Consider the following 72,089-nt stretch of genomic DNA (forward strand, 5'->3'; position numbering starts at 1 on the left):
CTGCTTTATAATATCTTGGTTTCTCATAAAGTCACTAGCTTCCACTTGCTCCAGTCTAATTTTTAAGGTAGTATTTTCTTCAATGGTCTTTTGGACCTCCTTTTCCATTTGGCTAATTCTGCCTTTCAAGGCATTCTTCTCCTCATTGGCTTTTTGGAGCTCTTTTGCCATTTAAGTTAGTCTATTTTTTAAGGTGTTATTATCTTCAGTATTTTTGGGTCTCCTTTAGTAAGTGATTGACTTGTTTTTCATGGTTTTCTAATATCACTCTCATTTCTCTTCCCAAATTTTCCTTTACTTCTCTTCCTTGCTTTTCCAAATCCTTTTTGATCTCTTCTGTGGCCTGAGACCAATTGATATTTTTCTTGAAAGCTTTTGATGTAGGCTCTTTGACTTTGTTGACTTCTTCTGTCTGTATATTTTGGTCTTCTTTGTCACCAAAGAAAGATCCCAAAGTCTGAGTCTGAATATAAGTCCATTTTCACTGCCTGGCCGTGTTCCCAGGCAACTACTTGACACTTGAGTTTTTTGTCAGGGTATGACTGCTTTTAGAGTAGAGAGTACTTTGTCCCAAGCTTGAGGGGCTATGCTGTTATTTTTAGAGCTATTTCTACACAGCAAGGTCTGCCACACCAGCGCTCCTCCTCCCCCAAGAACCACCAACCCAGACCAGACTTAGACCTTAGCAGGCTCTGCACTCCTACTTTGATCTGCTACTTAATTCCTCCCACCAGGTGGGCCTGAGGCCTGAAGCAACTGCAGCTGTAGTTCTGTAGCTGCACCTTCTCCACTGCCTCTGGGGTGGTTGCTGAACTGTTAACTCCTTTTATTCTGTCCCCTGCAGTTTTTCCCACTAACCTTCTCTGTTGCCTTTGGTGATTGTGGGTTGAAAAGTCTGGAAACTGCCACAGGTCACTGATTCAGGGCTCAAGGCCCTGTTCCACCTGGCTCCTGGTCTGGTTGGTCAGAGCACAGCCCATACTGGGCTCTGCTCTGCTCTGCTCTGCTACCAGCTCTGTGCAATAGACCCTTCCCAGCAACCATCCAGGCTCTCCTGGGCTAGAGTCCTGCTTCCTTCTGCTATTCCGTGGGTTCTGCAGTTCTAGAATTTGTTCAGAGCCATTTTCATAAGTGTTTGGAGGGTCCTGGGGTAGAGCCCTGGAGCAAGTCCCTGCTTTCCAGCTGCCATCTTGGTGCCACCCCTGCTGTCTCTTTTCCCACAGCCCTAGTTAGTTCTAATAATGATAGCTAGGATTTACATAGCACTTAAAGTTTTACTAAGTACTTTACAAATATTACTTTCATTTAACCAGGTAACAATCATTGGAGGAAAGTACTATTATTATCCATACATTTATAGATGAAGGAACTGATGCAGAAAGAAGTCAAGTGATTTGCCCTGGGTCAAACAACTAGTAAGAGTTTGACATAGAATTTGAACTCACATCTTCCTAAATACAGGTCTTTCACTCTATGCCAACTAGTACCCCTGAATTTCTTTGTGTTTAATTTTTTTTAAAGTGTGGATCTCTGTAAATTTTAATTCCCTACAATGGATCGTAAACTTCTTGAAGGAGGAAACTGTTTCTGTTTCTATATTTGTGTAATAGTGTATGCCCCGTGACTCCTGGGAACAAGTCTGTTTGGTAAGCCTGCTCAGGAACCACTACCTGAAGTTATAGAATTAAAAAGACCCATTCTTTACTTCATAGCGTGTGCATACAAAAATTTCTGTGGGGCCAAATGAGCCCTCTTTCCTTCCTGGCTGCACTTCAATGTAGAACCAACATTCAATGCAACTGGTATAGGATGAGAGTCTACTTTCCCTACCTGGGTGGTCATGAAGCCCTGAGCCCATGGTCCTACTATTGCTTCTGTTCTCATTGTGTCTATTCCTTCCTGTCTTAGTAGAAGGATTGTTGTTTGAAGTAGGTATATTGACTTAATTAATTCTGAAGGATGAAATCAGTTACTAGAGACCAAGGATGGGAGTCAATGACTGATTTTTCCATCAGCATAGAGTTTTGTGACCCAAATTGCTGGACCCAGTCCATCAATGAATCAGATATTGCAACTGGTCCAATTCCTTAGAAGCTGTCTGTTGGCTATGACATGTTTTGAAGTGAAGGTGATAGGCAAATATTTTTTTTAAGAAACTGCTTTAATTTTAAGGGAATCATCTAGAGACACTGAGGTTGTTTTAAAGGAGAGTAATGCTCTTTGTTGTTTGGGTGACATGTTTCTAATTCTTGTTTTTTTCTTTATATTATCTTGGTAAATATCCTTTTGTATAAGATAACTTACATTAATTGGTTCAATGAAACTGTAGTACTAATCACTACTGATTAATATTGGGTAGAACAAATTTAATCGAACTGAATAGGGACTTAAGCCAATAAAATTAAAGAATATATCACTAAGCCTTCAGGGGTACTCCTGGATCCCCAAAGCAGAATTAAAATAAACTCTCTTGGGACCTGACCCATCAGAGTATGTGTGAGCTGAGATACAGACCCTCAGTGCTTATGGAAGTTTCATTTCAATTCCAAGTATCTAGAATAGTGCTGGGCACATCCTTGTTTAATTAATTTGAATTGATAAACAAATGGACACTAAAGTGTTAGGAAATAAATTGCCACCACTCCTGGTCATTTTTCACTTTTGAAAAAAGATGCCTAGGAGAAATAATTAATTAAGTAAAAACAAACAAACAAAAACAAATACACACCCCCTCCCCAATAAAACCACGCAGAACAACAATAATGTCTTGTGATTGAATTTAGTTGATGTGGCACTAAGCAGTGGAGAAGATTTTGTAGAGAAGGGTCAATGTCTAATGTGTGGTATCTAATATCTAATCTGTTTGCAGTTAAACTATGATCTTTCTTACAATATGTTCTCTGTATCAGTCTTGTAGACCCCACACCATTTCTCCATTATATATAGCAGCCTCATTTCCCTTTTATTTAAATTAATTAAATTAGGCTAAAATTATGTGTGCTTTGATTTATGGGACTTCTCAACTATTTTGACACTTTCCTGGGGGGAATGGATGAGGAACTTTCCTGGCTGAGGGTTTAAGGAAAGGAAGCCAGGAGAATTCTGTAAGCCTTTCTATCTTGGAGAGTTCTCTCTTTTCCCAATAAATAATAGAAGAGAACTTTAACACTTAGACAGGTTTTCCCAGGCTCTCACCATTCTAATAAAGATGAATGAAGATTAGATGAATGTAGTAAAGTCGAGAAACAGCAAGAATAAGAGTGAACCAGAAGAACCAAGGTAACATCCCATATAACAAGGCACATTTCTCTGAATTGTAATAGGGGAAAATACCATAGATAGAACAATGGGCACAAACTAGGTAACGTGTTAACTTATTTAATAGAGGTTAAAGGTAGCAGTTATTAACAGAAGCATTAAATTTACTGGGAAATGAATAACACTTTCCTATAGGGTTTGCAGCTATGTGGTACAGTGCAAAAAACAAATAAATAACACTGTACATGGAGTTAGGAAGACCTAAATTTGAATCTGGACTCAAACTTTTAACTACTTGTGTGACTTAAGTGCCTCTGTGCCTCAGTTTCCTTGTCTGTAAAACAGGGAATATCCTAATAGCTACCTCCTAGAGTTGTTGTGAAGACTGAATGAAATTATAAATGTAATGCTTTTTGCACACCTGACAGGGTTATATTAATGCCACATATTATGATGATGATGCTTTATTGTCAGCATTGTTTCCAACAGTGACTTAGACTTTTTTCACTTGGCCTTAGATTTTTAAAAAGTCAGTTGCACATCTTGTGCTGGAAGAAAAAGATGGATACAGTTTAGTCTCCCCCATGGGTAGACTTCCACAGTGAAAGAAGACACCTGTCTTTTCTCTTTCTGCTTCCATTCTAAAAGTCCATTCTTCTGGGAAGCCTTGCTTTACCAGCTTTCATCCTTTCATTGACTGACTTTCACTGGCTACACTAAATACATTTATATCAGAATGGTTCTCCTTCAGCATCATGGTTAGTACACAAGAGAAGCAAAAAATACAAAAAGGTTAAAGCAGAGTATTTCTGGGAAGTCATTTCCTTTTTATCTTTCCCCCTTGCATTGTAATGCACAATACTTACTGTATATCTTTCTCTTGGCAATCTGAAGAAGCCACACATGTAATGAGTTAATAATGAGAATGTGAAATAAATATGCATTTCAGGACACAGGGGAAGGACACTAGAAGTGGTTGAATAGGAAAAGGCCTCTGACAGGTTGGGATTTTAGCAGAGGCTTGAAGCCAAAAGGAGAAGATTAGGAGAGAGCAATCAAGATATGGAGGGTATGGGGGCAGATTGTGAAAAGGCATGGGGTCAAGATTAGGAGTGTCAATGTTGGAGGAAGATCAAGAAGGCTGGTGGCACTGGATTGTAGAGTATATGAAAGTAAGTCAGGCTTAATAAGACTGAAACAGTAGGAATGGAGAAAGTTGTAAAAGACTTTAAATAGCAAAACTAGGAAACTATTTATGGTCTTAGAGGCATAGAGAGTCACTGGAGTTTATTAGATGGTAGTGGTGATGGGATGAAGGTCAGACCTGCATTTTAGAAAAATCACTTAGGAATAGCAGTACGGTGTTGAGAAGATCACAGGTCTTCCAACAACAAAACAAAATGAACAAAAGAAAGCCCAACTATTTTTCTTCAGACTGATGAGTTAGCTATTCATAATGTTGTCTTTAAGTATCAACCAATAATGATAATATATACTTGTTTTGAGTGGCAGGTCACTCTGTATCCAAAGGAAAATAAATATTTTCTCAATGGGAAATTGTTACTGTACTGATGTGGGATCTCCCTCCAATGATGCAGAAAACAACCAAAATACACTTTCCCATTCCATGTGACCCCCTTCTGTATCCTCACATGGCTCTATGGCATGGACTACATCAAAAACACAGGAGGATTTCTAGATTTTTGACATTATGTGTAACAATGGAACACATGGACTATCATTTGTCACTCTAACCATAAGCTCAGACCATCTCCTTTTCTGGTCATATGCCTCTCTGAAGGTATATTTTATTCTGTTTCCCCTTTTGTCTTTCTTGGTCATATGCAACACATGCATTGATTATATGATCTTGCCTATTCATGTCCAACATATCTCTCTCCTTTGGCCTTCGGAGGATATGCCCTTTTACTGTTTTAGGGCATGTGTTACTATATGATCTTTCCATTATTCTAAAATAAGGCATATTGGCATTTTAAAATATGAACTTCTGTTTCAGGGAGAAACTGGATGCGATTAGAATCTCTATGAAATTTCTTTAAGGCAATCTATCCTGCTATTCTCTTCATGTTGAATCTTAGGTCTAGGTCATTGTAGATCTCAACATTCTACTTAATGGTAGCATACAATTTGGTGAACATATTCACTGTATTTTATCATTTGTTTAATATTAATAATCAGAAATTCAGGAAAAAATTATCTCTGTAATTAGATATTTTATGAATTTTCAATGATTTTAACACATGCAGGAGAGACACTTTATGGAGGAGAACCTTTAAGATGACGTTTTACTTTATCACATCAAATGCAGTGTTTGTGTGTTTGTGTGTGTATGTGTGGGTGTGTGTTTATGTTTTTGCTTGTGTTTTAATAGTCAACAAAGATAGTGAGATCTTGCAATCCCTGAAATATTCAGTGAATTTTGACTGGAGAGATTGAATATCATTGATTCATATAGAATATAATTTTTGAGAGCCTTCCTATTTTCTTCTCAATCATCCAACAAGGATGCCATAAATAAGTGTCCAGATAATTAGTATTAATATTTAGTAGAAATAGAAGTGATAGAAAAATGAAGGAAAAAAGAAAAGATTACTATTTATATTTAGTGGAGATAGAAAAGATAGAAACGTGCAGATAGAAGAAAGATAGAGGAGAAAAATAAACAGTTCGTAATTACTGGTGTTTCATCAGTTATCTTTTTTTTTGTAATAATGAAGTACAAACTTCATTCCCTATGGTTTTGTTACCTTCTCTCCTCTTCAGGTATCTTGGGTCCTGAGGTACTTTAACATTCAAAATTATGCCACCTTGAAAGCAGACCTCCTTCTCTAACTACATGTTATCATCCAGCCACTCTGACCTTTGTTTTCTTTAAAGTTATTTCTAATCTGCCATGTGGCTGTGATAATATTAGAGCCAAAATGTGATGGCTCCACCATCATTGATGGGAAAACAAAACAAAAAAGTCTATAAATCACAACAGATCTTCAACTTTCTTATCTCTTCATTGACAAAATAGTTTCATTTTTAAATATTTTCAGGATGGCCTGGTTTAGTTAAATCCTTGACCAAGACATATGGAATCTTGTTTTGCCATCTACTGTCTCTAACTTTTTATGAAGCTCTTAATCTTCCACTGTAGTCTACAGTGAAATTTTACAAATAACTTAATTGTCTAAATTTCCTGTTACCTTTCCCTATAATGTCTTTTTATTTGGAAAGAGGATTGAATTTTTGTGACTATTGTAATTTCTACACTCTTTTATTCTTCTCATTGTGGCAATTTACTTATAACAGTTAAAATTTTCAGGAAATGGTCTTATTCTATGTTGTTGTCTCTTCTTTTGTCCATTTCTTATTTACTTTTAATGTCCACAGCTTATCTCTACAGGTCTTCTTGGAATTATCTCAGTTTTTCATATTTTCTTCTCATTTTTCTTCTTCTAAATAGTTATTTTTTCTTTTTTTGTTCCAACTTAATGTTTTGATTGTGCATAAGCATCTTCATTGGAATGAATTCCAGTAACTTCCAGGTATCTGGTCATCTTCTGTTTGTTAAATTATAGTTATATTTTGTGATCCTACTTAGCAATCACCAAATCTAGCATTTCTCAATTCTTGTCTCTGAAGTATGACACAATAGTCTGGAATTTCTTAGTACTTTCTAAGCCTTTGATCTCTCTCTCTCTCTCTCTCTCTCTCTCTCTCTCTCTCTCTCTCTCCTCATTTTATTTCTTTCTTTTTTTTTTTGCTACAACTGCCTTTGCACTGAAATCACTTGTTTTCCTGGTAACAAGCAAGCTTGAGAGTAGTCATTTAAAAAAATAATTGTATAAACTATTCTATTATAGTACCATATATATTTCATTTTACTCATTTAAAACAATACTCTTTTTTTAGTGTTGTAGACACAGAATATATTAATATAAATATTCTATTTACTTACAGTGTAGCCATTCCCCCCAGGTATTATATCTTGCTCTCAGGCATAATATATCAAATATTTGGGAATAACCTTGTTCATATGAAGTATAAAGCGAAACCTTTCAACTTGCTAGTGCTTCTCCACTGACATCGATTTAAAAACTGCCAACGGGGCTCTGTGTTAGGAGAAAAAGATGAGCCTAAATTCTCAGATTCATCAATATAAATTTTTTTTAATCAATTTATTTTATTTTTATTTTTTAGTTTACAACACTCAGTTCCACAAGTTTTTGTGTTTCAAATTTTCTCTGCCTCACACTCCTCCCCCAAATACTCAAGACAGCATGTAATCCAATGTAGATTTACATATACCTTCAAACTGAACTTATTTACATAATAGTCCAGTTGGAATGAAGAATTGTAACCAATGGGATGAATCATGAGAAAGGACAAATGAAACCAAAAAAAAAAAAAAGGAAAAAGAAAAAAAGAGAGAGAGCAAAAAGTTGGCTTCAATCTGCATTCAGTGCTGGTGGTGGAGCCAAGATTGCAGCTGGAAAGCACAGGCTTGCTTAAGCTCTCCCCCAGGTCCCTCCAAACACCTAGAAAATATGGCTCTGAACAAATTCTACAGCTTCAGAACCCACAAAATAATAGAGGGAAGAAGGGCTCCAGCCTAGGAGAGCTTGGATGGTTGCTGGGAAGGGTCCATCATACAGAGCTGGGGGTGGAGCGAAGCAGAGCCCAGTGTGGGCCGTACCAGGACCAACCAGATGAGCAGCTGGGCGGAACAGGCCATAGCGCTTTGGCAGTTGCCAGACCTCTCAACCCACAAATGCCAAAGAAAACAGAGAGGGTTAGTAGGAAAAGCTGCTGAGACAGAGTGAAAGGAGTTAGCAGTTGGCCACCATCCCAGGGGCAGCAGAAGTGGTGCAGCTCTGAGGCTGCTTCCAGAGCTACAGCTGCAGTTGCTTCCAGCCCCAGGCCCACCGGGTGGGAGGAAGTAAGCAGCAGATTAGTGCAGGAGTGCAAAGCCTGCTTTACCCTGCCTGGATCTTGGTCACAATCCAGTTTGGCAGTTCTTGGGGGAGAAGGAGAGCTGGGGTGGCAGAGGTTGCTGTGTAGAAGTAGCTTGGAAAACAGCAGTGCAGCCCCTCAAGCTTGGGACAAAGTACTTTGTACTCTACAAGCAGTCATACCTTTACAAAAATCTCAAGGGTCAGGTAGTTGGCTGGGAACATGAACAGGTAGCAAAAACACTCTCAGATTCAGACTCAGACTTTGGAATCTTTCTTTGGTGACAAAGAAGACCAAAACATACAGCCAGAAGAAGTCAACAAAGTCAAAGAGCCTACATCAAAAGTCTCCAAGAAAAATATGAATTGGCCTCAGGCCATGGAAGAGCTCAAAAAGGATTTGGAAAAGCAAGTAAGAGAAGTGCAGGAAAAATTGGGAAGAAAAATGAGAGGGATGCAAGAAAACCATGAAAAACAAGTCAATCACTTTCTAAAGGAGACCCAAAAAAATACTGAAGAAAATAACACCTTTAAAAATAGGGTAACTCAAATGGCAAGAGAGCTCCAAAACACAATGAGGAGAAGATTGCCTTGAAAGACAGAATTAACCAAATGGAAAAGGAAGTCCAAAAGACCACTGAAGAAAATACTACCTTAAAAATTAGATTGGAGCAAGTGGAAGCTAGTGACTTTATGAGAAATCAAGATATTATAAAACAGAATCAAAGGAATGAAAAAATGGAAGCCAATGTGAAATATCTCATCAGAAAAACCACTGACCTGGAAAATAGATCCAGGAGAGATAATTTAAAAATTATTGGACTACCTGAATGCCATGATCAAAAAAAAACCTAGATATCATCTTTCAAGGAATTATCAAGGAGAACTGCCCTGATATTCTAGAGCCAGAGGGTACAATAGAAATGAAAAAAATCCACTGATAGCCTCCTGACAAAGATCCCAAAAAGAAAACTCCTAGGAATATTGTCTCCAAATTCCAGAGCTCCCAGATCAAGGAGAAAATACTGCAAGCAGACAGAAACAATTTGAGTATTGTGGAAACACAATTAGGATAACACAATATCTAGCAGTTTCTACATTAAAGGATCAAAGGGCTTGGAATATGATATTCCAGAGGTCAATGGAGCTAGGATTAAAACCAAGAATCACCTACCCAGCACAACTGAGTATCATGCTCCAAGGCAAAATATGGATTTTCAATAAAATAGAGGACTTTCAAGCTTTCTCAGTGAAAAGACCAGAGCTGAATAGAAAATCTGACTTTCAAACACAAGAATCAAGAGAAGCATGAAAAGGTAAACAAGAAAGAGAAATCATAAGGGACTTACTAAAATACCTTACATGGAAAGATGATGTGTATAATTCATGAGACCTCAGTATTAGGGTAGCTGAAGGGAATATACATATACTTATAGACAGAGGTCACATGGTGAGTTGAATATGAAGGGATGATATCTAAAGAAATAAAATCAAATTAAGGGATGATAGAGGAATATATGGATAGAGGGAGAAAGGGAGAGATAGAATAAGGTAAATTATCTCACATAAAGGTGGCAAGGAAAAGCAGTTCATTGGAAGGGAAGAAGGTGCAGGTGAGGTGGGATGAGTGAATCTTGCTCTCGTCAGATTTGACTTTAGGAGAGAATAACATGCACACTCAATTGGGCATCTTACCCCACAGGAAAGAAGGAGGAAGGAGATAAAAAAGGGGGGACAATAGAAGGCAGGGCAGATTGGGGGAGGAGGTAATCAAAAGAAAACACTTTTGAAAAGGGAGAGGGTCAAGGGAGAAAATTGAATAAAGGGGCACTGAATAGGAGGGAGCAATATGTAGTTAGTCTTTCACAACATGAGTATTGTGGAATGGTTTTGCATAATGATACACGTATTACACATGTTGATACACATGTTGAATTGCTTGCCTTCTTAGGGAGGGTGGTTAGGGAGGGAAGAGGGGAGAGAATTTGGAATTCAAATTTTTAAAATCAGATGTTCAAAAAAAAGTTGATTTTGCATGTAACTGGAAAATAAGATATACAGACAATGGGGCATAGAAATCTATCTTGCCCTACAAGAAAGTAAAGGAAAAGGGGAGGGGGGTGGAGTGTGGTGACAGAAGGGAGGGCTGAATGGGGAATGAGCCATTCAGAATATATGCCATCTTGGAGTTGGGGAGAGGGTAGAAATGGGGAAAAAATTTGTAATTCAAAATCTTGTGGAAATCAATGCTGAAAATATAAAATATTAAATAAATAATAAAATATTTGAAAAAAATATCCGCATTCAGACTCCAGAATTCTTTCTCTGGATGTTCATAACTTTTTTCCATCATGAATCTTTTGGAGCTATCTTTGAACCTTGCATTGATGAGAGAAATCTATCAGTCCTTACAGATACCGTGTGTCTGTAGCCATGTATAATGATCTCCTGGTTCTCCTCGCCTTACTCAGCATCAGTTTATATATGTCATTCCAGGTTACAATGAAGTCTGTCTGCTCATCATATCTTATAGCATAATAGTATTCCATTACATTCATATTCCACAACTTGTTTAGCCATTCCCCAATTGATGGGTAGACCCTTGTTTTACAATTCTTTGCCACCACAGAAAGAACTGCTATAAATAACTTTGTACATATTGGTTGCTTTCCCACTTATATGATCTCTTTGGGATATAGCCCTAGAAGTGATATTGCTGGGTCAAAGGGTATGAATATTTTTGTAGCCCTTTGGGCATAGTTCCAAATTGGTCTCTAGAATTGCTGGATCAGTTCACAAGTCCACCAACAATGTAACTATGTTCCAATTTTCCCACATCCTCTCCAGCATTTATCATTTACTGGTTTTATCATGTTAGCCAATCTGACAGGAGAGATATGGTACCTAAGAGTTGTTTTTATTTGCATTTCTCTAATCAATAGTAATTTAGAGCATTTTTTGTGACTATAGATATCTTTAATTTCTTCCTCTGAAAACTGCCTGTTCATATCATTTGACCATTTCTGAATTGGGGAATGACTTGTATTCCTATAAATTTGGCTCAGTTCCCTGTATGTTTTAGATATGAGTCCTTTATCAGAGACATTTGTTGTAAATATTTTCTCCCAATTTTCTGCTTCCCTCCTAATCTTGATTGCATTGACTTTGTTTATACAAAAACTTTTCAATTTAACATAATCAAAATTATTCATTTTGCATTTTGTATCTCTCTCTCTTTTTGGGTCATGAATTCTTCCCTTTCCCATAAATCTGACAAGTAAACTATTCCTTGCTCTCCCAAACTGCTCATAATATCAGCCTTTATTCCTAAATTATGAACCCTAAAATGATATTATGAGAAGTCCTGATGTCTCATCAGAATGAAAAGGGATTCCACAACACAATAAAAGTTAAGAAATCCTATTTTTAAGAGTACATTTGTTCTTCTTTGCCCTTATGGACAAAAGTAGGGGCAAGGGAAGAAGTTGGAGGAGTGGGTTGTGAGTATAGAAGTGGGTCTCAGAATTATAATGGGAAAAATCTCCAAAGAATTAGTTATCCAAAAAGGGCACAGAATATTCCAGAGGATAATATATTTCTCCTGATGAGAAGTCTTCAAGCAAAAATGAAGTGACCACTTTTCATGTATATTATGGAGAGGACTCTTTTCCAGGCTTTGTTCCAACTAAACGGCTCCTGTTTTCCTTTCTAAACCTGAGATTTTGTATTTATATTAAGCCAAAATGGAAGCCTTTGCAGTAGCTATTGTTTTCTACTAGCTCTGCCATGAGAAGCCAAAGATAGTATTTAATCCTTCTTCCTACCACTATTTTTTTCATCCTCTCATTTAGACTTCCTATTAATTATATAGACAGTCAGAGATCTTTCTTGCAAACTTTGTGTTTTAATGTTATGTTCATTGAAAACTCCAATAAAACTCTCCTAGTATCTTTTATCATACCTCTTTTATGCATTTATATCCCATTTGGTATTATGGCTGTTTGTCTGTATGCTGTCTCTTGTTTATTAAATTATAAGTTATTTAAATATCAGGGCTATATCTTATCCACCTTTATATGTGTTTAATTCATATATGTATATTGCCTTGAACACAGTAGGCAAGGCACTTGGTAAGTTTTTGAGTGGTAACATATAAAATCTCACTATAGTGTGTGAATGACCAAGGGATCATAGAATTAGAGATTTGGAGATGAAATGTTCTTTAGAGTCCAACTTTCTTATTTTATAGATAATGAAACAGGCCTAGAGGAGCAAAGGAACATGCTAATGGTCACATAACTTAGAAAGTAATAGATGGAGGATTAGAGCACTGTTCTTTGTGATCCTAGTCCAACACACCATCTGCTACAACAGAATCTGCCTAGACTTTTGTTTTTTAAACATTAGCCAGGAAAGAATAACCTTTAGATAGTCTTACCAACCTGATAAGTATATTTCTAAGAATGAATTACATGTCCGTTGTTTGAAGGTCGGCCTAGATAAGTTTGGAGACACTTATTATTAAAGGGTTGGCCACTAAATTATAGCTTTATGGCAACTTATGAAGACTGGTGGTTAAATCTGCAAGGTCTACACTGAAAGCTGCAAAGTACTTCAGTGAAGGTTGTATGCATGCAAATAAAACCAAGATTCTGTGAATTATTGAAATGATGATATATATATATACATATATATATATACGTATATGTGTGTGTATGTTTATTATACATGTGTGTATATTCCTACATACAGACGCACATATGTATGTATGTGTATATATGTATATGTTTTTTTCTTTCTTGATTCTTAAATCAACAGGATTAGATGATGCAAACAAAACATCATTTTCCTCATTTTATATTTCAGAAAGCTGAAGCTAAGAAAATTTAAGGAACACAGTAATTACTTGGAGAAGCTGAGATTTGAACCCAGATTTTGGTTCTCCACAACAGAGGTGTCAAAGAACCTCACATGTGGTCCACAACATTCCTGAGGGTAGCCCTAACCAGATTAAAATCTAGCTCCTATCTGATTTTAATGTTACATTTAAATAAAATACATAAACATGTATGATTTTTCTAAGTCAAGCAGGGATCCTTAGGTGTGGTTGTGACCCTCATTTTTACTAAAGTTTGGCACCATTAGTACCACCGCTCAATAGGAAAATAGACTTTAGGACTGGAAGTGACCTTCGAGATAATGTTGATGATGAATGGCCTCACTTTATGCATAAGAAAACTGAGTTTCAGAAAGTTTATGTGCTGTGCCCATGATCATTTAGCTAAATAAATAATAGTGCTCAGATTGAACACAGAACCTCTGGCTCCTAATCTGGTTTTCTTTCCACTATTCCATGCTCTCTAAGAATGGATGAAAGGCCTTTCAAATGCATCATATATAATGGATTGATTGACTGATACATGTTTTAAATGAAGTCAGAAGCATTTATATAAAACATCCAGATAGAGATGGATAGAATAAGATAATAATGAAGGAAAAGCATTCATATATAGGTTTATTCAATTGAAGAATTTTTAAACTTTCCAAACTAAAGGCATTTCAAGTAATAGGATTTTTTATTATGATAATTGGAGTTCTTTCAAGTATAGATTGAAATACTGTTTAGATCAATATGCTAATGCATATTTTAATCAGCCAAGGACAGAGTAACATAACGTGTTATCTAAAAAAGAATTAGTCTTATAATCTCAGTAGTTCACAAAAAAATTCAAAAGCCATCTTTATCAGTGTTGAAAATAACAATCAAAACTTCTTTGAGCTACAGAAATTCTTTCTGAACCTAAATACATGTGTCCTCTGTTTTAGAATGTTTTCCTATACTTTCTTTTATGGGCAATATGGTTTAGTAGAAGAGAACTGGAGTAGAAGGTTTCAGTTTAAATCCCAATGCAGCTGCCTTGAGAATAGTATCATTGGATACAGAGCAACTGGTTTCAGATGCTAGTTCTGCTACTTACTCTCTGTATGATGAGTTTGACAACTAATGGAAGTATACATGTACGTATTTTCCTTTTTATATTTTTAATAAAAATATAGGACCAGTTAGGTATTAAGCTTCTTGAGGGTTCTAGATGATGGTTCAAGAATATTGTGCTAAAATTTATTTAATGGTACCATAAATAATAAATAATTATACAGATTAATATGAGTAGTATATTAAATTGCACTGGGGATTTATAATACATTGCTATTCTTACTGTAGTTTTTGTTGTAATATTGTCGTTGAAAAAAAATTAGCAATCATTGCCTTAGGTTAACAGTGTAAGTTTTTTTTTCCTGAAGAACTCTAAATCATCGTGGAATTATGGGAAGAGTGAAAGATTTGGCAGGAGAGGTATTGAGTTCAGATCCCAGCTCTAATATTTATACCTGACTTACCTTAATACACCAATCATTTCACATCTTTGGGCTTTAAATACCCCATCCATGAAATGAAGAGGATATTTAGCTATCTGTCTATATCAATATCCATTGAATGCCCATTGTCTACTGCATTACATAATACATTCCAAGAGGAAGATTATAAAGGTGTAAAAATAAGATTTATCATACATATATTGAATTAAACAATTCCAGAAAATGTAATTAAGTGCCTAATGTGCTCAAGGAATTTTGTATCTCTTTTTGTTTTTGTTTTACTAAGTTTTTATTAGTGTCTTCTGTTTCTTACATCATCAGACTTATCACCAGTATATTTCCCCTTCCCCTCCCCAAAGGGCTACCCATCTATCAAATAATATTTCTTTAAAGAGAAAAAAATCAGTACAAGTAATCGATATAATGAAAAAGTCCAGAAAAGGATATGTGCAATGCATAACACCAATTGATCTCCCCTACATCCATGAAGGGGTTAGTTAGAGGTATCCTCTCCTGTCTCTTCATTTGACTTATGCTTGATCTTTATAATCTTGTTGCATTCACATTTGATTTTTTATCTTTATTATTTTACCATGTAGTTCTTTCCATTTACACTGTAGGAATTATAATATATAGTTTATTGTTTTGGGGGTTTTTTTGGCTCTGCTTACTTCACTCTGCATGAGTTCATGTAGATATTTCTATGCTTCTCTTTAATCATATATGTATATGTGTATACATATGTATACATATGTGTATATATATATATATATATATATATATCAGAATGACAATATTCCATTAAATCCATATACCACAATATTGTGAGGCATTTCTCAATTGATGAGCATTGATTTTGTTTCCAATTCTTTTTTTACTGGTAAAAGGTGTTGCTATAACTATTTTGGCAAATATCAGGACTTTCTTCTTATCAATGAAATCCTTGGAGCATCAGTTGAGAAATGGAGTCTCTTATTCAAAGATTATTGAAATACTATTCACTTCACTTGCATAATTTCAAAGTGTTTTCCAAAATGCTCATACCATTTCACAATTCTACCAACAAAGTACTAATATTCTTATTTTTTGACAACCCCTCCAACACTTACTGTCCCTATCTTTTGTCATCTCTGCTAATGTGTAGGGGACAAAGTCAAATTTCAGGGTTGTTTTGATTTGAATTTTGCTTGTAATTAGTTGTTTGGATCATTTGTTCATGTGCTCATGAATACTTTGCAATTCTTTTGAGAACCCTTGGTTCATTTCCTTTGACCATTTGTCTATTGAACACACATATATGTATATTCTATGCATACATATATATTTACCCACATATATACATGTAGATATATGTACACACGTATGCATAGACATATACATATATGAATATATAAGTATATTTTATGTACAAGTGCTTTTATGTGTCTATCTGTCTACTATCTATAATTTCTATTTCTTGTCTACTAAACACTTAGAGAAATTTGATGGAAGGATTTTTTCCCTCTTCTTTCTTATCTGAAGTGAATTAATTTTGTCCGTGCAAAAGCTTTTCAGTTTCATGTTAACAAAGTTATTTATATTATCTTTTGTAAACATCTCTATCTCTTGGTTATTTAAGAATACATCTCTTACCCATAGCTGTGAGAGGTATATGAACTAATTCTATTCCATTTAAAAAAAAGGATATTACGATATTTAATACTAAGGTTATATATCCATTTAGAATGTATCATGGAATATGGTGAAATACATTCATCTAAACCTAATTTCTGCCAGACTGCTTTCCTGTTTTCGAAGAGTTTTTTTTCATGTAAGGAATTTTTTTCCCTAGTTAATTTATGTGGTCAAACATTGGGTTACTGAGTTTCATATTTTCTGCTTCTTGATTGTGGTATAGTATCCAAATTCTTAGAAGATAATTTAAGTGAGTTACAGGAAGAAATAGACAGGAAAAAATATACTGTTGGGGTCTTCAACCTTCCCCTCTTGGAACTAGATAAATCTAACCACAAAATAAACAAGAAAGAAGTTAAGAAGGTTAACAGAATTTTAGAAAAGCTGGATATGATAGACCTCTGGAAAAAATTGAATGGGGATAGAAAAATAAAGCAGTACATGGCACCTAGACAAAAATTGAACATGTATTAGAGAATTAAAAATCTCTCAATCTAATGCAAAAAGGCAGAAACATCCAATGTATTCTTTTCAGTTCATGATACAATAAAAATATTATGTATAGTAAAGGGCCATGGAAAGAAAGATTAAAATTTATTGGAAACTAAATAATCTAATCCTAAAAAAATGACCAGTTCAAACAACAAATCATAGAAACAGTGAGGAGAATGAAGAGAATGACAATAATTAGACAACATACCAAAATTTAAAGGATGCAGCCAAAGTAGTATTTAGCGGAAATTTTTTATTCCCTAAATGCTTGAATAAAATCTAGAAAGAACAGATCAGTAAATTGGGCATGGAACTAAAACAGCTGGAAAAGGAACAAATTAAAAATCTACAATTAAATACAATTTGGAAATTTTGAAAATCAAAGGTAAGATTAATAAAATTGAAAGTAAAAAACAAAACTATTGATCTAATAAATAAAACTAAGAGCTGGTTTTATGAAAAAACCCTTAGAATTCATAGTGCTTTGGTTAATGTTATTTAAAAAAGAAAAAAAAAAGAAAACCAAATTGCCAGTATCAAAAAATGAAAACGGAGGAGTCACTACCAATTAAGACATAATTAAATCAATAATTAGGAGTTTTTTGCCCAACCATATGCTAACAAATATGACAATCTAAGTAAAATAAATATTTACAAAAATATAAATTGCCCAGTTTGACAGAAGAGCAAATATAATATTTAAATAACTTGATTTCAGAAAAAAAAATTGAATAAGCCATCAATGAACTCTCTAAAAAAAGTCACCAGGGCCAGATGGATTTACAAGTGAATTGTACCAAACATCTATAGAACAATTAATCACACTATTATAAAACCTTTTGGAAAAATAGGAAAGGAGTCTTACCAAATTCCTTTTATGATGCAAATATGGTGCTAATATCTAAACCAGGAAGAGCCAAAACAGAGAAAGAAAATTAGAGACCAGTTTCCCTAATGAATATTGATGCAAAAATTTTAAATAAAATATTTGCAAAGAGATCACAGTAATTTATCATCAGGGTAATACACTATGACCAATGGGATTTCATACCAGGAATGCTGGGTTTGTTCAATGTTAGGGAAACTATCTTCATAATTGACCGTATCAATAACAAAACTAAAAGAAATCATATGACTGTCTCAATAGATGAAGAAAAAAGCTTTGACAAAATACAGCACTGATTCCTATTAAAACACTAGAGAACATCGGAACAAAAGGGAGTTTTGTTAAAATGATGAATAGTGTCTATCTAAAACCATTAGCAAGCACTATATATAATAGCGATAAGCTAGCATCTTTTCCAATAAGAGCAGTGTTGAAACAAGGATGTCCATTATCACCACTATTATTCAGTATTATACTAGGAATGTTAGCTTTAGCAATAACAGAAGAAAAATATATTGAAGGAATTAGAATAGGCAATGAGGAAACAAAATAATCACTCTTTGCAGGTGATATGATGTTAAACTTGGAGAATTCAAGAGAATCAACTTAAAAAAACTACTCGAAATAATTAATGACTTTAGCAAATTTGCAGAATATAAAATAAACCCACCTAAATCATGAGCATTTCAATATATTATTAACAAAGCTCTGCAGTAAGAGACAGTGAAATCACTATGCTGTAGTCAAGTTACAGTGTATCCAACTGCGGCTGATCAGACCAATACGAGTTTGGGCACAAATAGTCCCTGTAAACATTTGGGGTGTATTCTCTAAATTTGTACATCTCACATTTATTTTGAACTATTTTATTTCTGTTTTGACTATAGAGCACAGTATGTTTTCTGACTAGGGCAGCCTCGTACTGAGCAGTCCTGTGCCAGCGTCTCCCATGTCACAAAATCAATTCCAGGGTTCTTAAGAGAGGCCTTGAGAGTATCCTTGCATCACTTCTTCTGACCACCATGTGAATGCTTGCCCTGTGTGAGTTCTCTATAAAATAGTCTTTTTGATGAGCATACATTTTGCATTTGAACATGGATAGACTATTAAAGTTACACTCTCTGAAATAGAGTTTGAATGCTTGGTGGTATAGTTCAACAGAGGACTTCAGTATCTGGTATTTTATCCTGCCAGGTGATCTTCAGAATCTTCCTAGGAAAATTCAAATTGTAGCAATTTAGTCTCCTGGCATGGCACTGGTATCTTGTCCAGGTTTCACAGAAATACAACAATGAGGTCAACACAACAGCTCTCTAGACCTTCGGTTTGGTATTCAGTATAATATGTCTTTTCTCCCATACTTTCCTTTGGAGCTTCCCAAATGCTAAGCTAGCTCTGGCAATGTGTGCATCATCCTCATTATCAGTGTGTAAGTCCCTGGAAAGTACACTACCAACATAAGTGAATATAATATTCTAGAAAGCAAAGAAGCTAGAGTTATAACCAAGGACAACATATCCAGCAAAAGCGAATATAATTCTTCAGAGGGAATAATGACTGTTTAATGAAATAGATGATTATCAAGCATTTCTGATGGGGAAAAAGAGTTTAATATAAAATTTGACTATAAAAAACAAGTCTCAAGTGAATAAAAATAAACATAAAAGAAAAACCATAGGGGAAGCAACAAGGTCAAAAAGTTTGCCTTTCTATATGGGATGATGCTATGTTTAAATCCTAAAACTATAGCATCATTATAGCAGTTAGAAGGACTCTATGTAGACAGAAGACATGGGAGTGAGTCAATTATGGCGGCATGATCTAAAAAAAAATGGACAGGTGAGAAAGAGGGATTCCCGAGGAAAAAGGGGAAGAGTGAGGAAGAATGGATTAAATAATTTCATTTAAAAGAGACATGCAAGAAAGAGCTTTTATAGTGCAGGCAGGGAAATGTGGGGAAGTGCAAAAGGTTTGAATCTCACTCAGATCTATTAATTCAAAAAAGGAAAAAAAAATATACTAACTCAATTGTGTATAGAAATCTCTCTTATATAATAAGAAGGTAGGAGTGGGAGGTGATAAGAAAAGAAGTGGGATCTTAAAAGGGAAAGAAAAGGAAGGGAGACATTGATCAGAATCAAAACAATCTTTTGAGGAAAGATAGGGTGAAAAAAGAGAGAGAAGCATAAAATAAAATGGAATGGAAAGGGGAACAAAACCATGTTTTAAAACAAACGATCTGGCACTGACTATGAAATGGAGTCATGAACTAGTCAAATTGATTAATTGTACAATCATGGTTGTTCATTTGATCAGTTGTTCGGTGCAGTTCAGCAATTCATGGCCCTATGGACCATGCTGTCCATGAGGTTTCCTTGGTAAAGATACTGCAGTTTGCCATTTCCTTCTGCAGTGAGTTAAATCAAAGAGAAGTGACTTGTCCAAGGTAATATAGCTAGTAAATGTTTATGGTTGGATTTAAATTCGGGTTACTTACTGACTCCAAGCCCAACACTCAATCTACTTAGCCATGAAGCTGCCCAACAGCTAGTATGCAGTATACCATAGAAAATCACCATACTAATTGATTATAGAAATGCAAATCAAAATGACTTTGAGATACCACATCACACCTATCAGATGGGCTAACATGACAAAATAGGAAAATGGTAAATATTGGAGAATATGTGGGAAAATTGAAGCACTAATGCATTGTTGATGGAGTTGTGAATTGATCCAAGCATTCTGGAGAACAATTTGGAATTATTTCCAAAGGGCTTTATCATTGTGCATACCCTTTGACTCAGCAATACCTCATCTAGGTTTGTATCCTTGTAACAACAATGCTACTAGCAGCTGCTGTGGAGGTATAAGACCAATAACGCCAGCACACAGGAGGGCTGCTAGCACAGGTTCTTTGTTCTTCTTTTCTAAGGAAAGCAACTTTAAGGGGTTTACAATCTCACTTTAATTAAACATATATATATCATTCACTTAGTTCAGGGGAAAAAGCCAGCACCATGAACTTCAGAGAAAACACAAACAGAAATTACAAGCAGAAATTATATAAACAGAGCAAATAACACAAATCAGCAGTCAGGGCTTTTCTCTGTCCGTAACAATATGTGCATAGTTACCAGAGAGAGAAGCACCAACATCTGGGGTTTCAAACGGCTACCCAGGGTCTCATCCGGCCTAATCACAGGAACACTCTTCCAGTGAGTGAGCCCCCAGCAAAAAGCTAACCTCAGAGTATATGTACACTTCTTCAGGGTCAGAGTGCATCACAACCATTCGTTTCAAACTCATGTGACTTCGGTGTTCTTGTGACTTAAGTAGTTCATCAAAGACTCTTCATTCAATCAAAGACTGTGGATTCAATCAAAGGCAAGGCTCAACCAAAAACACTTGGTTGCCTTAGTGCTGAGAAGCACTGCAAAAAACCAGGATAAAGTCTCACTTTGCTTGCCATTACAGTCCCAAAGAGATCATAAAAGAGGGAAAAGGACCCACATGTACAAAAATATTTATATCAGCTCTTTTCATTGTGGCAAAGAATTGGAAATTGAGGGGATGTCCATTAATTGGGGAATGGCTGAACAAGTTGTGGTATATGAATGTACTGGAATAATATTGCACTATAAGAAATGATGAGCAGGCAGACTTCAGAAAAACCTAGAAAGACTTATATGAACTGATGCAGAGTGAGGGGAGTAGAACCAGAAAAACATTGTACACAGTAACAGCAACATTTTGTGATGACTGACCTTAACAGACTTAGTTCTTCTCAGAAATGCAAAGATCTAAGAAAATTCCAAAAGCCTAAAGATGGAGAATGCTAAATATATCCAGAGAAATAATTTTGGAGTCTGAATGCAGATGGAAGCATACTATTTGCTCTAATTTTTATTGTTTTATTTTGTTTCTTCTTTTTCATGGTACCTCCCATTATTTCTAACTCTTCTTTACATCATGACTATTGTGAAAATATGTTTAATATGAATGTATAACTAGAGGCTATATCAGACTGCATGCCATCTTGGGGAAGGGATAAGAGAAGGTGGAGGAGAAAATTCAAAACTCAAAATCTTATGGAAGTGAATGTTAAAAACAAAAAATATATAATTATTTATTTATTTAAAAAAAGAATGACCATAGTAATCTAGCGTTTGATAAATCTAAAGAGTTTTAGCTTTTGAGGCAAGAACTCATCATTTGACAAAAATTGCTGGGAAAACTGGAGAGCAGTTTGACAGGAACTAGGCTAGATGAGCATCTCACCCTATATACTGAAATAAGCTAAGAATGGTTTAATGATTTAGACATAAAGGGTAATTTTATAAATGAATTAGAGGAGCTTATAAAAATGTGTCTCCCAGATCTGTGGATAAGGGGAAAATTTATTATGAAACAAGAGATAGAGATGATCATGTGAAGTAAAACAGACAATTTGGATGGCATGAAATTTGAAGAAAAAAGTTGTTGGTTTTTTTTTTTTACCACAAACAAAACCAATGTAGTCAAAATTGGAAAGAAAACAGGATACTGGGGTGAGGGGAATATAGCACATTTCTCTGATTTCTCATTTATATAGGAAATGGTGTCAATTTATAAATAAAAGAGCCATTCACCAAATTGTTGAATGGTGACAGGCTATAAACAGGTAATTTTTAGAAGTCAGTTCTATCAACACTCAAAGGGGAAAAAATGCTCTAAATCATTGTTGATTAGAGAAATGCAAATTAAGACAAATCTCATATATATCTGATTGGCTAATATGGAACAAAAGGACAGCTATAAGAGAGAATATGGAAAAATTGGGACACTAATGAACTTTTTTTGGAGTTATGAACTAGTCCAACCATTCTCTAGAACAATTTAGAGCTATGTCCTAAAGGATATCAACTTGTGCATACCATTTGACCCAACAGTACCAAGACTAGGTCTGTATCCCAAAGAGATCAATAAAAAGAGAAAATGACCAATATGTACACAAATATTTGTAGCAGCTCTTTGTGTTGTGTCAAAGAATTGGAAATTGAGGGGATGCCCATCAATTGGGGAATGGCTGGACATATTGTCATATAATATGATTGTGATGAAATACTAATTTTGTATAAGAAATGACAAACAGGATGGTTTTGGAATTACCTAGGAAGACTTATATGAACTCATGCAAAGTGAACTGAACAGAACCTGGAGAACATTGCACACAGTAACAACAATGTTCTAAGGATGATCAACCTTGAAAGACTTAGATAACTATGAAAGACTCTGATCAATACAATGATAAATTTGACCCACTGTACAGATTGCACATGATGGCATAGGCAATGCTTTCCCTTTAGAGTCTCTTTTTCTTTATTTTAACACTTCACACAAACATGGCAGTGAGCTTTTCCTGCACAGTAAATCAGTTGTTCATAGAACTATGCCTATAAAAACTGAACTGAATCCATTATTTATACTCTTTTCAATTTCTGGAGAGCCCTTGGAACTTCTGGTTCTTTTTCACTCAATGCCAACAAGCCATTCCCCAACTGCTATATATTTTCATTTTTTTCAAACTGGAAAGATTTCCTACACTCATGACATCACTGACACTGACCTGAGGTCATTAGGCTGTGATTTTTGTTGGCCTCTCATGTGAAATCTGATTCATAGGATGACATATGCAACCTGCTTAGTGTGCATATTTTGCACAGCAGAGAGCTTATTACCTAAGGAACCACCTCATTAGAAATGTGGCATGGACCAGATGGCCTTTCTTGTTCCAACAGGGTTGAGAGAGTCTGGAAGTAAGGATACCTGGAATGTTTTCCCAGCTCAATTGCTTCCTTGATCCATGACCTTGGGGCAAATCTACATGCTTATGCTCTATTTGTGAGAAGGGAAGAAGTCCTGCTTTTTTTTCAATTGGTAGGAAAAGAAGGAGTTCTAAGAAACCTAATGAGTTATATCCAATAAGTGGAAGGGTGTTTAATATGTCCATTTCTCACTTACTGCAAATAAGAAACAAATGAAACCACTCAATAGGGATGATTTGCTGAAAATTAAACTAAGTCTCTATACCTTCTGTATGCCTCTGCATGACTAGTATCTGAATCAGAACATTGCTCTGTAAATGTGCCTGTTAGGATAATAAATCAGGTTTTAGAATGTGTACAAACAATTTACCCCTTCAATTTTCTTGTTAATTTAAATGTTATATAGGCATGAAACACCAGGATTTTCACAACTTTATTTCCCTAACACACCCATGATTAACATTTCTGCATGTACCACATGTGCCCTTAAACTACAATTTAAAAATCGTTACTCATTTGGGCTGTGTGTATTCCTTGAAAAACCACACACACACACACACACACACACACACACACACACACACACACACACACCAGTTTAATTTTTCATACTGTAAAACATTTAGCGGGATATGTTGGAAGCACCCTGTCTTGTATCAGTCCTCCTGATTCATTCTCTGAACAGGAAAAATACCTCTTCCAGTAGGATTTGTAGCCTTCATTAGATAATTAAGCTTGTTTAGCAGGTCTACCCTTTGCATTACTGGATGTGAGTAGATAGATAGATAGACAGACAGACAGACTGATAGATAGATCTGAAAAAGGGAGGGGGGGAGGAGACTGTCATGAAATAACTTTGCTACTTAGCCAGACATGGCAGATATATTTATGTGAGAAAATTGTTTTCGTGGTTACTTACATTCCCCCTTTTCTCTTTTTCTTTTCCATTGTCTTTGTTACCTGAACAAATGAAAACACACTTTTCCCTTTTATCTACAATGCAGACGGAAGTAATAAACCTTGTTCAAGTGTGCAGTTGTCTGAAATTCATTCCTCTGAGATTCTCTTCTCCCTTGGTCTCACCTCTTACTATCTGCCAGTATGATTTACAAGATAGGAAGTATCTTTAAGCTAGGCAAAATCTTATGTTTTCAGGGAGGAATAGAGAAAGAGCCAGACAGAGAGATAGAGAGAGACAGAGACAGAAAGGTAGAGAAACAGAAAGGCAGAGAAGAGAGAGATCATTTAGATATTTACATTTCAGTTCTTTTAGTAGACAAGAAGGATGAGGCAGATCAAAGCAAATGAACGCTCTGCTTTATTAAATACTATCCATAGAAATTAGTTGAGTTTGGTCCTAGGTAGAAGGGAAAATAGTGTTTTATGACACAGAATCATCAGATTTGCGTTTAAATGCTCACTTTTCCATTTGTTTTCTATGATCTTAGTGAAGAAATGTACCTCTCTAGGGCTCAATTTCCCCATTAGTAAATTGAAAGAATAGGACTCAGTGACTTCTAAATTCCCTTCCATTTTTAAATTTACTTTCCTAGTATATTCAGAAAGTACCGTTACTGCCTTCAAACCAAGAATGAGCAAAGCCCATGTAGAAATCATCCTATTAGGTCCTATGGGGAACTTATGTCAGATACATATATTTCCTTTTGAAGGATCACATAATCTTTCCTAAAAGGTAATCATGGATGAGGATGCCTATTGTTCACTATTGGCATCAGTGGGGTAAAGACTGTTTATTTATTCAGTGTCTATTATTTGCCACATACTATGCTGTGTACTGAAAATGGAAAAAATATGAACAATTTCTATGCTCAAAAAGATTATATTCCATTGGGGGTAGTGTGTGTGTGTGTGTGTGTGTGTGTGTGTATGTACGTACATGCACACACGTGCATGGGGACAAACTATACCAGATAAATAAATACAAACTATACCAGATGAATAAATTCATAGTAATGAGTGGGGAGAGGAATGGTCTAGCAATTTAGGGGGTGAGGGCAGGCATCATGTAAGAAGTGCTACTTGAGCTAAGTCTTGAAGGAGGCTGGAAATTATAAGAGGCCAAGGTGAAGAAGACAGAACATTCCAGTTATTGTGGAAAGCCAGGGAAAAAGCAAGAGCAAAGTCAGGAAATGGAATGTCCTGTACAGGGAACAGTACATGAAGGGAAGAAATAGCATGATAAACCTTTAAAGATAGGCTGCTCCCTGACTGTGAAGGACTTTAAATGCCAAACAGAATTTGTATTCTTATCATAAAGGTAAAGAAAAACAAGAAGACAGGCATACAAACAAGACAAAGCAATGGAGCTTCTTGGGCTAGGGAATGACAGGGTCAGACCTTTACTTTAGGAATATTACCTCAGTGTCTTTCCTATGCAGGAAGGATTGTTAAAATAGAGAGACTAGAGAGGAAGAAATGAGTCATGTAAACAACTGGCAGTCTTTTGAGTAGAAATAAGTGAAAAGGTACAATTTCCAACATTCAATAAGGGATAAGCAAACCATTCGTTCAGCAAAAAGACAATCCTGGTGGATCAACATCTCTCTCTCTGTTGTTCCTCTTCTTGAACTTCTTCCTGTTCTATCTCAGTAGCTTGCCAAACCAAGCCTCCCTCAACTTTACAAGACTCTAGGCCCTGAAGCTGACCATCCCCTCATTAAAGGGTTCATGTATCAATGGCCAATTAAACACATTCCCCTCTCTATTCAATTTTCTTTGCCCCTTCTGATCCAGTGGACAGTGGCAGGAGAGCTAAGGACCCTGTCCACCCATTCCTTTCCCATAGCTCACCCAGATTCCCATGGCTCAGGTGAGATTGAAAGGGTTCTTTTCCAGATGATGCCAAGAATACATGGTTTTGGTTTGTACTAAGCATCATAATGGCAATAACCCAAAATAATTTGACTATAATTTCCCTTCAGTTTGCCACAGGCAAAAAATTCTCCAGCAATAATTTTGCCAGGAAAAAAGAGAGGCCCTCCATGGATTTCATTGTTCAGAGTTGAAGGTTAGGTATAAATGAAATAGATTCACGGGGACCTTTCCAGTGCTTCCCACTCAATTCCAATTAGAGGAAAGATTTGTCTACATTTGCAGCACAAAATAACTTCTTGAATAGTATTCTGGCTGGTTAAGCAAGTGACGAAGTTTCATAGAATCATAGATTTAGAATGAGAAGGGCCCTCAGAGGTCATCTAGTCCCATCACTTCAGTTTATAGATGACAGAACTTCAGGGAATTTAACTGGCTTGCCATTTCAAATTACAGGAGCAGAACTGGAATTCAATACCCAGATTTTTAACTCTAAATTTCATGTTCTTCCATTATATCAGGTTTTAGTTTAGGCCAAGAGATTTACTGTCAACATCTTCAGTGTTTGGGGTTCCTCAGAAATTTTGCATGAGAAACTCTATTTTGATATCTTAAGTATAGGCATTCCACTCCCATAATTTAGTGGGGAGGTATATTCTGTCCTAAAAATATAAGATGCTCTGTCTTGTCATCTGTTTAGCCAACAGAACTCATTTAAATATTACCTGGGCCATTACTCAGAAACTTTTTGCTGATTGGCCACTTAAAGGATTTAGTAAACCTTTAAAAGAGCGTGAAGATATCCTACTTATGAGGGTGGTCCCACAACTTATAAGGTTAAAGAGTTTTTCCCATATCTTTTGCAACTTTTTCAAGCCAGAGGATATAGGTTGTTGCTATTGTTTTTCTAGACCAGCAATTTCATAGGCATGGAGAACTCCCAAGGAGAAAACTTCTTCTGTAAAAACCAACAACTCCTCTGTAAAGTGTAGTCTGAGAGGTGCCATGGACACTGACACAATCAGTGACTTAATCAGGATCATAAAACTAGTATATGACTCAAAGATTTGAACTTAGTCCTCTTTGACTCCAAGGATGACCCTTTACTTCCTATGCCACTCTTCTTTTCTGATAGAAAGAGCATGATGCCATGGAAAAAGCCAGAAGTCTCAGGTATAAATTTGACCTCTGACACCTGTTATTAATATGGATTTGGGCAAGTCAGTTAACTTGCTTGGACCTCAGTTTGCTCAACTGTAAAATGGATGGAATTGATGATACACCTTCTGAGGTTTTTTCCTAGACCGATAAAATTTGAAACTTTCCATTAATATTACATTTATTTAATGTTTCTGAGATTGTTTCCATGATTTATGGTGGTACAACAACTAGAAAGAATATTTACATGAAAAGGCTTTGTTTAACATGACTTTGCCATAGTCGTCTCCATGTACATGCTTGTTAGGAATGTCTGGGCTGGTCCTACTGCTGCTTTCTTTGGGCTATTAAGTGTTTTGTTATTCCAGGATCTCAATGACAGCTTAGGCTGGGGACCTGCAAAGTTTCATTGGTCCCCAAATTGTGTGATTCAGGGCAAGTTTACTCTCTGGTTGCTGCCCTACTAGTATGAACTCTTCAAGTTCCTGACTTGGGTTTGGTTTTGAGCAATAGGCATATGGGCTTCCCTAGGCCTCCCTTCAATATGGATTTCTTGCCCTGATTAATCTTCTTGCTCTAATTAATCTGCAGGCTTCAAGAGGGTTTGGAGGTTGGGATTGAGAGTTCTAACTTTTAAAGTCAGAGCCACACAGCTATTATTTGCATCTGACCTTGTTCCCTACTCAGTACATAGTCCAGAGCCCATTATCACTCCTTCCTGGGAAAAGACATATATTCTGCTTTTATTACATATAAGGCATTATGTGAATGGCACTGCTATACCCAACTGAGGTAATACATAATCAGACTGAATTTATTAGCCAAATTCCAATATCCTAGATATAAATATTGATAATACCCAAGAAGGAATCAAGTAAAAATGTATTCTATGAAAACTATATATCAAATTGAAAATTTGACCAGTATACTTTAAAAAAATAAAAGGACAAAAATGTTACCACCTATGCTTTAAAATCACATAGATGATTTATAAACTTCAATTCTTTCAAATATGATACTTTACAATGATCACAATAATAATATTTTTTTAAAAATATACCAGAATTCTGATCAACGCATTGGCCAATCTTGACTCCAGAGGACTGACAATGAAATGCCATTGTGTTTATATCACCAGTATACAAATTGACATTTAATAAATACTTGTTGGTCCTTGATAGATCCAAAGGTGTGAGATGACATATGCATTTTCGAATATGGAAAAAGTGTTGGTTTATTTTGTTTAAATAAACTTATTTGGTAGAAAGGGAGGGAAATTTTATTTGGAACATCATGGAATTGTGACAGACATGTAAAACAAGTGTGAATAAAATGCTTAATTATACATTTATTTCAGAAGTATACTGAATGAGGAAAAAGAAAATCCATCATAGATGGCTCTCATAGGGCAAATGAGCTATTCATTTGTTTCTGCACTAGTCTTTCTGAGGGCAAGCCACCTTCTTAAAATAGCATTGAAATTTGGTATTCACATGTTTCTCTTGATGTTTTTTTTAAATGTGTAGTTAAACAAAACTGTGCAATTTAAATAGAAAACAGGGATGTTCTCTTTCCTTTGTAAATACAGCAGAGTATTCCCAGCTGGGGCATAGTTACTAATAGGAAAGACAATGTTACAGAGCTGGGTTTTCTCTGGACATTCGGAGGAGTTCCCCTAAAGTGATGCCATTTGACAGCAACCTTCTCTGGGAAAGCACGGGAAGAAGGAAACTATGTAAAACTTTTCCCACTCATTGGACAAATGTAATTGAGATATTAGAGATAGCTTCACTCTTCTGCGCAGATGAAAGCCACACAATCACCAGAATTCAAATTTTAAGGAAAGAAGAAAAATTATTTTGAAAAACAACAACCACCACATATCCCCTCTCAACCACCAAGGGAATAGACAAAGTTAACAGGCAACCACAACAATTTGGCTACTGTGCAAATTCTTCCAATTATCTTGTATAATTTTAAAGTGTGGATTATGTCCAATCACCCGGTGTGTCTGCTACACATGAATTAACCAGAGGCAGAGAAACAGATTCGTACCATTTAAAATGACATGCCTCGGGAAGATTCAAATATGAAATTGAAAATATCTTGGAGAGGAGCCCACATAATATCTATCAGGGAGTTCTAAGAAATCCACAACTGATTTGAGTGCTTTAGGAGGGGAGGGGAGAAGTGAGAAAAGGTTGGTGTACTTTATGTACACACACACGCACACACATAAACACGCACACACACATTCATATAGTGAGGGTTCATTGTAGATTGTATGTGGATCACGTCTATTAAGAATGGTGCATAGAAAAAGTAAGTCTAATTGAGAAGATGACTAGAAATGCCCCAGAGGTTTGAATAAAAAAAGTAATAAAGTCAGCATGGAAACAAATTCCAATAAAAAAGCAAATACCCCTGGCAGCAAAGCAGAATAGGATAGATAATAATAACAAAAAATGTTTGGAGAAGTTTGACCTCTAAGTTAGTGAAAATGCCCATCTGTAACATTTTACCTATTAACTTTCTCTGCGAAAAAATGTGAAGGACATAAACTCCCATGGGAAATTTATTAATTTTTGAACCCTCCCCACCCTGCCTAATATACACACATACATATCCCTTTCCATCCTCATTTTGTGTAGTGATTTTGTGTATTGATTTTGTTTTTAAAATGCCTGTTTGTGAGTGGTAAAAGTTTGCTGGTAAGTGTTATGCTCTATAATAATCAACAAAAATTGATACGAGTAAGTCTTTCTTTGTATTTTAAAGTCAATGAGTAACATCTGTCCCCCCAGATCCACGAATGTGCTTCCAGGTAGAAAATAATGTGAGAAGGAGAGCAGTGATTAGCATGTCAGCATGGTGTAACATTGGATAGGGTATCAGCCTAGGTGTCAAAAAGACCTTGGTTCAAATCCCCCCCAGATACTCAGTAATAATGTGACCATGGACAAATCACTAAACCTTTTTTCTTCTGCAAAATCAAATATCCCTTCTAACTCTAAAGCAATGATGCCATGAGACATTCAAAAACAAGTGTTTACCACTTCTCAGTCAGGAGAAGAGTTCCCATGATGCATCCCAATGCCGTTCCAAATCATTAGGCCACTATTTACAGAGCCTATAGCCATATGCCACCGTTTTCCTTTCTTTTCTTTGTTTTCTCATTTTCCTCAAGTGGCAGGAAAACATTCGTATCAGATAGAGGAACAGAGCTAGAAGTAAACTAAGGTCATTCTGCTTCAACAGAATGCTTAACAAAGTCATTTTCAAAAAGGAAAACCTAAGAAAGGCATAACTTGTCCAAGCTCATTTAACCAGTTGGGATCAGAACTGATACAAGAACCTGTAATAGTAATTAAGGTGGGACTTTTTGGTGTTCTTCTCTTAAGTACCTTTAATGATTCTGGCCTTTTTTGAGTGGGGCAGATAAAGTGGGATCTTTTTGTCTTGGAGTATTTCTCAGCACTGAGACAACTGGGATGGGGAACTTTCCCACATCCAGCCTGGGTAAGGTCAGAGCCCTCAGGGCTCTGAACAGGATATAATTGAGAAGAGCTTGGCATTTGACTTTTGGGGCACACTCATGGAAGGAGTGTTCAGACCCTGGGCAAGTTGTAACTGCCCCCCACCCAAGCTTTGCAACCCAGATATTGGTTCTTCTCTAGTAGCTATGCATTGTGATTTGAATCAGAAAAGGCCTGTCTGTTGATGTTTCTAATTTTTGTTTGTCCTTGCCTTGAAGTTCAGGGGGCTGAGATTTTCCCCCTGAACTACGTGAAAGATATTTGTATCTTGCATTAAAATAAGATTGTTATCCCCTTAATGTTACTTTCCTTAGTAAAGCAGATCAAAGAACCTGTGTATGCAGCTTTCTGTGTACTCATTGTTGATGGGTCTTACACCCCTATAGCAGCTGCTAGCAGATTGTGGCTACAGAACCCCAGGCTCCTTAATCCTGTTCCACTACTCTGAAAATGGTATTTTAAGAATTACAGGTCACTTTGATCAGAACTCTTCTGTGTGATATGCTTTGCAAATCTTAATTGTTACATATAAGTCAGCTACAACTAATGTTATTCTCATTTTAAGGTAAAAAAAAAACACAAACCAAGAGAGTTCATATGACTTGCTCACAGTCATAAACATAGGAAGTGCAAGAGATGGAACTTATACTCATATCATAGAATTTCAAAATGAGATGGTTACTCACAGATCATTTATCCCAAACCATACCATACCAAAAATCTCTCCCATAATACTCCTGAGAAAAGATCATTGAAACTCTAATTAAAGACCAGCCATTTATTAAGTGTTTACTATGCTCCAGGTACTGTTCTAAGTGCTAATCTTTCATGATTGGAAATTTACTATCGTCTGAGGAAGCCAGCCCATTGTGTTTTTGGACAGATTTAATTACTGAGTTGATAGTTATTTCAAGCCTAAGTCTACCTCGCTGCCACATCCCCTAATCACTCCTATCTCTGCCCTCTGTTTCAAGCAGAAGTCTATTTTTTCCCTCATGATAAATATTCAAATACTTGTAGATAGTTATCATTCTCCCTCTACATTAGGGCTTCTTCACAATACTATATATTCTGATTATGTTAAAAATGTTGAATAGATGTAAATCAATTGATACATGAGAAAACCAAAGCAATCCAGGAATTGAATTAGTCTGAAAACTCATGGTTCAATTCTAAGAATAGGAAGTAGCCCAAAGGCACAAAACTGAAGATGGATGATTGTAAGTAGTGTCACCTTCTAAAACAAAGAGAAATATTGGATACTTGGAAAAAAGAAAGAGAACTTGGGAAAAGACATAGTTAGGCAAAGTCAGCAAGAGAGCCTTTACAGACAGAAATGGGATGATGATTAGAAAAATGAAGAAAATCTGTAAAGATTTTATATGATGAATTATAATTATGGGGGACAGTGAAAGCATCAACCTTTGTTTAGGGACATAAAGTCATCAGTGAAAAAAACAAAGATATGACAATATGCCAGATTGGACCAAGTACATTTAGAAAAGATCTGTGCTGTCAAGGATATCGGGGGATAAATTTATGAGGTATCTGATAAAGGAGAAGAGGGTAAAATCATGGGGAGAAGAGCATCTCAGACCCTATGGATGCCCTGTATTAGGAGGGCAGAGTTTATAATTTCAAAGAGGATCATATACATCTGAAAGGTTTGGAACCGCCGGATATAAGAAACTGTCAGAGTAGGAGGCAGAAGAATCAAAGCATATATTTAGGCTCCAGAGTAACAGATCCATGAACCAGCATCCCCATTTTGATATATTGATCAAAAGCTTCCAGGCCCAATAAATCCTCCTCACAAGAGTAACCAGGAGGCCACAGAGAAGCATGATGGTGTACAGCAAAATCATATACGTTTCCCCTCTACGGTAAAAAGATTACCCACTGGCCTCAAGTCCTTGTTCAGCTTCCTTCCCTAGGTCAGCTCTGCTACCAGCAGCTCCTGCTTCAGCTTCGGCTGTGGCTATAGCTGTAGCAGCCTCTGGCTCCAACGGAAGCTGTTTTTAACCATCCAGCTTCTGCGGGGGTGTAAGGTACACCGGGGAAAGCACAGGTTCTTTTGATCTGCTTAAGCAACGGAAGCAAGGTGAAGGGGCCGACAAGCTTACTCCAGTCCAACATACAAATAGCATTCAGTTCAGGGGAAAAAAGCCAAACTATTCAAGGGTACTTGTTCACTAAGTGCTAAGGAGCCCATTTTTGGTTACCAACACACTCTACCCCTTGTTCTAGGATACATAATCTAATCAGCCATGTATCCTAGAACATACATTGTGATCCAGTTACAAAGGAAACTAAAACATATCATTCATAATAAAGCAAAACATATCATTCAGTGACATTCCCAAATATTGGTTTACAATTCAAATGTGATCCACCCCTAGGTCCCAGCAAGATAATCTCTTCAATCAATCATCCCCAAAATAATTATTAATAATTCAAATGTCCACCCCTAGATCCTTTTATCCATTACATAGGATCAATAATATCATAACAATAAAACAACATAGCAAGGACAACACAAAATAAGTACACAGAACACTATCATCATTCCCACCCATTCGAACGATTGGGGCTCAAAATCTTGGGGTAAGGGGTGAAGGTCTCATTTTCCATAGCTTCTTCTTGCTGAAATTGGATGTAGAGGTGTCCCTGCCCCAAAAAGTCTCATTCCAGAGGTCAGTTCTTTAACAAGCTGGCAGGAATTCCAAGAATGCTACGTGCTTAGGCCGTCACCGAAAGTGCAGGGTGCTTAAGCCTAAACGAAACAGAACTAGCAACAAAGTTAGCCAAAACAAAGAACAAAAAGAGTAGGCAAGTATGGGCTATTATCCTTCAAATAAAATCATCTCCAGTTTGGTTGAGATTTCAGTTATGCAAAGATCCAATATCAGAGCCAAACTCAGGTGGGAAATGTTTCTTTTCAAAAGGACCATAACAAGGAAGCCAAGAGGATCCCACCCTAGATAGAGACTAAAATTGTCCTCCCAGCCTTTCCCCAGATGTACAAGGAAACATAATAGGAAAACTAAACTAAGAGGATCCCATCCTAGGTAGAGACTAGGATTGTCCTCCCAGCCTTTCCCCAGATGTACAAGTTTTCATCTGTTAATCACACAAGGTCACCTTCCCTCTGAGTGACTTGTGGGTTTGCAGGAGCAGTTCTTATTTCCTTATTTCTTCTGTTATTGAGTCCTTTATCTCGGTATATTCTGTACAATTCATTGGTTGGAATGCCATCTATCATTTCAAAACCTACCCCTGCTCTCAATAGAGCAGTAAACATTTCTTTTCTTGTTACTCTATTTTGGCGCCAAGTTTGCTGGTTATTCACCCTTCTCTCTTGAGGAGATCTATCCCTTCCCCAGTCTCCTAAGTCATATAACTGCAAAATCTTATTTATCACCATTGTAAGATGGCTCCCTACTTCCCCAAGTAACAAATTCAAAATTAGTTGTTTATAAGCAGGGGGAGCTGTCCTAATTATTAAATTCCTATGAGGGAGTAGCATTGGATCACTGTAATATTTGTCTGCAGTTCCTGTCATGATAGCAGTCTTCATTACCTCCTCCTTTAGTCTCATGATACAATCTCTAAGTGAATACCAGAGTCTGTGCTCAGTGGGCCACATAGAATCAGTAGCATATCTCTTATTGCATCCCACAGTGGCTAACGCCAACAGAGTAGTCCTGCCATCATCATCTCCTGACTGACAAAGTTCTCTAAAAGCTTGTTGAACTAGAGGATCATGGCTGATACCTATGAATCTCATACAGTCTGTCCTATCTACTGATATTCCACTGGCCCCTTGATCACTGAGTCTTACCATCCAAGATATTAATGGTTCTCCTATTCTTTGGCTGAATCTACTCAAAATATCTGTGACCTCTTGCAGTGAGAAATCTTCCTGAATTTCCCCTGTAACTGAATCGTCACCTCGGGTTTCTGTCTTCCTCCTTTGTATGGGTCGAGCCCTTGTCTGATCATTTAACCATCTCCCATTCTCTATGCGAGGGACGTCCTGAACCCTAGTAGTGTTTTGTGCCTCAGCCCCTAACGTTGTCTCATTTTCCCCCCACTGACTTCCCCTGCCACCATGGCAAGGACAAAGCAGGCAGTCAGGCTTGGTCTGGGCTGGGTTGGAATGCACTCTTGGCTTATTTGATCTCCTTTTGCTCCTAGCCACATTAATAGAAAAATTCTCATTTGAGTCAGTTTGTTCTCCTGCTATCTGAGATTCCCCTTCTTGCCGTGGGGTAGGAGTGCCCCCATCACTTTTGCTTAATCTCAATCTTTCATATACTAGCCTGTAGGCTGATAACACTATCTAGCTTTGCCTAGATACTGATGTCCCTGACTGAATCCCAACTTCTTGTAAACACCTTTCCAAATCCCTAGGATCTCCTCTCCGTAGCCTTGGTTCCCAGTTTTCACACGGTCCAGCTTTTTTAGCCAATTCTTTTGCTAGGGAGGAATAAAATGGCTCCTCCCACCCTGGGATATTCATCTCTTCCTCTGAAGTTCTTCTGCTTCTAAATAGAGATCTTATACCTAGCGATTCCATCCTCATCACCAAATGTATTAGGAGGGCAGAGTTTATAATTTCAAAGAGGATCATATATATGTCTGAAAGGTTTGGAACCACCGGATATAAGAAACTGTCAAAGTAGGAGGCAGAAGAATCAAAGCATATATTTAGGCTCCAGAGTAACAGATCCATGAACCAGCATCCCCATTTTGATATATTGATCAAAAGCTTCCAGGCCCAATAAGTCCTCCTCACAAGAGTAACCAGGAGGCCACAGAGAAGCATGATGGTGTACAGCAAAATCATATACATGTTTTCCCTCTATGGTAAAAAGATTACCCACTGGCCTCAAGTCCTTGTTCAGCTTCCTCCCCTAGGTCAGCTCTGCTACCGGCAGCTCCTGCTTTAGCTTTGGCTGTGGCTATAGCTGTAGCAGCCTCTGGCTCCAACGGAAGCTGTTTTTAACCATCTGGCTTCTGCAGGGGTGTAAGGTACGCCGGGGAAAGCACAGGTTCTTTCGATCTGCTTAAGCAAGGTGAAGGGGTTGACCAGGAAAGCACAGGTTCTTTTAATCAGCTTAAGCAAGGGAAGCAAGGTGAAGGGGCCGACAAGCTTACTCCAGTCCAACATACAAACAGCATTCAGTTCAGAGGAAAAAAGCCAAACTATCCAAGGGTACTTGTTGACTAAGTGCTAAGGAGCCCATTTTTGGTTACCAACACATGCCCCCAAAATTTCTCTTTCTAGAAACAAAAATAACTGACCAATTTTCTTACTTATCAATCTATAAAAAATCTTCATGAAATGTTGCTAAAATGATGGGATTCTTTGATGAAGGTATTAGTATGGAAAAGTCTTTCTCAGTGATATTCTACAATGGATCACTTTATCATTTTGCAATTGACCTGCTAGGTGGCACAGTGGATAGAGTGCTGGTTCTGGAGGCAAGAAGATTAATCTTCCTGAGTTCAGAGCCAGCCTCATATATTGACTAGCTGTGTGACCCTAGGCAAGCTACTTAACCCTGTTTACCTCAGTTTCCTCATTTTTGCCCAGACAATCCCAAATGAATAGAGGTATAGGTATATGCATATGTATATATAACTATATGTATACATATATGTATGTACACATATACACCCATGCATAAATTATCAACAAATCACTAAACAAAGGAGTACAGTAGGATTTTGTATTTTCTATATCTTTTGTTAAATTGTTGTTGTTCAGTCATTTCTCTTTTGTCCTACTCTTTGTGATCCTATTTGGCATTTTCTTGGCAAGAATACTGGAACTGTTTGCCATTTCCTTCTCTAGCTCATTTTACAGATGAGAAAACTGAGGTAAACAAGCATAAGTGACTTACCCAGGGTCACATATGTGTGTGCATGTAATATATTTGTGTATACATATATTAATGTGTATATACACACACAGGTGCATGTGGATGTTAGCAGACTTTAACATATAGGCAATGAGGACTTTGAAGAACAAAACTAAAAGCTATTATCAGGGAAATGTACAATAGGGAAACAAGATAGACTATTCTTGTGGTGGGGGAAAAAGAATGGTGGTGTTCCTTGGTATTCTTAGGAAGATCCTTCAATATGTTTGGTTGGCCCACTCTAGTGAACTTATGGAAGAGCATTGGTAAGATTGACACAAGAGAGATAGTCATGGGTTTGTTACAATATTAATAATTAGAGGAAATCTCCAAGTCAGTTAGATTGGAGATCAATTTGAGTGTTTGATATCCATTGAATATTTGGCTAAGTCTAGACCTCAAACCTTATCCAATAGTAAAGTCCAACTAGATAGAGAAATTTTAAAATCTGAAAAATAGAAGGGGAAACAACAGTGTATCTTTTTTTTTTTTTTTTTACATTTTTCATTCAGGACATTTATTTTAACAAACAGTCGAATCCTTAAGATGAACTAGATGCTGCAACAGCTGCTCTCTTGGGTTTGGGTGTTGTTCCTTCATGGAATCCATTCCTGAATCGGCGATAGACAATTTTTAGGTGCCTCATCCGACCAGTACCAGTGGTGTTGCGTCGCTTAGCTTTTGCACTCCAATTATACTTTCTCTTGAGTTTAGCAGGATATCCACATTTGCCACATGTTGACTTCTGAAGATGGTATGCCTTAGAACCACAACGACGGCACAAAGTGTGCGTCTTATTCCGGCGCTTACCAAACGAAGATGTCCCCTTCGTCACCTTCCTCCAGCCGCCGGGACCAAAGAGAACCGACAACAGTGTATCTTTATGTAGCTTAGTTATAATAGGGAACAAGAGATATAGAAGATATGTACAACAGGGAGAGTTAGTGGGCTGATCATGTTGCCTAAGCAAGGATTCACAGAAACTGGCCCTCATGTCCTATGGGAATCTAAATAATGTAAATAGATCTACAAGTACATTCAATATTTGGGTAGGAGCAGAGTAAAGGATTTATCAGAGGCTTTGGAGAAAAATCGCACAGGATAAGAAGGTGCAGAAAAAAGTTCAATTTGCTTCCATTTAAGTGGGTACCCAAATTAATGAAATTACAGCTCAAAGCATTGAGGATGAGGTAGTTGTGCTAATAAGAGAAATAAAATTAATTATTCAATGAAACAAAAGAAAGAAAAAAAACTAGGAACTTAGGGTATAGTAAATATAACAGTTAACATTTCCTATTTGTTAGGAATTGCAAAAATATTCAACAACAAACACCAATTCCCAGTAAATAAATATTCAAATCATAAGAAAGGGCAATTTATGAGAGAGGAAACATATTTTAAATAATAATTTGAATAAAAGTTCTATCTTACTAATAACCAGAGAAATGTGTATTAAAAAGAAACAAACGATGGTGTCATCTTAGACACATTTTTAAAATGTTAAAAATGACAGTAATCAATGCCAGCAATGGCATGAAGAAGGAGGTAAACATATTCCTTTTGAATTTTCAGATTTTCAGAATCTTTTTTACAGTCTCCTATAAGACACATAAAACAGTAATTCATTTTGATGTAATAATACCTTAATCAGGTATAGGTTTCAGAGCCATTCATTAAAATGAATATAAATGATAAAATCAAAATACAAATATCACTATTATTTGTTATTGACAAAATTAGAAGTAATAGAAAGATCTAGCCAACTACTGGGAAATACGATTGATTACTGAGTATGAAAAATATAAAGCAATCTAGAAAGACAATGTGAAATAATAAAATGCCAAATAAATAAATGAACCAAGTACCCACTAAGTAGGATTGTTATAAAAAGGAAATATATACATATATATATATATATATATATACACACACACACACACACACATATATATATATATATATATATACATAAATACATAAATTATAAGAACAAAGGGGAAAAATGTAAGGGGGCAGTGAGAGAATAATGAGGAGGACAGTATGACTATGTTATACATTGAAATTCATAAATTCAAGTGTAAATGCTTCTAAAGTATTTTTACTTACTGGTTTCATGTAAAAGTAATAATTATAATAATAATAGCTAGAAATTAGATAGCATTTTAAAGTCTGTGAAGGAAATTGGGGTTCAGAGAATTAAAATTATTTGTCCCAGGTCACACGGTTAGCAAATGTTTGAGGGCAGGGCTCAAACCAAGAAATTTCTGACTCAATGCCTCATAAAATTAGAACATACTTCATTCAGGAATGACTTTTGGGTGAACTTTTGCATTATTTATTAAATGTCACTGTATCTTGTATACACAGATTTTACTGAGTACTCTGTGGTCCCTTTTGAAAATGCCTTCTCCAATCTCTAGGGAAGGCTTACCCACACCTTCATGATTCCATCTTTTTACCTAGGGATGATACATGAATTGCCTATTGAATACTTAAGAACTGGATTGACATAGATACCTTAACCTCAAAAAGTCCAAAACAGAATTCATTATGTCCCTTTCCCTATCCCACAACCTACTCCTCTTCCCTATTGCTGTTAATAGTCTCACCATAATTCACACTCACTCCACATGTTCAATCAATTGGAAAATCTTGTCATTACTTTATAAACAATATATCTTGCCTATATTACCTTCTCTCTACTCACACAGCCACCACTCTAATTCAGTGCATAATTAAATCTTACCTGTCCTATTGGAATAGATTCCTATTTGGTCTTCCTGCTTTCAATAATTCTTCATTCCAATTCATCCTCCACACAGCTGCAAAAATGAGTTTCTTACTTGTTGACCTATTTAATAAATATCTGTCATTTGCTATCATCTTTAGGCTAAGATAAAACTCCTCTGTTTGGGATTTCTGACTCTTCACAACCTGGTTCCTTCCTATCTTCTCTCATATTCTTACACATTAATCCAGTCCATGCATTCTATGTAGTCTAACCATAATGGGTGACTTAACTATTCTTTAAACAAGGTAGTCAGTCCATCACCTCCCTCTGTGACGTTGTTCTTCCCATCTCTCAGCTCAAAAACAACTTTCTGCAGCTGGGCTTTCTTCATCCCACCAACTTTAGAGCTTTTCCCTGCTAATATTGTTGTGTCTATTTGGTATATATTTTGTAAATATGTATAAATGCACTCATTATCTCCTTTGTTAGAATTCTAGCTCTCTGTGTACAGAAAATGTTGTTACTTTCATCTTAATATTCCCAATGCTTACCATAGTATCTGGCACATAGGAAGTATTTAATAAATGATTGTTGATTCATTCATTCATTCAAGTGCCCAAGTCATTGACATCAATAGCCATCAGTACAAGGCCAAGGAGGGATCCCTAGGGTGCTCCACTAGGAGATCTCTCTCAAATTTGACATTGATTCATTAATGACTGGTACCCTTTGGTTCTATTCATTCAGCTACTTCTGAATTCAACTAAACATACTATCATCTGACTCATGTTGTTCACAAAGATCACATGGAAGCCTTTCTATAATACCTTATTGAGATTCAGACCTTATCTGGCAATAGCATTTCCCTGATCTATAGTCTAATAGCCGTGTTGATAAAGACAGTGGAAAACCTACAAGTGTAGTTTTTTTTCAATCTATGAATATAAGCATGTGCATGCACACACACACATACATACATATGACAGAAATGTGATACTGTATATAAGGTTGAAGAGCAAGTGAAATATATACAAAGTGCTTTGCCAATCTTGAAACATTATATGAATCCTAGCTAGCTAGATAGTAGCAGTAGTAGAAGTAGTAGTAGTAACAGCAGCAGCAGGAACAGCAGCAGTAGCACTAGCAGTAGTAGTAGTAGTAGTAGTAGTAGTAGTAGTAGTAGTAGTAGTGGTGGTGGTAGTATGATTGATGAATACTGGGAGCTTAGGTTGAACTTTTCCATACTAGTATGAAAATCCTGCTGGAGATAGTATCCCTTGGCTTGTCAAAATGGAATGACAGTCATATATTACCAAATGAATCATATTATTGTAGAACAATCAGCTCTGATAAGACTATGAATGGACTAGAATATAAAAATCATCATCTCCCTGGAAAGTCAGCAGGAAAAGCAATTCTAAGAGGCATCCTATATCAATGAAGAATTGGATCTTTAGTATATCTGAAATAATTGGTCACACTAAAAGTCATTACAACTGGGGAAAAATCATTTAACTTCCAAAGGTCTTAAGATAAGTGTAATATGGTCTTGCAGATTAACTCCTGATCTTTCCACATACCTCAGAACTATCAGGAAATGTTGCAGGCATTGGTTCTTTTGTGTTTAGCATACCTTATGCTCAAAATATATTTTTTTAGCCTAGTGTTAGTGATTTCCACTATGGATGTCTCACCATGGTTCACGGGTGACCCCGAATTGTCAAATGCTATGCTGAACATGTACCACTTCTATTTGTTCCTCTCAAACTCAAATGACATCAAACATAGAACTATTTCTAGAATGTACTTTTGATTTTTTTAATATTCCTTAACATCAAGCTACCTAAGTTCAGAGAAGTTCATCAGTAGAATTTTAAATATCAAAGATTTTTTTAACCCTAACATTTCACAAACATGATTTACTAAATTGTTGAGGAGATACGAGCTGGTTTGGTAGATGGAGAATTCACACTGATGAAATCAGTCATTCTTGATGCCCTTCAACTCATGGTCCCTTTTGATATCCCAGAGCATTGTAACCATATTGATGTCAAAAATAGAAATAAAACCAGTACTCTCATTACTATGTCTAATATTTGTTTTGCTGACACAAAAATATTTCACATTGGAGTTAAGGGTTTATTGGAAATATTTTCAAATCCAAGCTTTGTATCCCATTTTAAAATAACCTTATTATGTCTAGGTGTGATTTTAAATATAATTTGGCTATTAAGGATACTACCCTGTGCGATTGTATAAAGTATAACCCATACACAACACCACATTGCTCCAAGAGAAAGGCTTCTACTGAATTTTCTTAGGACATTTATTGCTCACATTATAGCAAAATAGAAAAATCCTTCAAATGTTTTTTTTTTCTTCTTTGCAACAAGAGGAATGATTTCAGTTCCTAAGCCAATTTTCTTTCATGTTTCCAGCACTTCCTCCCCATCCCTGTTTGGGTTCCCCCATGTTTTCTGCAACACAATTCTTTCATCTTTGTCAGTTCATTGAAACTTTGTCCCTGCTTACTAGCTCCTTCCTTTCCTTTCACTCCTACTCCCTTCCTACATCTATGTGTTTCAATTCATTTGCAGCTAGTATTCCAAGTCATATTCAAATCCTGTTTTAGATCTTCCCCTCTGAGCTTCTCCTAGGTCGTCAGGGACTATATGATATATGTGAGACATGGTCAAGTCTCACAAAGACCACTGGGATATGTGGGTGAAGTTTTATAATTTCTTTTCATAATTGAGTTTCTTTTTTTTATCTCATGTACTTCATGGATGAGTGCCAGTTTCATACTACAAGATTCTCAATAATTCCCTGTTGACTGATTGGTTTGTCAACAGTCAACAATTTTATGTCCCATTTAGCATTCTACAAAAACTGATTTATTACTTCTGCTGATACTAGTTGGCTCATTCAATTAACTTATATTTGGTTATAGTTCTACACGACTGACAGTGATGCCAAGATCATGAATTCAATCCCCTTGGTAACCAGCAACTTTTACACTAGGAAAAACTCATTTCACATTCCTAATACCAGTCAGTTGACTTGCACATAGCTTATAAATATGCTGAAAGTAAATGTTGTTCAAACCAAAGAAAGCATGAATGACTCAGTAAAACCCTTCTACGCTAGATGGTAAAAACAGAGCACTTAAAAATGGAAAGAGTGAACATGAGTGCATGGCATCATCTTAAAATATAAAGAATGAAAATAGTATGGTATAATAGAAAGACTGTTGGACATGGAGTCAGTTCATCTGGGTACAAATGCTGGTTCTGACCCTTATAATCTGTGACCCTGGGTAAAGAAAAACATCTCTTTGGCTTCAATTTACTCATCTGTAAAATGAAGTTATTAACATTTCAACTATTTTGGAGGCTGTTCATAGCAAAAGCAATGTGGGGTAAACCTTTAAGTTCTTTTGTTACTGTTGAGTCATTTCAGTTATGTTTGACTCTTCATGACCTAATTTGGAGATTTTATGGCAAAGATACTGGAGTACTTTGCCATTTTTCTTCTCTGTCTCTCTCTCTCTCTCTTTCTCTCTCTCTCTCACTCTTTTAATAGATGAGGATCTGAGGCAATCAATTTTAAGTGACTTGCCCAGGGTCACACAGCTAATAAGTATTTAAGGCTGGATTTGAAATCAGGTCCTCATAATTCCAGGTCGAGGATTCCTTCCACTCTGCCACCTAGCTGACCCCTTTAAGTGCTACATCAGTCTGAATTGTTGTTGTTGTTCAGTCATTACTCTTTGTGACCACATTTGTATGGTGTGTGTGTGTGTTTTGTGATAAAGATGCTGGAGTGGTTTGCTACTGCCTTTTCTAGCTCATTTTGCAGATGAGAAATGGAGGTGAATAGGATTAAATGAAATAACCAGGGTCATTCACTTAGCGTCTGAGGCCAGATTTGGACTCAAGAAATTGAATTTTCCTGACTCAAGGCCCCACCTCTATCTGCTGTGCTACCTAGCTGCACAAATTAAAATTACTGATCATAAAATATTAATTTACTTGTATATTTGGAGAATATGCTTTCTGAATAATTTAAGTCTCTGGTTAAGTGGTGATCAACCAGAATACTCTGGGCTACAACACTTCTGGCAAAAACTTTTCTGTGATGTCAAATTTCCTGACAGTAAATGGACTATACTGAAGAAAACTGGAAATTGTATTAAAGAATCAAGAAGAAGGCCCTCAAAGTAGGTGAGGAATACATGCCATGGAACTTAATTGTTCTAAAGAATTTCAAGATTCCTAGTTCTTATAATTTTTATAACAGGGTAATAATAAAATTTGCAGATATGATCAATGCAGCATTAGTAAGGTTATAAATGACCTTTAATTAGTTGTGGAAAACATGAAAGCTATTAGGATATTGGGGAAATGAGGCGAATGTTGTTCTAATATTCGAAAAGTAGACAACTCTGGATTCTAAAATGTATAGAACAAAGAACTTAATGTTAATTCCTGGATAAATGTGTATGTGTAGATAGATAGATAGATAGATAGATAGATAGATAGATAGATAGATAGATAGATAGATAGACATGTGTGTATGATTTGTGAGCACAGCAAAAAAAAATAGTTGTGACTAAGGAAATACTAGTTTCACTAAGAATGAGCTATGCCAGATTACACTCATGTCCATTTCTGATAAAAGTCTCACTATTGAGAGGGAACTAGGTAATGCAGTGAATACAATGCTGAGCCTGGATTCAGGAAAATCAGAATTCAAAAGGAGGGTCAGAAATTTGCTAGCTGTGTGACACAAGGCAACTCACTTAAGCTGTGTTTACCTCAGTCTTCTCAACTGTAAAATGGGGAATATAATAGCACCCACCTCCCAAGGTTATTGTGAAGATCAAATGAGGTAATATTTGTAGAAAGCACTTAGCACAGTATCTTGCCTTCTCTTTTTTACATAATTTGGAGAAATTCTATAAACATAATATACCTGGATTTTGGAAAAATTTTTTAACAAATCTCTCTGAATATCCTTCTGGACAAGATTGAGAGATGTGGAGTAGATGATAGTATATTAGGTATATTTCTGACTGATTTAACAGCTATAGCCATCAGCTTAGAGGAAAATCTTCAGGGACATTCCACACTCTACCATTAATGCTGAAAATGATGATGATGATGGTGGTGATGATGATATTATATGAAACTTAACAGATAAATGCCCTTATACATTATTATTTACATTTAATAGATGAAGAAACATGCTTAAATGGATAAAAGCCTATGCTCACAACTAATAAGAGGCATTTGAATGTGGATTCTTCAGTTACATATCCATTTTTATTTCCACTAAATTCATATTTTGCCTCAATATTTTAGATAAGAACACATATGGTATGCTTTGAAGATAACACAAAGTTTTAAGAGAGAGTTAAATTTTTAAATTACTAAACTAAGTTCTAAATAGGTTGATGTAATTAGGCTGTAATAAAAATAATAATGGTAATAATGACATTTATACAATGCTTAAAATTTTTAACATGCTTTATATATCTAATTTCCTTTGATGGATCAAAATAATATTATTTAATATGGATAAATATGAAGCACAAGTATTAAAAAAACTATAAAAAATATAAGATGGAGGAGATATAGTATGCCTGAAGTAGTCCATATTTAAAAATAACACTCTTGGTATTTTCACTGATTGTAAGCATATTATAAGTTAAAGATAGCATATGGATGACAAAACTGTGTGACTTGAGACCACAAGAATAAATGCAAATTGACACTGGGCTAAGGCATATCACAACTCTGCTCTGCTCTGCCTTGGTCATATTTCACCTGTTGTCACTTTGGAGTTTACCATTTTAACTGAGTTAGGGAAAAGTTGGAGTTTGTCCAGGTAAAGTTGACTGAGATTGTGAAGGGACTCCAAGTCATAACATATCAATATTCATTAAAGGAAAGGGGTATTGGTCTGGAAAAGAGAATAATTTTGAGGTGGGAAGATATAGTTGTCTTCAAATATTATAGAGCCTCACATGTAGGAGAAGGAATAAATTATTCTCTGTGGCTCTAAATTATAGAACCCGAAACAAATAATGGGAACTAAAGGTGGTAGAATTTGGCTCAAAAGAGAAAACAAATCCTAATAATTAGAGACAACATATAATGGAATTGGTTGTATTCTGAGGTAGTGAATTGAAGAAAATAGCATGGCAATGAATGAAGAGCATTGGGTTTGATGCCAAGAGAGATTAGTTCAAAGTCATCTTTTGGAATTTATTAATGTCATGAAAGCATGAAAAATCATTAATTCTTATAATACTTGCTTTTCTTATCTGTAAAATGGACAAACTAATATCTAAAGTGCATGGCATTAATAGGTGCTGGGCAAATGCTTAATGATTGGTTACATCATGTGGGCATCCCAAGAATTAAATGAAGCAAAGTATGTAAAGTTCTTTGCAGACCTTAAAGCCCTTCTATGTAATATCAGAACCTATCTTCACTTCCTGTCACTGAAGTCATTCAAGCAGGTGCTAGGTGTTGTTTAGTTTTAAATTGTGAATATTTGATAAATAGTGTCTTAATCACATCATTCTAAACATTGACCATGTAGGATCGTAGATACTGATATGGAAGGTATCAAAGATTGGGAGAAATCTGTAGGAATCAAATAATATAATTTGGAAGATACTTTTTTACAAAATAAGATCTCACTTGGTAAAATGGATTTTGGCAGTAAGTAGGCTGGAGCAGTTTGTAGGTTGCCCAAGGGCAGAAATTGCAGACGAAGGAGGAGTTCTTAGAGATTGGAGTATATTATTCCCCAAACTAGGGTTGCAGGAGGTAAAGTGGGGAAGCATCTCAGGTTTCTTGATCCAATTCCTCTATGATTGCAAATAAACCATATGTTGGGGGGGTAGAGCAGTTGAGAGATAAGAGGAGATTTAGGTCCCAAGTATTTCCAATGGAATTGCCTATCTGAGCAGAGAGGGCAATTTCAGCAGGTGGCAGAGACCCTAGAGGTAAAAGGAAAAAGCCCAAACAGCATAATGGAAAAACATTAACAATATAGGAAGAGGACCATTTTTCTCCCTACCTCATCCTGAAGTCCTCTTCAGAAAAGGCTACTCAGGGATAATGTCTACCAAAGGTGTACCTGCATGCCATCAAGGAGGCAACAGAGCCTTTTTCCTGTCACTGGAGCTTAGTCACTCTGTGTAAACATTAGCAGTTGGAAGTTTTCCCCATAGAATTCTGGAGGCATGGGATGCCAATGTGAGTAAATGGGCTAGAGACTTCAAAGACAAACTCCATCTAAGGCCATTCTTTGTCTAGGGACAGACTTGAGTCCTCCTTTCTCCTGAGATTAGCTATCATAGCTTTGTTATGTCTATATTCTACATTGTCCTAATTAGTTTCTCTGCATTCCATAATATTATGAGTATTTTTCTAAAAATTAAAATCCAAGGTTAATCTCGAGAAAGCAAAGTAAATATGTGTTTAAATCCTAGGAGGAGCTGTGAGCCTAGCCCCAAAATTCAAATATAATTGATTATTTCTATTACCTGAAGCAAGACTACTTTCCTCAGGAATTCATAAACACATTAAACTTGGCTCTTATCTAAGCAATTTAAATCATTTAATTCTGCAGCGTGGAGAAAAAAATGGCAGAACTGAGTGCTTCAGTATAGATGGGTTTCCTTTTTTCTAGCCATAAAATTACATTCCACATAGTAAATTGGATTCTTTGTTTGTTCCTGGGAGTGATTGGCACAGTTGTCTGACCATACCCTTCCATCCACATCATGTGTCCTTTTCCAGATGAGAAGTTCAATCAACAGCTCCAATTTATGTTACTTTTGTGTCCTCGAGGAAGTCATTTAATCTCTTTGAGCCTCAGTTCATAAAATCTTCAGACTCAGAAGTGAAAGAGACCACATAAAGCCTCTCCTTCAACTTTCTTATTTTACAATGGAAGAAACTGAGTCCAAAGAAGCTGAATGACTGACCTAAGTTCACACAGATCTGTTAGATTCAATATCTGACACCAAATGGTTAGTCATGGGAAAAATTGAGGAAGTCAGACTTACATGCTTTCCTCACAGGAATGTTGTAAGAAAATAGCTTACCTGACTTAGAAAACAAAGAACTCGTTATTTTAATACATGGTATTCAGTGGTAGAATTTTGTCCTCAACCTATTTTTTTAACAAAAGGAATGTTAGAAAGCATAGGGTTGGGAGATTAAAAATGGTAACTGACATCCATGAAGCACTGTAAGGTTTGCCAAGTGTTTTTGAGCACATTATCTCATTTGTCTTTCACAACTGTTAAAATAAATAAACAGAGAGCTAGATAAATGCATTAATTAATAAATTAAAGATGAGCTTTTGTTTCAGAAAAATGTCTGGACTCATTAAAAGAACTACCAGATTTGCTGAAGGAATGACAATCCAAGCCTTTTCAACTCTGGGGCCTAGCTCATTGTCCATTTATTGTGTCTGTCTAAGATCTTAGCATGTACTAATGGATGAGCTCTATTAGTTTTCTCTCCAACTATACAGCATAATCTAGAGCATAGGCATTCCTCATCCACTTAGTTTGTCCAGGATTAACCAAAGACCAATGGAGAAGCATATAGTTGTGAAAAAGGAATGACATACAACAAATTAAGAATTACAAAAGAAAAGCAAAAATGAATAAGCATTTCTATCATGGCTATTACATACCAAACACTGTGCTAAGTGGTTTACAAATACTGCATTTGATCCTCACAACTCTGGAAGGTAGGTGCTATTATTTTTATCCTTTCACAGAAAGGAAACTGATGCTAATAGATTTTAAGTGGTTTGCACAGGATCACAGAACAATGAGTATCAGAAGCAACATTTGAATTTCCTAACCCCAGGTCCAGGAGTCTAACCATTGTGCCACCTAGCTGTCTTTAAACAAAAGAAAGAAAGTATAAAAGGATTTAATCAGAGAGTTTTATGGCTGGAAAAGAAGATAAATTCATCATAATGTGAGAGATAGATACCTAATGAGTATCCCTTATACTCCATTGGTGTTTATACAAACTCAAAAGAGGAAGTGAAATCCACCTAACAGGTTCAATAGCCCTGTAGTAGATTTACTGGAAAAGATGAACAGGTATGGATGGGTTGTCTTCTGCTCTGTTGGAGTGAGACACCTTCATAGGTGAGATCATAGATCCACAGAAGTATTAAGACAACCCAACGAGATTGCCAATAGAGTATTATTATCCTCATTTTAAATGCGAAGAATGATAACAAAACTAAAAGATATTGTAGGTCAGGTTTGAACCCAAGCCTTCCTGACTCCAGTCCCACCATCCTATCCACTACACTACGTTGTCCCTATAACACATATTGTTTTAAATAGCTAATCAAAACAGGTATGTTTAAGTTATATGACATTCTCTTTTTGAATACATTTCCCAAACCTTAAATTCTATTTTGAAAAAAAGTATACCATGGCTCATTATTAGGTCATCCAAGTCAGTACCTGACAATTTAGGATGGATTAGAATTGTCATTTTCTGAAATAGAATCTTTTTATCTCCATCATAAAGACTGGGGATTGTCAATGGCTTGTTTTTCCCTAGTGAATTGTGTCTAACAGATATATCAGACTTGAATCATTTGAATTAGGGACAGCTAATGAAAGGTGGTTTTACCGCTATCACTTTTTTAAGCTGTGGAATTGACTAGTGTGGATACTGGTTATAGAAAATTTGTTTGCCTCCATTTTCTCATTTTGTGTTCATCAGGAAAAAAAATAATATGTGGATGATTACATGCCCAACATTCATTTACATTACAAAAATATAAGGATGCTACATGTGATACTATTCACCAAATGTTGAGGATGTACTATATGGAATAATTACCCTTGCCACAACTGGGAAACATAGAAATGAATTTTAAAAAGTCTCATACACCAACAAAAAGACGGATAACCCAGGCTTCTGGGTCAGGATTTATAAATTTGATATTTATTGTGTTGTTAGGAAAAGGGTCAACTATTCAAATCCTTCATGTGGCAGAGCTGCGAATGTCTGGGAGGTCTGATTAACAAGATAGCTTTCTCTGAAAGCTTGTGTCTATATTTCTCTATGAGCAAATCGTGCAGTGTTCTATAGTGCATGCTACCTTTCAAGGCAAACAGGCAATGGATTTAAACACAATGTCAGTAGTAGTTGTATCCTATGAAATACCTGAGCTCATATCTATTCTCTTGGCTACGGCAGTGTTAGTGGGTCTAGGCTAAGGACTATATAAGTACCATGAGAAGGCAGGGAACTCTAAATCTGGAAAAAGAGAAATCCGTTATAGATGTTCTCTCACAGTATGATGATGCTATATTTTCCAGGGTCAGAGTTTCGGGGGAAATGAAATGGACAGTAAAGGGACAAAATGTACTGTTCTGGCAGTACATGCAAGAAGTGATCAAGAAAGAAGTCCACCAATGATGGAGACAAGAGTCTTGGAAATATGTCAAGGCTGCTTTTCTGCTGATATCTTAGGGGTTGCTTACATGGAGCCAGAAGTCAAGGAAGATTAGAAAAATGGAGGTCCTAATTGATTCTGGACTCTCAGGAAAGTATAATGCCTGCAGCTTAGTGGTGAAAGTGATATGCTAATCTAGAGAAATATTATCCTTGGTCCAGTGCTTATGACTGAAAACAAACCTCTTGGAATTAAACCATTCCACTTACTAGCTGGGGAGGGAGAGAAGCTATTCAGGACAATTAATTTGTGGTCAACATATCAACCACTAGTTAATGCTTTGGTTATAATAGCTTACTAGCACAGCCCTGCATTTATTGGAGTTCTGGTCAATGTACCTACCTGGCCTTCTCTCAGAATCCTCTATATAACAGTTAAAGCCATGAGACAAATGCACTTGGGTTAAGGGACCAATAACATTCATCTTGTTATGGAAATAACATTGCAGGACCTTGTTTATAAGAATGAGGAAAAGCACCAGTTGGAAAGGTCTTTTAAATGCAGCTAAAATTATAATGGAATTGCATACATACATACATACATACATACATACATACAGAGAGAGAGAGAGAGAGAGAGAGAGAGAGAGAGAGAAAGAGACGAGACCAATAAGAGAATTTATTTTGCTTCAACAGCCATATTTGTTATGAGTTTTATTTTATTTTGTTTATATTCATGGTTTTATTTTATTTTTCCCCCAGTGGGGATAAGACAGAGTTGGGAGAGATAGATTTTTTATTAAAAAATAAAATTAACAAAAAAAATTAAATGAGTGGAGGAGTTGGTAGAACACTCAACTCACCCAGCTCTCCAACATACACAAGACAAAGGCCCATGAAAATATAAAGGGGCAGTGGGTATATCTGGAGTGGCCACAAGAATTAATCAGAGTGTCTACGAGGAGATTAATGTGAAAAGAATGCTGTGGGAGTATGGGAGAATAGGAGTACTGATTTGTAGTCACAAGGGACATCCAGTACTAAGACAGGTGTCTGAAAAACAATCAGCAGTTGTAGAGACATTAATTGCAATGGATTCAATGAGGTTAAACTCTTTATTACTACATGTGAAGATGATACGTGTAGCTCCTAAGAATGTTATCATTATTGGAGGAGTTAGAAGGAATATACATAGAAAGAAAGCACAGGTAAGTTGATTATGATGGGATAATATCCAAATAAAATATAGTTAATGGGTGAGAAAAAGGGTTATACTGGGAGAAGAGTAAAGTGAAAGGTTTAATGGGATAAATTATCTCTCATAAAATAAAAAGAGAAGAGCTTTTACAGTAGATGAGATGAGGTGGAGAATAGTAAATACTTAGATCTTCCTCTCATCAGAATTAGCTCAAAGAGCTACAAACATATTCAGTTGGGTATAGAAATCTATCTTACCCTACAGGAAGTAGAAAGGAGTGGGGATAAAAGATGGAGAAGGATGGTGATAAAAGGGAAGACAGATTGGGGGACATGATGGTCAGAAGCAGAACAATTTTATTTTAAAAAGCAGGGATAGGAATTGTGATGTCAGAAAAGGCAAAAGCAAAAAGAGATCTAATTAAAAGAAATAAGCAAGGGAACTATGTCTTGCTAAAAAGGTAACACAATCAATCAAGTAATATCAATACTAAACATACTGGCACCAAATGGTATAACAGTCAAATTCTTGAAGGAAAAAAGTTAAATAAGTTACAGGAGGAAATAGACAATAAAACTATACTATTAGAGGAATCTCAAATTTCCCCTCTCAGAACTAGATGAATCTAACCAAAAAAAAATAAGAAAGAAGTTAAGGAGAGGGATAATTTTTAGAAGAATTTTAGAGGTCTACAGAACATTGAATGGGAACAGAAAAGAACATACTTTTTTCTCAGCAATACATATCACCTACTCCCAAACTGACCATATATTAGGGCATTTAGCAATAAGAGAAGAAAAATAAATTGAAGGAATTAAAATAGATAATGAGGAAACAAAACTACCACTCTTTGCAGATGATATCATAGTATAGTTGGAGACTCTGAGAAAGTCACCTAAGAAACTAGTTGAAATGATTTAAAAATTCAGCAAAGTTTCAGGATATAAAATGAAGAACTTCCATTTAAAATTATTGTAAAATTAAAAAAAATACTTGGGAATCTATGTGCCAGGACAAAATGAGGAACTATATGAACACAAATATAAAAAAACACATTTCACAAAAAAGTCTGATCTAAATAATTGATTTACTCATGGGTAGAACAAGCTACTATAACCTCAATTAATATGCTTAATCAGTGCCATATCAGGATACCAAAAGTAATTTTATAGAACTAGAAAAAATAATGAAATTTATCTAAAAGAACAAAAGGTCAAGGAAAATGAGGGAATTAATGAAAAATGTGGAGGAAGGTGACTGAGACATACCGGATCTCACAAAAAAGGTTTTACAAAGTGGTAATGCTCAAAACAATCTGGTACTGGCTAAGAAATAGAGTGTTGGATGAGTGGAATGATTAAGTACATAATAAATAGTATGAAATGAGTATTTTGATAAATGCAAAGTTCCAAAGTTTTGGGAGAATTCACTAATTGACAAAACTGGGAAAGTTGGAAACAAGTTTGGCATTAAATAGGTATAGACCAACACAATGCATACCAAGAAAAGGTCAAAATAGACACATGATTTAGACATAAAGTGTTATACCATAAGCAAGTTAGGGGAGAGTATAACAGATCTATGGAGAATGGACAAATTTGTAATTAAATAAGAGATAGTGAGCATTATAGAATATAAAATAGATAATTTTGATTACATTGAATTAAAAAAGTTTTGTACAAACAAAACCAATGCAGTCAAGTTTAGAAGGAAAGCAGAAAACTAGAAGGAAATTTATACTACATTTCTCTGATAAAGGACTCTGTCTCTCAAATATGTAGAGAACTGAGTCAAAGTTCTAAGGATGTTAGTCATTCTTCAATTGATAAATGATCAAACGATAGAAACAGGAAGCTTTCAGATGAAAAAATAAAAACTATCTATGGTCATATAAAGATGCTCTAAATCACTATTGATTAGAGAAGTGTATATTAAAAGAACTCTGAGGTACCACCCCATACCTACCAGGTTGGCTAATAGGTCAGAAAAGGAAAATGTTAAATGTTCGGGGATGTGGAAAATGGGGATACCAATGTGAATTGGTCCAATCATTCTGGAGAGCAATTTATAACCACTCCCCAAAACATATAAAACTGGGCATACCCTTTGAATCAGAAATACCACTACTACATCTGTATTTCAAAGAGATTATTTTTTAAAAAAAGGAAAAGGACCTATATGTACAAAACCATTTGTAGTAGCTGTTTTGTGGTGTCAAAGAATTGGAAATTGAGGGGATGCCCATCAATTGGGGCATAGCTGAGCAAGTCATGGCTGCTGTTTGTCCTTCATTCCCCAAGAGGACCATGACATCAGGAAGGTGATGCCACGGCATAAGTGAAATGGATTTAAATGAGGGAGGGCTGTGAAAAGTCACCAGCCTCACTTTCACCACTGGAGCCATCTGTGTCCAGTGGCCAGATATAGATCAGGACAACTGGAGATGGCCCAGGATGCCATGGGAATCTTTGGCCTTTTCAAGGTAAGGTCCTTAAGAGGTCTCAGTTTGAATGAGGCAAAGCTTAATCAGTGATTAAGGCTTTATAAGAATTGAAGCAAAGGAAAGCCTCTTAAAAATAGGTCTGGGAGGTGAAGACCCTCAGGGTTTCTAGCCAAAACAGAAACCATTTCTCTTTACATTCATCCTGAGGCAATCAGGGCCCAAACAATGACCAAGTAGGACTTGGCCTGGGATCTACGTTTGTGATGGAATATTACTGTGCTATAAATAGTAACTGTTTCCCTTTTGGTCAACAACCATTCAAGTCTTCCTGTCCCAGTTTGATTTTTTTTTAAAGGGCCATCCCTCAACTCACTTTTTAAAGAGTTCTATTAATTGTATGGGGATTACCTCACTCAAAATGAGAAAGTGAAAAGACCATAGCTTAAAAAGGCAAAGATCTCCCAGTTCATTCTGGGCCACCCCCAGTTGTCCTGATTGATACCTGGCCACTGGTCACAGATGGCGCTGGAGGAGAAAGTGAGGATGGTGTCTTTTCACAGCCTTCCCTCACTCAAATCAAAGTCAATTGCAAGTCAAGTCATTGTTTCCCTGAATTCACGGTCCCCCAGAGAATGAAGGACAAAACCACACATTGGGCTGTAAGAAATAATAAGCAGCATGCTTTGAGAAAAACCTACTAAGACCTACATAAACTGAGGCAAAAGAAAATGAGCAGAACAGAAGAACACTGCACACAGTAACAGCAATACTGCACAATTATTATTGTGAATTCCTTAGCTATTCTCAGCAATGCAATGATCCAAGACAATCCTAAAGGACCTATGATGAAAAAAGCTATCCACCTCCAGTGAAAGAACGGATGCAATCTGAATGAAGATCAAAGCATCTTTTTTACTGCATTTTTCTTGTTTTCTGGTCTTTTTCCCCCACATGACTAATAGGAAATGTTTTGCATTACTGCACATATATAACCTTTCTCAATGTGCTTCCCTTCTCAGTGAGGGAGGAGAAAAGGGAGGAAAGATTGATGGGAATTTGGAATTCAAAATTGTAAAAAAAAATTAAAATTGTTTTCATATGCAATGGAAAAAAATAGAAGAAAATTAGGGAATCCTGACTTTAAAAAAACAAATAGTAAGTAACAGAGTCAGAGTTCTAATTCAAGTCAGTTCCAAATCCATTATTCTTTCTACCATGCTTACTGCTTTGTATGACTTGAGTCAGTGTTCTGTAGTAGAAAGACTGGGTTCAAAGTTGGATAAGATAGATTTGAGTCTAAACTCTGTCAATTCATATCTGTGACTTTGTATGAGTACTTAATCTTTCTGTAGCTCAATTTCTGCAAAAAACAAAGTTGAATGACATGGCCTGCAAGATGTTAGTTCTTTGATGCTATGATCTTCTGCCATGACTTTACTTCTATTTGGTTGACTCTAAAATCTATATCTTTAGGTACAATCTTTGTGCTAGAATCTTTGTACATTTCTATTTCCAGTTACATGTTGAATGTCTCTAATAACACCAAAAATTCATTATGTCCCCAAATGAATGCATCTTTCAAAAAAGCAGAAAGCAAAAACCTTATTCATGGCTGGAAAGCAGGGACTTGAGTAAGTCCCCCCCCCCGCCAAGGTCCCTCCAAACACCTATAAAAATAGCTCTGAACAAATTCTAGAACTTCAGAACCCATAAAATAGCAAAGGGAAGCAGGGCTCCAGCCCAGAACAGCCTGGATTGTCACGGGGTAAGGTCTATCCCACGGAGCTGGGAGCGGAGCAGAGCCCAGCAGGAACTGCGCCTGGACCAACCAGATTGGGAGCCAGGTGGAACAGGCTCTGCGCCCTGAATCAGTGAGCTTTGGCAGTTACCAGACTTTTCAACCCACAAACACCAAAGACAACAGAGAAGAGAAGTGGGAAAAGCTGCTGGGACAGAGAGAAAGGAATTCGTGGTTCAGCCACCGCCCCAGAGGCAGCAGAGATGGTGCAGCTCTGAGGACTACAGCTGCAGTTGCTTCTGGCCCCAGGCCCACCAGGTGTGAGGAATTAAGTGGCGGATCTGAGCAGGAGTGCAGAGCCTGCTTAGATATGAGTCACAGTCTGGGTTGGCAGTTCTTGGGGGAGGAGTAGTGCTGGTGTGGCAGAGTTTGCTGTGTAGAAATAGCTCTGAAAACAACAGCGCAGCACCTCAAGCTTGGGACAAAGTACTCTCTACTCTACAAGCAGTCATATTCCGATGAAAAACTAAAGGGTCTAGTAGATGGCTGGGAACATGGCCAGGCAGCAAAAACAGACTCAAATTCAGTCTCAGACTTTGGAATCTTACTTTGGTGACAAAGAAAACCAAAACATACAGCCAGAAGAAAACAAAGTCAAAGAGCCTGCATCAAAAGCCTCCAAGAAAAACATGAACTGGTCTCAGGCCATGGAAGAGCTCAAAAAGGATTTGGAAAAGCAAATTAAAGAAGTAGAGGAAAAATTGGGAAGAGAAATGAGAGCGATGTGAGAAAAACATAAAAAAACCAAGTCAATGACTTGCTAAAGGAGACCCAAAAAAAATTCTGAAGGAATTAACACCTTAAAAATAGACTAACTCAAATGGCAAAAGAGCTCCAAAAAGTCAATGAGGAGAAGAATGCCTTGAAAGGCAGAATTAGCCAAATGGAAAAGAAAGTCCAGAAGACCACTGAAGAAAATGCCACCTTAAAAATTAGATTGGAGCAAGTGGAAGCTAGTGACTTTATGAGAAATCAAGGTATTATAAAACAGAACCAAAGGACTGAAAAAATGGAGGACAATGTGAAATATCTCATTGGAGAAAACACTGACCTGGAAAATAGATGCAGGAGAGATAATTTAAAAGTTTTGATCAAAAAGGAGCCTAGATATCATCTTTCACGAAATTGTCAAGGAGAACTTCCTTGATATTCTAGAGACAGAGGGTATAATAGAACTGAAAAGAATCCACTGATTGCCTCCTGAAAAAGATACCAAAAAGGAAACTCCTAGGAATATTGTTGCCATATTTCAGAACTCCCAGATCAAGGAGAAAATACTACAAGCAGCCAGAAAGAAACAATTTGAGTATTGTGGAAACATAATCAGATTAACACAAGATCTATCAGCTTCTATATTAAGGGAGCTGAAAATATAAAGGCATTTAGATGGAATATGATATTTAAGAGGGCAAACTAACAACCAAGAATAATTGAGTATAATCCTACAAAGGAGAAAATACACCTTTAGTAAAAGAGAAAACTTTCAAATATTCCTGATGAATAGGCCAGAGCTGAGCAGAAACTTTGAAATATAATTACAAGAGTCAAAGGAAATATGAAAACAACTGAACCAAGTCAGAAGAGACTACACAAAGATGAAATCTTTATATACTTTTAATAGAAGATGATAGAAGTATCCTCTAAGAAGACCGTCATTAGGAATCATAGAGGGAATTACGCTACAGAAGCTTTGGGAGTGGATTTATTGTATTTTGATGAATGTAAAAGAAGAAAGGAAAGGGAGGGAAAAATAATAACCAGGGAAGAAAAGAGGAGGAAGATTGGATAAATGCACTACCTCATGTAACTATTGTGAAAATTGAAAACTATACAAAGAGAAAGAGATTCAGGCCTAAACCACATTTTTAGCTCAATCAATCTAAGAAGAGTATAAGACACATACATGTATATATAGAAAGAGAAGGAGAAAAAGAGTGATTTTGGAAATGAATTCTAATTAAAGAGGAAAGGGCCTTATGAGGAGAGGAGAGAGGGATAAGAGGAAGAGTGTATTCAAGGACTGATTAAAAATAAGCAAAACATACTGTAGTCTCAAATGTTGGATCACAAAGAGAGGTTTTCAAAAGAAAATTGAAAAAAAGAGTAAGACCCACCTATGTGTTTTGGTCCAGGAGAAGAGAAGAGGGGCAAGAACACTGAAGCAGATTCCATCAGGCATAGAGTACTTGGTGTGGAGCACATTCTTTATTTCTCAACATTCTTTCCTTTTAAAAGATAAAGACAAGGGGGAAAAAACAGAATATAAAATAAATTGAAGGTAAATACAAAATCAACAATTATAACTATATGTGTGAATAGACTCAACTCATGTATAAAAGGGAACCAACATTATGTTGTACACACAGTTGAAATATTAAGAATTAAATAGCTAAAGAAGAATCTGGAGCAAAATCTATTATGCCTCAGCTGAAGTAAAAAAAAAGACAGGGATAGCAATCATAATGTTAGACGAGGAAACAGCAAAATTAAACTTGATTAAAAGAAGGGGAAAAACGTATATTTTGATGAAAGGTACCAAAGACAATGAATTACTCATAATATTTAAAGTATTGAAATGTACATAAATATTAATGAATATGGAAGATACCTCCTTTTAGTCAAATTTAAAAAATAACTAAATAAAGATTAGGATCTGAAAAGAATTTTAGAAATGTTAGATATGTCAGATCTCTGATGGTTTCTAGATAGGAATGGAAAGAAAAAGTGTAACTCTCAACACAAATTTAGGACTTTACAAATGATCACATGTTTGGGCATAGAATGAGGAAATGAGGAAAATTATACACATTAAAATTTTATTCATTGCAATTTAATCAATTATGTTCAATAAATAAAAAATATTAAAATTAATTGGAAAACAACAATCTTTAGGAATTGGTTATCAAAGAACAAATCTTAGAATCAATTATTTCATGAATACAATGAAAAAATACGAAAATATAAAAAAGTGGTACAAAGCTGAAGCAGTCCTTATGGTGAAATTTTATATCACTAAATATTTGCACCAACAAAAACAAAAAAAGAAACAACAAATGATTTGGACAAAATGTCCTGTGATAACTGGAAAGAATTCCAGAAGAAATTAAGTTTATATTCATACCCCATATCACATGCCATGATTAGCTCCATATACATCAATTAGGCAGAAGAGGTCACTACATAACCAAATTTGAAGATCAGTGAAGTAATTTATTTTCAGATCTGTAGATAGGAGAAGAGATTAGAACCAAATAGGAAATAGAAAGAATCACAGAATATAAAATAGACAATATAAAATAGACATAAAATTAAAAATATTTTGCAAAATAAATCCAATGAGGCTAAAATTAGAATCTTTGTTCAACTTTTATCTAATAAAAGTCTCATTTCCAAGCCAAACAATGAGTTTATTCAAATTTATGAGAATAAGAGTCATTTCACAATTGATAAATGGTAAAAGTACTTGAATAGGCAGTTTTCAAAGGAACATTCAAACTACACAGAAATGTGAAAAAAATGTTACAAATCACTAATAATTACTAAGCAACTCTACTATTCCATTTCATACCCATAAGAATGGTAAATATAACAAAAACAAAACAATAAATATTGGAGAGGCTACAAGAAACAGAACCATTAATGCACTATTGACTGAGCTGCGAATTTATCCAGCCATGCTGGAAAGTAATTTGGAACTATTTCCAAACATTCATTAAATTGTGCATGCCCTTTGACCCTGTGATATTACTACTAGGTCTATTCCATAAGAACATCAAAGGAAGACTAAAGGAAATCACACACACACACACACACACACACATACAAACACACACACACACACGCACACACGCACACACACAAATATATTTATAACAGCTCTTTTTTTAGATTTAAGGTCCCTATCCTAGGCAGGATGGAAGTGTAATGGGTACTCACATGTCTATTCCCATTACTAATCAGTACAGATGTTTTAACCTGTTATATTTTTTGGACCTGGGATGGTTTTCCCTCCCTAAGGCAACCTAGTGGCACTCTGCACCTTGGGGCTCATTATATTGTTGTTGGACTTTGTGAAGATTTCTGATCAGCCTTAGCCTCACTATATCTCAGCATACCTGAACTCAAGTAATCCATGGCATCAGGCTCCCCAGCACCAAAGACTGCAGGCACATGCCACAAAACCTCATATAGAAGCCCTTTTTGTGGTGGCAATGAACTGAAATCCAAGGGATTGATCATGTCATTTGTGGAATGGCTGGATATTTACATTTCCTGAATATGATGGAATACTTTTCTGCTACGATAAATGATAAAAGGTATGGTTTCATGGAAATTTGTATGAACTGATGAATACTAAAATAACTACAATCAAGAGAAAGATATAAAAAATAGTGTAAAAAACACATGACATTGGAAGACTTAAAAACCCTGATAAATACAATGACACCACAATTTCAGAAGTCAAATGATGAAACAAGCTACATACTTCCTAATAGAGAGGTGATATACTCAGAGTAAGGAATAAAACATGGATTTTTGGATATGACAATTATGGGAATTCACTTTGTTTAACTGCATATTTTACATATTTGTTACAAAGTTTTTCTTTTAGTTTTTTCTTTTCTCCTCCAATGGAAAGTAGAGTTAGAGGGAAGTAAAATAATCATTTGTTGTTGGAAAAAAAATTAAAAGTAACTATCATTGCTGACCAAATGATACAGAGTCAGCATTGTAAAACTCCTTTGGTACATATTAAGTCATAAAACTTCCAACAGCTTGCAGTATAGCTTCCTGAATGACCCTCTCCCTGGAGCAAAACAATACAGGTCAACATTAAGACAAACATCTTCTTAACATCTGTCATTTCTGCCCCTTCTTCTGGTACTGCCAACATCCTGGTGCAGCCCCTGAACACCTGGTGCCTAGAACATTGAGGTAGCTTGGTGGTTCACACCCTTCCTCAAGTCTTTCTCCATCATACTTCTTCCTCTATTCAACTGCCAAACCGAACTTCATGAAGGGAATGTCTGTCTATATCACCCTGGCTATTCAATAAACCCTAGTGGCTCCCAATTACCTCCAAGATCAAATATAAATTTCTATGTTTTGTTTTTAAAGTCCTTCATAATCTGACCTCTTCCTACCCTTTTAGTATTCTTATTCCTTCTTTGATTCAAAGGCATTGGCTTCCTTACTATGCCTTGTCCACATTACTCTATGTGTTTTTCATGAGCCCATGCCTAGAATGGTCTCCTTCCTATATTCACCTTCTGGGTTCCCTGGATTCCTTTGTGTCAGCTGATGAAATTGCACTTTCTGTAGATCCTCTTTAATTTTAGTGTCTTCCCTCTGAGAATACCAAAATCTATATCTATATCTATACACATATACATATATGAATATGTACATATATATGCATAAATACGTATTTGTATACACACACCCACATATACATGTACACACATATAGAGAGACAGAGTTACATAGTTATACGTAAACAATTATAAAAAGTTATATAGTTATGCATTTAATATATATTGTCCATATATACATGTACAGTCATACACAAATATGATATATTGTACATAGAGTTAGATCTAGATATTCTTATATATGTATATATTATGTATCTCATTTGTACATAGTGGTTTGCACTTTGTTTTTCAGAATTGACTGTAAGCTCCTCGAGAGCAGGGAGTGTTGTTGTTGTTCCGCTTTTCCACCTTTGTATTCTCAATACTAGCATAGTACCTGTAACACAGTAGTTGCTTAAATGTTGGTAGAATAACTGACCAAGAAAAAGACTGAGGTAGCCAGATTCCACAAAGGTGTGCTGTTCTAACACATGGATATTTTAGCAGGCTCTTTTGCTGTCTTTTCTGTCAAAACAGCTACCTCTGCAGTACAAAATTGACTTCAGATACATAGGTGGGAAAGCCTGAATTAGTTTTCTTTATATGGGTGACTAAAGGCTTTAGTTTCTGTAATACTATGTTTGTCAGGAGAGAAGGTACAGAAAGAAAGAAAGATGGTCAAGTTTAGATGCATACTGCTCAAATAAGCTGGGTTCTTTAATTTTTGGAATAGTCTGACAATCCATTGGCAACTAAAATTGGGAAATTTTATTCACCTGGACAAGGCTGGGCAGTGTGACAAAGTTTACTTTCATTTTCTATACATGCATATTCAATAATAATTTTGACTGGAACTTTTGGACACATTTCACTTGAGGATTTAGGTCTCAATGTTTTTTTTTTTACTAAAGAGATATAGCTATAGGGGAATCTGATTTATCCAAGTATGAAAGGGGAAAATAGCGATACTTTGTTTTGTTGGTTTTACTTAAAAACTTATTTTAATTATCTATTTAAGTAATATGTCAATGGGATGCTTTGCAAATTGTGAAATATACAGAGGCCCACAGTTTTTAGATTATACATGACAATGGAGTTAACATAGCATTATTATGGTATAAGCCAAAAAAGAAAAAAACAATAATTACAAGTCCTCAAGGACATTATAGAACTTTGACTTTGATCAAATACCTAACACTCTAACACTAATGGAAGACCTGATTCTAACTCCATTATTAGGTGAGTGGTTTCCATTGTGGACATAATTTGCTCAGGTGCAAGATATTTTGACTTGATGGACAAAATTCACAAATGAAGAACAACTTAGAATTTAAAGTCAGGTTGACAGATGGTAGTAGATTTTGGTGTCGATTAGAACAAAACTAGAATGTTTAAGATGCTGATATTAATGTTGCTCATTATTACAATCAGTACTCTCACTGAGAGCTCCCTGCTCTCCTCGCCCCCTGCCCCAATCTCATAACATAAAGATGCCTTCTGCCACTATCTTCTCCTTTTCCTGTCTCACATAATGAGTTTACCCTTCTCCTTATCAAAGCAAGCATGAGAAATACCATTCCATCCCATATTCTCTATTGGTTTGCCTCCTCTATCATCAATCAATTAATAAACATTTTAAGTGCTGTCTATGTGCCAGGAATTGGTGATGCAAAAAGACAGCTGCTGACCTCAAACTTACATTCTCTACTCTCTCACTTATATTCAGTCTCTCCCTAACTTCTCCTTTCCTACTGCTTATAAATATATCCATGTCTTGTCCATCCTCAAAAAAAAACCCTCATGATCTATCCATCTCCACTATTTTACCATCCCATATCTCTTTTTCATTTTGTGGTTAAAGTCCTTTAGAAGGATTTCTACCAATGTTTCCTCAATTAATCGATTAGTAAACATTCATTAAGTGTCCACCATGTTCCAGGCATTATGATAAATTATGGAGATACAAAAAGAAGCAAAAGTTAACATTTCTTAAGTGTTTACTATGAGTCAGGCACTATGGAGTAGTTCAAGGGAAATAAGTAGGTTGAGGGAATGAACAGTTAGAGTATTTGAAGGAGTGTCAGTATGTATGTTTAAATTTCTTTGTTCTCACTTCATCATTCAAATAAAACTGCTCTTTAGAAAATCAATAATAATATCTGAATTGACAAATAGAATGTCATTTTCTTAATCCAAATCCTTTTTGACCTATCTTCAGCCTTTGGCACTGCAGATTACCTTCTTTTCCTTCAGACTGTCTTCTCTCAGTTTTTGTGACACTCATCTCTCCTGGTTCTCCTCCTATCTATCTGACTGCTCCTCATCAGTAATCTTTGCTGGATCTTCATCCAGGTCTCACTTGCTAAGCATGCATATCAACCTCCTAGCTTATTTTAGATGTTGTGAAAGCTTCTTTTGAAAAGGTCAAGTAGTCCAAGATATGGTTACAACCTTATTGTATCAGCCTGATAAGCTCATTGATGGCCTGCTTCCATTGCAGTTTTTCCAACATCTACTAGAATTGTGGATCCGAAACTTCATAGCAATTGAACAGTGAACTATTTTCACACACGAAGAGAAATACCCTAACAGGTGTCTTATTTGGCTAGGAAATTAATCAAGCAAATTTTTTCATTCCCCATTCTGTAAACAACCCTATAGCCTATAAGTAGCTTACAAACTGTAAATTGGTTGCCTATAAATTTGGGCAATGGTCAGATTGTTTTCCAAAGCCTTTGAGAATCCATTGACCTTGCCTAAGAATTTGACTAGCCATTTGATTTTAGGTCCAGGAACAGAGCAGAAGTTTCCACCAAGAAAAAGAATATCTGGAGCTGTGTATGCTAAGACTAGTGTTTCTGAGTATGCAGGCAAACCTCGCCCTAGGTTGTCAAATCTTGTTCATACTTTGCCTGGTTTGTAAAATAGTTTATACTTAAGCACTGTTCCCTGGGAGTAGTCTGACACACTGTAAATCAAATTTAATAATTTTCATCCGATCTAAGTCAATGACACCAACATAGTTTGGCCAGCAGCTATTAGGTAAAGATCAGTAGCTATGATGGCTTACTAGTGGAGAGACCTTGGACAGAAAAGCTAGAAGATGATACTGGTACAAGCCAAATAGGCACAGTGATCATAGTTCTGGAGAAGTGATGGAGCAGTAGCAGTAGCAGGAGCAGCAGCAGCAACAGTAGCCATAGTAGTAGTAGTAGTAGTAGTAGTAGTAGTAGCAGCAGCAGCAGCAGCAGTATTAGCAGTAGTAAGTAGCATTTATATCACACTTTAAAATTTCCATTACTCCTTACAAATATCTCATTTAGTTCTCACAGCCAATATGGGAGGTAGATTTTTTGTGATCTCTCTTTTATACATGAGGAAACTGAGGCAGAGATTAAGTGACATGCCCAGGGTCACATACCTAATATGTGACTTGTAAACATCATCTCTTTTAATCCTCACTACAACCCTAGGAGGTAAGCATTATTATTATCCCCATTTTACATACAAGGAAACTGTAGCAAATAAATGTTGAGAGACTTGCTTATGGTGAAACGGCTAAGAAGTGTCTGGTGGCAGATTTGAACTCAGGTCTTCCTTTATCCACTGTGCTAACTAGTTGCTAAGGAATGGCCTGACCCAACTCCTCAAGAGATGAGCAGATCATAAGGGTGACAAATGGGACATACGAAGATATATTCATGCTATAGCAGAGCCAAGAAACTGAAAGGTATGTGAGATACAAGTCATAAAGCAACTGGGAGCAACCACTGGTCAGTCTAGGAAACGTGCTTAGTGAAGCATTCATTTCTCTAGAATTTATTGGATAATTCCACAGGATTATCCCTGGGAAACTCCATCTTTGGACTCTCTTCTTTGGTGTTTTCTAGTCAGTATTACCTCAGGATGTGGATATTATAAGCCCCATGAGGGATTTTCAGCTCCATTACCACTGTGGCAGGCTTCATTGTCACATGAAGTCTCTAAGTTAGACACATTAAGTATTGGGAGGAGGAAGCAAGTAGGCATATGCATGGGCAGCGTTAGAAGGGAGAAGTTGTTAGCAGGGAAAGCACTGTCATATAGGGCATTCTTATAGGCATGAGTCCTTGACAACCTCCATGCCAACTGTGTTTGCTATTTCCAGAGCCCAACACACAGCTGTTTGCAACTTAGTTCTCAGAATGAATTTCTGCGTTCAGAAAGAGCTGCTGATTTACTGGTCGATGTTTTCAAGTCCAATTCTCTTATTTCTGCAGCTGTTGTTTCCCAGAGGCCCCAACTCTGCCACATTATTTGAGCCTCTGTGTCCAGATGTTCCCAACATGTTTCTTCTGCCTGCTCTCTTTGGGGCTGCTCTACTTCTGCTCTCTGTCAAGCATCTACTGGGATATACAGGCTTTCTTCATATGCAGTTTAGTGTAGCTGCATTACAGGCTACAATGCTACAGGAATAGGATTCAGGTAGCATTCCATGATTTCATTGTTAGATATCTAGACATTAAGAGGGCGGGGGGAGATCTTGCCCACTTCTAAATGACAGAGGTCTGAAGCTTTCACTGAGAGACCCCCTCTGACCTCAATGCATGAATGTAAACACCCACAGGACTCTCCATGTACTGTTATAATCATATCATTATTTAGAATGCATAGTCTTTCATATTAAACCAAGTGCTTAATACTATTTTATTAAAAGAACAAATGCAAGAGTTTCCTATACTTCAAGTGTCTTGGAAATTTCATATTTGTGCACAAAACCCAATAAATGTCAAAGGCAAGGTTCATGTAGCAAGATTTATTTTTCCCACATTTACCACATGGTATACATTTGGAGGCTGTAACCACTTTAACTAGCAATCAGTGCCATTAAAAAGCTGAACTCGACTCTCAGTCTTTTTCTATAAATTCAGAGAATAAGTAAATCTATGGCAGTTAACATCCCATTGATCTTAACTTTTCTACCTTTTAAATGGTTCTTTTGTTTGTCCCAACAGGGCTGTATCAGAGAACACAGATAAGTAAATTGTGATACCACAGATTCCCTTTCCCAATGCTATCTTCTAACAGTCCAATATTCATACATTTACAATTCTAAGGGAGAGAGCATAGATTATTTCATCCAAAAAAATCAAATCAACAAATGCTTGTTAATTACTTCTTATGTGCCAGGCATTCTGCTTGGCGTTGAGAATGCAAAGCTAATGATGAAATATGAAATAGGTCCTTGTATCCCTAAGGCAAGTTTCATGACCTTGAATGTGACTGTGAACAGCCTGAGTAGTTCAGAATCGCAAACTATAAGAGATTCTCTAGGTAGAAGGCAGAGGAAGTATAACATTTATTTAGACACAAGAGGATCAAATCCCAGAACCAGTAATTCCAATTCAATATAGCAGTAATTTTATTCCAAAACCAGTAAGTCTATCTCAATGTAACAGGGAAATTATAAGGCAGTATTACAGCAAAGAACTAAGCTTTCCTGGAACTTTCCCCCCTGTTGGGGCCTTTTCTTAAACACTCATGAATCCCAACTGTCTGCTTGCCTGCTTTCTCTTTTTCTTCAGTTCTCTGGTCTCTGAAGCTTACTGGTTTCCATTCTGTGCTCTGCACTCTCTCTGTACCTCTGTCAACTCAGAGTTCTTGCTTTTCCTCCTTGGGCTGAATTCTGAATTCTCACTGGCTACCTTTGGTGTATATATACTCTTTTTATGGCCCAGGGGTTCAGGCCCAATCAGTAAAAAAGAGTGTAGGCCTGGGGCTTAGTGCCTAGTAAGTAAAGGGTATAAGCCTGCCTACATACAAACCTCTAATCAATCTTCCCTTAACTAGCCCCACATGAAGCCTATTGAATGGGTGGGAAAGGTCTTTAATCACTGATTGGCATCACAATCCTGATTTCAAGTGATTTACATTCTATGGGGAGGTTGGGCTACACAACATATACTGAGTTTTAAAATATATACAAAATTCAAAAAGCTAAGGTGAGGAGGAAGTACATAAAAGGAATTGGGGGATGTCCAGTGCAAAGGTATGAATGTGGTATATGGCAACCCATTTATGAGGAATATTACAAATGTCATTGTTGCCAACGAAAAATTGCAAGATGGTGAGTGTGATATGCAATGAGACTGGAAAGGGAGGTTGGGGCCAGGTTTGATAGGGCTCTAAAAACCAAACAGAAGTATTCATAGTTGATACTGGAGGGAGCGGAGGGCAAACAGAAACAAAAGAAGGTAAAAGCAGTTGCCTAAGGTAGTTCATATAGTAAGAAGGAGAATAAAGACTTGAAATTTTTGGAGTTTTGACTCAGATTACATGTTAGCTATATTTCCTTTTTCCTCATGGTGTTTCATCATCTTGGTGTAATATAGGATCATACCTTCATATTGGCTTCTTCCTGAATTTATGCTTTTCTATTTTTTAAATTTATTTTAGTTTTCAACTTTCACTTTTATAGGATTTTGAGTTCCAAATATTTCCCCTCCCCTCCCCCTTCTGCAAGATGGCATGCAATATGTAATCATATTAAGCATATTTCCACATTAGTCATGTTGTAAAAGAAGAATAGGAACCAAAGGGAAAAACCATGAGAAAGAGAAAGTGAGAGAGAGAGTGAGAGAGAGGGAGAGAGAGAGAGAATGAATAGTATAATTCAATGTGCATTCAGACTCCAAAGTTCTTTCTCTGAATGTGGATAGCATTTTCCATCATAAGGCACTTGGGATTGTCTTTAGATCATTGTATGTCTGAGAAGATCTAAGTCTATCAAAGTTGATTGTAATACAATGTTTTTGTTATTATGTGCAATGTTCTCCTGGTTCTGCTCACTTCACTCAGCATCAGTTCATATAGGTTTTTCCAGTTTTTCTGAAATCTGCCTGCTTATTGTTACTTATAGGACAATATTATTCCATTGCACACATGTACTACAACTTGTTTAGCCATTCTGCAATTGATCAGCATCCCCTCAAGTTCCAATTCTTTGCCACCATAAAAAGAGCTGCTATACATATCTTTGTGTGTGGGGGTGCTCTTTCCCCTTTCATGATCTCTTTGGAATATAGACCTAGTAGTGCTATTGCTGTATCAAAGGGTATGCACAACTTTGGGCACAGTTCCAAATTCTTGCATTTATTCTTCCAAAGCTCAAGTTTAGGATAATTCCCAAGCTATTGATTTCTTGATAAAGCGAGATTTGAGCCACTCTGACAAGGCAGCAATGGAGTTGAACTTGAGCTATATTGTTACTGATTGCCTTTCATTGCCTAAATTTGTTATCTTTTATGAAATGGATGAGCATTGAGAATTCTGTAGAAATCAAGAATCAATAAATCAATAGAACTGACCTGTCTGAAGCATTTTTTTCATTCAAAGATTCTCTTTGATCTTTGTGTCCTATTGAAAAAGAAACTAATGATCAAGAAACATACTCCAGCTTGCCTTAAAGCTAGTCATGAAAATAGATGATAGAACAAAGGAGACAGGGATCTTTGCCATGGCAGGAAGAATGCTGCACAGAGATAGCCAGGTCTGTCTCTCCCTTCAATGTGCTCCTAAGGCCTCCTTAAAATTTATTAAATGTTCAAGATAACTTGTATGGCCTACTGCTTCCAGAGCCATGACAGAAGTTAAATGGAGTTACTCTGTCAAAATCCACTTAGACGTGTCAAATTTCAGTCTTCCTCTTCCCTTAACTCTAACCTCAGTGAAAGAGAAAATGTGTAGTAGGATATTTCCTCCTATTCCATAACCAAATATTTGGCCCTCAAATAAACTGACAAGCAAACACAAGACCATCTGAGTAGCTTCCAAGCATATAAAGTGGCATGTTGCAGAAAGAACCAGGATTGGAGTCAGGAAGATCTAAATTCAAATCCAGCCTCAGACACTTAGTAGCTGTGTTGGTGCTGGGCAAGTCACTTAAACCTGTTTGCCTGAATTTCCTCATCCATAAAATTAACTGGAGAGAGAAAAGATAAACCATTCCAATATCTTCCCAGAGAAAACCCCACATGGGATCACGAAGAGTCAGACATGACTGAAACGATTGAACAACCACTTATTAGACAGTTTCACAAAAGAGAAAGAAAAGTCTGACCTTGAGGAAGAAATAAAAGCAAGAGATGAAATCTCTAGCGAAGGGGACATATAACTAGCAGAAAAAAAAAACAGAAAATAAGTTTAGAATCAGATAAAATAGTGGCTCTGTGTAGACAGAACGTAGGAGTAGTAAGGAACAGTTGGTTTTTGGAGATCGACAGATAAGAGGTCTTTCAGCCTTGACCCAGCCCTTCCTTAACCGCTAGGTTGAAAACAAGTAGGAGTGTGTTTATTGATTATTAGTTTCTTTTTAGAAAGACATAAAGATCAAAGAGAATCTTTGGATAAGAAGGGGTTACCTGGGGAATGTATACTTATCCACTGGCTTAATAGGCTGTGGCAAACCATTTCGACAGCTATTTAGATCTGGAAAGGACCTAAAAGATCAATTTGCAATCTATACTCATTTTCCAATTGAAATAATTGAGAATGGAATTCGGCGGGGCAGAGCCAAGATGGCAGCTGGAAAGCAGGGACTAGCGTGAGCTCCCCGCCGAGTCCCTCCAAAAACCTATAAAAATGGCTCTGAACCAATTCTAGAACTGCAGAACCCACAAAACAGCAGAGGGAAGCAGGGTTGCAGCCCAGGACAGCATGGATGGTCTCTGGGTGAGGTCTAACCCACATGGAGCTGGGAGCAGAGCAGAGTGGAGCAGAGCCCAGCATGAGAGGCACGGACCAACCAGACCAGGAGCCGGGTGGAGTGTGCCCTAGTGCCCTGAATCAGTGAGCTGTGGCAGTTACCAGACTTCTCAACCCACAAACACCAAAGACAGCAGAGAAAGTTAGTGGGGAAAGCTGCGGGAGTGGAAGGAGTTCACAGTTCGGCCACTGCCCCCAGGGCAGCAGAGGTGGGGCAGCTACAGAAGTACAACTGCAGTTGCTTCCGGCCCCAGGCCCACCTGGTGGGAGGAATTAAGTGGCAGATCAGAGCAGGAGCTTGGGGGTTCTTGGGGAAGGAGGAGTGCTAGTGTGGCAGAGCTGGCGCATCCCCCCAGGCGTGGAACGTAGTTCTCTAAAACCTACAAGCAGTCATACCCTGCTGAAAAACTCAAGGGTCAAGTTGGTTGGCTGGGAATATGGCCAGGCAGCAAAAATGCACCCAGAGTCAGTCTCCAACTTTGGATTCTTTCTTTGTTGACAAAGAAGACCAAAACATACAGACAGAAGAAGTTAACAAAGTCAAAGAGCCTACAACAAAAGCCTCCAAGAAAAACATGAACTGGTCCCAGGCCATGGGAGAGCTCAAAAAGGATTTGGAAAAGCAAGTTAGAGAAGTAGAGGAAAAATTGGGAAGAGAAATGAGAAGGATGCGAGAAAAACATGAAAAACAAGTCAATGACTTGCTAAAGGAGACCCAAAAAATACTGAAAAATATACTGAAGAAAACAACACCTTAAAAAATAGACTAACTCAAATGGCAGAAGAGCTCCAAAAAGCCAATGAGGAGAAGAATGCCTTGAAAGGCAGAATTAGCCAAATGGAAAAGGAGGTCCAAAAGACCACTGAAGAAAATACTACCTTAAAAATGAGATTGGAGCAAGTGGAAGCTACCGACTTTATGAGACATCAAGATATTATAAAACAGAACCAAAGGAATGAAAAAATGGAAGACAATGAGAAATATCTCATTGGAAAAACCCTGACTTGGAAAATAGATCCAGGAGAGATAATTTAAAAATTATTGGACTACCTGAAAGCCATGATCAAAAAAAGAGCCTAGATATCATCTTTCAAGAAATTATCAGGGAGAACTGCCCTGGTATTCTAGAGCCGCAAGGCAAAATAGAAATTGAAAGAATCCATCGATCGCCTCCTCAAATAGATTCCAAAAAGAAATCTCCTAGGAATATTGTCGCCAAATTCCAGAGCTCCCAGATCAAGGAGAAAATATTGCAAGAAGCTAGAAAGAAACAATTTGAGTATTGTGGAAACACAATCAGAATAACCCAAGATCTGGCAGCTTCTACATTAAGAGATTGAAGGGCTTGGAATACGATATTCCGGAGGTCAATGGAGCTAGGATTAAAACCAAGAATCACCTACCCAGCAAAACTGAGTATCATGCTCCAAGGCAAAATATGGATTTTCAATAAAATAGAGGACTTTCAAGCTTTCTCAGTGAAAAGACCAGAACTGAATAGAAAATTTGACTTTCAAACACAAGAATCAAGAGAAGCATGAAAAGGTAATCCAGAAAAAGAACAAGAAAAAGAAACTGCAAGGGACTTACTAAAGTTGAACTATATTGTTTACATTCCTACATGGAAAGATGACAAGTATGATTCATGAGACCTCAGTATTAGGGTAGCTGAAGGGAATATGCACATATATACGTATGTGTGTGTATATATATATATATATATATGTTTATGTATATATATAAGCGAATATGTATGTATGTATATATGTATGTGTGTGTATATGTATATATATATATATATACGTACATATAAAGAGAGAGAGAGAGAGAGAGAGAGAGAGAGAGAGGGCACAGGGTGAGTTGAAGATGAAGGGAAGATATCTAAAAGAAATAAAATCAAATTAAGGGATGAGAGAGGAATATATTGAGAGAGGGAGATAGGGAGAGATAGAATGGGGTGGAGTATCTCCCATAAAGGGGGAAGGAGGAAGCAGTTCTGTGGGAGGAGGGGAGAGGGCAGGTGAGGGAGGAGTGAGTGAATCTTGCTCTCATCAGATTTGGCCTGGGGAGGAAATACCATACATACTCAATTGGGTATCTTACCCCACAGGAAAGAAGAGGGAAGAAGATAAAAAAGGGGGGATGATGGAAAGGAGGGCAGATGGGGGTGGAGGTAATCAAAAACAAACACTTTCTAAAGGGGTCAGGGTCAAGGGAGAAAATTTAATAAAGGGGGATGGGTTGGGAAGGAGCAAAATATAGTAAGTCTTTCACAACATGAGTATTGTGGAAGGGTTATACATAATGATATACATGTGGCCTATGTTGAATTCCTTGACTTCTTAGGGAGGGTGGGAGGGAAGGGAAGAGGGGAGAGAATTTGGAACTCAAAGTTTTAAAAACAGATCTTCAAAAACAAAAAAAAAAAAAGTTTTTGCATGCAACTAGAA

At 36.5% G+C, this 72,089-nt stretch overlaps 1 protein-coding gene across 1 annotated transcript; it reads right to left on the reverse strand.

Moving 5' to 3' along the window:
- Positions 1-37,409: 37,409 nt before the first annotated feature.
- Positions 37,410-37,903, reverse strand: LOC118829541 (60S ribosomal protein L37-like). Its single transcript, XM_036736521.1, has one exon. It carries the CDS (start codon positions 37,901-37,903, stop codon positions 37,451-37,453), a length of 453 nt encoding a protein of 150 aa, XP_036592416.1. The 3' UTR covers positions 37,410-37,450.
- Between the last annotated feature and the right edge of the window lie 34,186 nt (positions 37,904-72,089).

This window comes from Trichosurus vulpecula, chromosome 8 (genome assembly GCF_011100635.1).
Source record: "Trichosurus vulpecula isolate mTriVul1 chromosome 8, mTriVul1.pri, whole genome shotgun sequence".
Lineage (NCBI taxonomy): Eukaryota > Metazoa > Chordata > Mammalia > Diprotodontia > Phalangeridae > Trichosurus > Trichosurus vulpecula.

What these genes read in the sequence shown, in the direction of transcription:
- LOC118829541 (XM_036736521.1), bottom strand. Translation starts at nt 37,903, where the DNA reads ATGAGGGCCAGTTTCTGTGAATCCTTGCTTAGGCAACATGATCAGCCC.